Below are 72,089 nucleotides of genomic sequence, written 5' to 3'. Positions count from 1 at the left end.
TTAATGGTCTGAAAGTGCTTCCTGGATATTTAAGGATTAGCTTGAATATATTTTTATGTTATGGAGATGTAACACAAAAATCAGAGTAAGCGGTTTATGAAAAAGAGTACACTCTGATTTTTGTATTACAGCTTCATAACATAAAAATATGTTCAATTTAATCCTAAGAATTTAATTTACTACATGAAATTCTGTGAAAATTCCAATTTGTTCAGCGAATATATTTTTAAAGAAATCACTGCGCCATATTGTATCAGCCAATGAAAAACGACGTTACAAATGGTGACGTCATTTTTACGTAATGAGATGACAATCTCTCCCAGGGTTCCTTGCGCTATGCCCCATTCACCTCTGTCAACGTCTCACAAAGTACGCCAAATCGCGACGTTATGTATTGTTATGTGCATTATGACGTCACATAACACAGCGGCCGGCGTATGCAAATCGTGACAATTGGCTCACAAATACCCGTCCGCGATATAAAATCCATAACGTTTATGTAAATATTCTAACGGTCTGGTTATTTTCACGAACAATTAGAAATATTTTATAAATGAACCAAACAGAAAGAAGTTAAGAAATGCTTTAAAAATATTATCAATGGTCTGAAATACGTTTTACAAGAATCTTGAAATTCTGGTGAGACGTTGACAGAGGTGAATGTAGCAGAGCGCAATGCACCCTGGGAGAGATTGATGAGATGATAACGTTATTTTTTCAGTCAAAAGAAATGCTTGTTGCAAGGAAAATTGAATTTTATATATACAAAGTTTAATATGATTGAAGGCAAAGCCTTGGAAGAGCGCAGTTACATATGTAATCTTTTAAACTAATTAAAACAGCGTTACTCGGATTAGCATTCGTACTGTCAACTGCAGAACTGATCAAACTGATTGCCTGTATCGAAATTCTCTGGAAATAGTAGCGTCATCTTTGACGTAGACTGGATTACCTGCCTTAGTACCAATTCTCTCCGCTAGGCTGCGCTCATTAATACTAATTTTCGGAGCGAAGCCTAGCGGAGAGAAGAAAAACTACGGCAGGCAATCCAGTCTATCTTTGACGTTGTATTTAATGACGTCACTCATGGCAACAAACAGCGTTATCTCGTATGCGTTTTTGTTTCCGACGCAATTTCAATGCGAAAATAAAAAACAAAAGCAAATTAGTCATACTTTCTTTTTTTTTAATTTAAAGCAAAAGAAATGTGGCTAAAATATTTCCATACTCCAATTAAGTTTTTTTAAAAGATAGCAACTTCCGGTGACTTTGGTTTAAGGTTATTTCATCATTAGACTGGATTGCCTGCCGTATTTTTTCTACTCTCCGCTAGGCTTCGCTCCAAAAATACAACTACGCGAAATTCTTTGAAATTAGTATTAATGAGCGCAGTCTAGCGGAGAAAATTGGTACTAATGCAGGTAATCCAGTCTATTTCACCATGAAATACTACTTCCGGTTTTGGACCATTAGACCATCTTTGTCCGTATGTATGGAAAGGGAGGCAACTCTTTTTAGAGGTACCACTTATCAGTCATAGACAGAGCTCCGCTCGCGGCCCTTCGAGCTGCGCTCTTATAAAACTTGGTTTAGTACCCTTACCTCACCATGCTTTAAATTCATTATCAGCGTTATAGATACATAACCTTGCAAATAGTTGTAGATAACTTCTCATAAGGGCCGTTCAAGTAGCACTTAATTCCAGGTACCTACTTTCTAAACACAACTTTAAAGAGCTTTTTTGTTACTGAGAAGACGTCGTTTGAACGAAAAGTGTTCGTGCAGCAGACGACGACGGACAGAGCAAGATGGCTATCTGTCATCCTGAACCTCCGAGTCAGATGACCTTAGTGATAGGTATCAATGTATCATGAAAAAGAAACAAACAATGTTTCCATACAACGTCTATCAATTATTTAATCACGCATACTAAGAAATTGATAATTAATCACATGTAAGTAATCTAACAATCAAAACATTAACACTTAAAGCTATCTAATGAAGTAGAGATTCGAATGCATTATATCTTTTTTTATCTATATGCATCAAAATAAGATCCACACTCAAATCCTGAAAGGTTAGCATGTAGATTGTTCCAATATTATGAACGTAATCATTCTTTATTGAGGTCCATTAAATTGGTCAAACATCTGTATCAAAGCAATCAAGAACTCATCAGCATCCCTTAGTGTTTGAATACGAGGAATTTCGTCTCTAGCCATTCCAGTTGCAAGTTCAAGAATTTGCAGCAACTCATCTTTACAACCTCGAGACGGATATTCTGTTGTGTATTCACTTGCGATTTCGTCTATGGTCTCCAAATTACAAGGAAGTGGATGAGAGCAATCAGAAGTTTCGTAGATATCAGGTTGATGGTAAAGTACATCTGGGATTCCGTGAGGTATTCGGAGTTGTCGTTGGGCTCTGATTCGGTGAGAGTTCCAGTTCAAGACGAATATATCCAATTGTTCTTGAATGATGGGTAAATAACAAAATCGTATGCATTCAATATGCAGAGGATTTGTTGTATCCAACATGCCGCTATCTCTCATGTCTTGGAATTTATTTCTCCAAAAGTCAGTGAATGTAGTTCTTAAGGTACCCCATAAACGTTCAATTCGTTGATTACCGCTTGATCTGGCTGTAATGTAACTTCTAATGCCGTCCATTTCATCACCGTGATGCATTCGGAGACTCGTTTGCAAGTCCTTTACAAATACATTCTCGGTACCAGCATCTCCTCTTACAATGTGCGGAACCCTTCCCAGCGTGATGATGAACTTAAGATATAAGTTTGCAATTAATTTTGGATTGTTATTAGAAAATCCAGCTTTTAACCACAATATCTTTCTTGAGAATCCATCTATAGCTCCATGAATAGCAACACCAAACGGTTTAAGCTTATCATATCCATCGATGTGTACGAGGTAGTTAGGACCTTTGCTATAATATAATCTCCGTCTTAAGCAACGTCTTGATCTCAGATACACTCCTTCTACGTCCATGATGCTTAAACATGCTCTTACTGTGTTCTGAGTTACTCTTATCCCATGGACAACATTTAGTAATCTCCACATTGCTTTGTAACCTAAATTGCAAAAACCATCTCGGTGCATATCAATAATTTTCTGTATTATTATTTGTAATGGAACTTCACATGCGTGTCTCTTAATCCAAGTCTTAATTTCATTCTTTTCAGTGTTGACGTACTTATGAGAACTCCATGAACAAACAAAAGAAAACCGCATATTTCGCGTGAATTATACAAAAGTCCGAAGTAGTATCTGACTAGGTCTTCAACTTGTGCATTATCGCCTGGGTATGGAATAACAGCCTCTGACCGCATTAAACAACACAGAAATATCAGGTACTGAAAATAGAACCACATTATTTTGATATATATAAGCACCTTTATAAGCTTAGTACACATACAGCTATAAATAATGCACGATATACACAAAGAAAACCTCATTTTAAGTTATGGAGATAAGCCTCAAACTGTGTAATATGTGTGAGAATGAACAGTATCCGTCAGGGCCGAGATTTGTTCATTCTCACACATATTTCACAGTTTGAGGCTTATTTCTAACTTAAAACATAGCCATCCTTTGTGTTAATATAGAACACATATACGTTTAATTTAAACCAGAAATGCAGCCTTTTGTTTATTAACTTTCTAAAACAATGCAAACTCTAGAGCAACATACTAGTAATATATGCAGGTGCATTTTGTGCAAGTTAACAAGTTTTGTTCTCATTCAATTTTCCCCTATTTTGCTTTGAAATACAGAAAATGTGACCTTTTGTTTGTTGCTTAATGCGAATACAAGGGGATTATGACGATATTACCTTTTACTTTGTTATATGTTACTGTGTTATATTAGAGTCACATATAAGACGGTAAAAGGTAACATTTAGAACAGTTACAGGAAAATAATTTTGCATATGTAGATATTTCTTTCTTTTTTTTAACAAATCAAGAATTTATCGATCTTCAATATAAATAGACAAACAAAAACAATAAAGCTTAGTTATAGTAATTCACTCATATTGTTTTCATCAAATACATTGTATTTTCATTACGTTCATGATAATAAAATCCTTGGCAAACTATGTAAATTACTTGTATCATGCATATACTTATTTGTACTGCATTAACAGTGTTGAACCTACCTTTGATAATTCCATCTTTATTATCAGCGTCGCCAACATCCAGCTATACACTCATGCATGGACATCACCAATGATGACTGTACACGAAGGAAGTTACCAAGTGATTTCACAACAAGACAACATCATGATGTCGACTTCTTTATGTTTCAAAGACAAGTCAATTTGATCATGTCGACATGGTGTTATAACTTTTGTTATACGGGCGACTTTATTAAGTCGTCTTTATGTCTAGATCGGTACAAGTCGATTTTGCACTAAGTCGTCTGTCGACTTTCGAAACAATTATCGCGATGGTTCATCTCGACATTCTGTGTTCTTTACTGCCAAGTCGAACAAAACATATCGCCAAGTCATGATAAATGCTCGTCATGTCGTTTTATTTAAGTCAATTTAAGTAAGTTTTATCACACCAAAAGAAGGTCCAAATACGTTTCCATAGTTCTCACAACATCTATAGCCTTGACTAATGTCAAATCAGATCCTATGTATATTTCTCGCGAATTTTGGGGTTTCTGATTCCTATCACAATTCTATCTCTCACCATTTCTTCTCGCATTTCATTGGTATATTGACAGTCTTTCACTTTAATCTGTATATCTGTCATAAATTGTTCAAAGGGCTCGCCATTGCCTTTGCATTCTTGTTTGAAATTTATATCTGTTATATATGCCTCAAAGTTTGTGTAGTACGAGGTTAACTTTTTTGCATCATCATCTGATAGGTTCCACGTTGAATAGATACTTCGAGCTTTCTCTCCAACCCATATCATCAGGTAACTACATTTTCAAGTTCGCTTTTACCTTTTAGTGGACCAGTCAACATAAACTCCACGTGTTGCTTGAATGTTTTCCATTCCGTTTCCAAGTCTTCGGAATTCCAGTCCATCCTTGGGACTTCGCCAGCCAAATTAAACATAGCCATGATAAAGTCGTTTTTAAGGACAATTCTGGGCTATTTGATATGCATTTGCTGGTATATGGGCGAAGATGTTCTTGGATTCTGACACCATGTCATAACACCACACCGTATTCCTGGTACTAGTCACTTTATTATACGTCGATCATGGTCATACAAACTCTTAGCATAGTAGGACAGTATTGCTATAGTATACAAACATGTGAGTGACTTCCGTTATACTAATTGACCTACAGTATGGACAATAGCGACAATTACCGACTGGTAAAATACATACATGACACCTGTGAGGAAGGCTTAGGGTTCTGTTCCCCTAGCCGAGACATACCAGAGTCTTTAAAAATGGTAGTTACTACTCCTGCTTAGCGCTCATCATATTTGGAGTGGGACGTCATGGGTGCTTGCTCTGGTTCGGGTCGAGGGTCAGCGATAGCAGGTTGCTCCAGGTTTACTATCTTCCTCCTCCTCCATATAAGGCACATCACTACAAACACATATATTGTTTCTATTGGTCTAATTTGAATTAGTAAATCGTACGTACGAGTTAGTAATCCGTACGTACGAATTAGTAAATCGTACGTACGATTTAATTTTTTTTTATAGTGGCCCTAATACGCTTACGTAGGAAACATATATATATATATATATACAATAAAAAAATACCTTGCATTGGTTTCCATTCAGATATATGTCGACATGGTTTCATTTGGAAAAGTATCCGCAGGACAACGGAGTAGACTTATTAAGTCGCGCCAGATTTGGTAGAGCTGCAGGGTCCAGTTCAAATGACTCGATGTGACGGAAGGCGATTTCCTTCGCCATTGGCATTGTTGGGGCATGGTTTATCTCTACGGCTTTCAATGTCTCACAGTTCACTCTTCCATTCCCATTATCTTTACAACCTTTACGGAACATAGTACTGCTAACTGCAAAACTGACGAGAAACGTTAGAATAATCATTGTCACCGCCATCTTTTCCTTCAATTGTTTTTTTTAATGTGATACTTGAGTTATGCCATGGTTAAGGGGTGTAAGGTTTCATTACTTTGGTTTGGTTTGGTTTTTTTTGTTTAACGTCCTATTAACAGCTAAGGTCATTTAAGGACGGCCTCCCGTGCATGCGACATGCATGCGTGTGGTGAGTGCGTATGTGTGTTTTGGGAAGCTGCGGTATGTTCGTGTTAAGTCTCCTTGTGATAGGCCGGAACTTTTGCCGATTTATAGTGCTACCTCACTGAAGCATACTGCCGAAGACACCCAGCAGCACACCCCACCCGGTCACATTATACTGACAACGGGCGAACCAGTCGTCCCACTCCAAATATGCTGAGCGCTAAGCAGGAGTAGCAACTACCATTTTTAAAGACTCTGGTATGTCTCGGCTAGGGGACAGCACCCAAAGCCTTCCTCACAGGGGCGAACGCTCAACTAAAGGCCAAAAGTGAGGCATTGTCAAGGGAGACATTAGGAAGAAGAAAGTTGTTAGGAAAGAAGAGAAAAGATAAGATCCCAAGTTTAGTCGCCTCTTACGATCATGCAATGGGGGCAGCAGGTACAATTCTTACGCCCTACCTGCAGGGCAGGGTTTCATTACTTTTACTTTAATACACAAGTTAGAATATAATTTTTTTTTCTTCAAATATATCTTGCATACATTGTCTAGTTCGTTATATAGCATTATAATATCATTTTTGAGTTATGTTCTTTATTTCATCGTTTTTAAAATATTTTCAATGCACTACCTTCTCTACCCTCCAAGTAAAATAAGCCCCATCGCACATTCTACTTCAGCGTCTTCAAAGGATGACGCTGCATCGGTCACCGAGAGGGATGAGGTGTTACGTAACCAGACTTTGATATCATTTCTATGTCCGAAATGTGGGAAAAGGGGGTGTGGCTAAGTGAGAAAAAAAGGGCGGGGTAAGTTGAGTCACGTGGGTGTCTAACATCATTTCAAATGAAAGTTTCGCAACATGTTCCAACTAGTATCTAACTTTAAATATATATATATAGCAGAATATGGTAATTGAGTTATCTTATTAAAAAAAAACATCATGGCAAGCGTTCTACCAAGATTGAAGGAAGTCATCAGGAAAATGGACAAGGCGAGTACCAGCTTCGTGAAGTCGAATTTTATTATAGAGGAGAGAGACATAACATCCCCAGCTGCATCGAGGAGGTTATTGAATGTTATAACCCCTGTTAAAGTCGGAAGAGTCGCCACCTCCGACATGGTACTAGATTACGGATTCCAGCGTACGAAGAAATAGAGCAAGAATTCCACGGTCTACTTGAGCTAATCATGGGGATGTTTACTGCATCAGAAAACGCCGAGTAGCCATAGAGAAGGTCACCATCAAGATGGAACCCCATGAGCGATGCTGGATGTCACGAAAAAAGATTTAGACAACGGGACAGCAGAAATTATCAATAAGCACTGCATGATGAATAAGAAGATGGTATATACTGTCTTAGTTCATGAATTCAGCAATTATCTGGCTGGATTAGGGCATGGGCATAATGAACAGTTCCATCAAATCTGCATGTCCCTGACGTCTCTAGGACGGAAGCCCCTGTGTCAGCCAATTTTTTTCCTGGAAATATGAGGAAAGATTTTTTTTTCTCGAAAAATACAACGGCCCTTTTAAGGGCCAACCAAATATTTCAAAAAGCTCCAGAATCGCCTCGAAATTTACGTATTCTGATCCATATGTTTTAATAAGTAATTTTTTTTTTAGTTTCATGTTTCTAATAGGTTTGTAACTCATACTAGTATGTTGAATTAAAATTGTTATATCTATAGAGAATGATAAGAAACTTATATAGATGTATAGTTTTAAGGGTTTTTGTATCGTGAAATAGCGTGTATGCGGTTTAAAAAAATATATAATTAACGCTTATATATTTCATTTAATAACTCTTTTCCTATTTCTAGAGATTTATAAGAAACTGATATAGATGTATAATTTTAAAGTTTATTATATATATTAATATAATTAACGTTTAATAATTTCATTTAATACCTCCCGTCATACGAGTCTTTTCCCTTTATTAGACGCCTCTAATTATCATGGCGCGTAGCCATCAAATACCATGTATACGGTTTACTTTGGTTTGGTTTGGTTTATTTTGTTTACGTCCTATTGTATGTTCGTGTTAAGTCTCCTTGTGATAGGCCGGAACTTTTGCCGATTTATAGTGCTACCTCACTGGAGCATACTGCCGAAAACACCCAGCAGCACACCCTACCCGGTCACATTATACTGACAACGGGTGAACCAGTCGTCCCACTCCGTATATGCTGCGCGCTAAGCAGGAGTAGCAACTACCATTTTAAAGACTCTGGTATGTCTCGGCCAGGGGACAGAACCCAGAGCCTTCCTCACAGGGGCGAACGAAGACGTGCTCAGACATGTTGAATCATAGGCTTATCATAGCGGTACTTCTGTTTTCTTTTTTTTTAAGTACAGGTGTGACATAACTGTTAGTTAATACCGTACTCAGAGGACGTCATGGTGTCATTAGCTTACCTGTGCGGTAATTATAACAGATGCATAACACCTAATCGCCTTAACGGGACGAACGATGTTCAAGTAAGCGTTACAGGTGTGACATAACATAACATAAGAGTTATTTCTAACATAATGTTTTCGTTCTCAGACTTTTGATTGAAGGTTCACATTTGATGATGGAAATGGACATAGTGACGAGTGACAAGTGACGAGGTAGTTACATTTATAACCTTTTTTTCATGAAGCAGAATATGACTATTCATATGAACAGTGTTCATAGAAAAAGGAAATATCCGTGCTCTGTTTGCAATAAAGATTTTGCATGTAGCAATAGTCGATTACGACACGAAAGAGCATGCCACAATTCCACAATGGTGAGCATAATCCACTTTATAATAAAGTTAACAGACCAATCCAAAATAACGGTTTTGTAATCTAATCACAATCAATATAATATATATAATAGTAATTGTCAATTTTAATGCGTTACATTTTGTACCACTGATTTATTTTTTATCATTTTAGGAGTCGTCATCAAAGAAAAGACGAATCGACACGAATGGTGTAAACCGACGTCGCCGCAACACCTCACCCTTCAAGAGATCCAGAGTTGATCATTCATGGAGACCCACGCCTGCTCCACGAAAGAGCATACTCCCTTCAACGGACAAACCGATACCAGCCCATCGCCGTCCGACACCAGCCCCTCGCCTGTCCTTACAAACCGGAACGAGCAGAAATGCAAATCGGGTAACAGATGAGTATACAGAAAGTAAAAAAGGGTTCAAATGTAAGCATTGCAAGAAATCTCTCCCAAACAGGCGTCAGTTGTACTTACATAGGCAGCTGGTACATGGACAACATGGAGGATCAGCAGCGCTACAGCCAGCACCATGGGGAGAGGAGCGCCCACCTTGGTTAGATGGACACGACATTGAGCTGGAACGAGTCTATCGTGCCAATGAACGTTTCATTTTAGCCCCGACAACCCCGACAGCGTTCGCGCAACATTCAACGTTCCGTTGAACGACAATCCCGACCTATCCCAAATACTAGATGGTACGGCAGATCTATAGCAAACAGGAGCACGCTTTCCGTATCAACTTTATGTTTGGATTAGTTCTACGACACATGCAGACAACGACCTCAGGTACTTCATCCCCGACCAAAACGAAACTCTATTTCCTCAACCTATTCTCATCAACGATGGAAGCGACTGCGACGGAAAACTGCGACGGAGACTGGACGGACTTGATCTCGGAGAGCACCTCAGCCATTTCAGACCTGACAGTAAATGGAAGCTTTATTTTATTACAGATATCAAGAATATACAAGACCAATTATCTGTTAGGCTGCCCTGCAGGTAGGGCGTAAGAATTGTACCTGCTGCCCCCATTGCATGATCGTAAGAGGCGACTAAACTTGGGATATTAACTTTTCTCTTTCTGAACAACTTTCTTCTTCCTAATGTCTCCCTTGACAATGCCTCACTTTTGGCCTTTAGTTGAGCGTTCGCCGCTGTGAGGAAGGCTTTGGGTTCTGTCCCCTAGCCGAGCCATACCAGAGTCTTTAAAAATGGTAGTTGCTGCTCCTGCATACCGCTCAGCATATTGGGAGTTGGACGACTGGTTCGCCTGTTGTCAGTATAATGTGACCGGGTGGGGTGTGCTGCTGGGTTTTCGGCAGTATGCTTCAGTGAGGTAGCACTATAAATCGGCAAAGGTTGCGGCCTATCACAAGGAGACTTAACACGAACATACCGCAGCCTTCCAAAACATGCATACGCACTCACCACACGCACGGGAGACCGTCCTTAAATGATCTTAGCTGTTAATAGGACGTTAAACAAAATAAACCAAACCAAACCAATTATCTGTTAGGAGCAAGTGTTGACGAGCTCCCGGACTATGTGCATAACAACCCCAATATTTGTAGCCTGACTAAAAATTCCAACGGACGACCATACAATGACAACTCTGCGCCTTTAGATGTTTGGCGTTATTTCGAGGACAACGGACACAACTGGAACGAACGACACAGTCCCTGTATCATCAATGGACAAAATACATATCGGAGAGAGATGGGGGATATTACTGACCTGACACCAGAGTCTTACGTCATTTTTTACAGAGATGGACGACTTCGAGAAATGTTTTGAGACGAACATTAACATATACACATTGGTCAAGGACGGAACCGCGACACCAGTACGGCGAACCATGTCAAGGTATGGAAATACGATGTACGTTAATTTGTTTCGGCATCACCTGTCGTACATAAGCAACGCAAAGGCCTATGTTAAAAAAAAATACCAGTGCCGCAACTGTGAGCGATTTTTTGCTACAGCATGGCAATGTGACACGACAAGACCTGTGACAAGCAGACGTCATTTAAGTAATCTGGGGGATTCCATTCTTCACGTACAACCATTTTCGATCAGCTTGACGAATTTGGTATTGTGGTACCTCAGGAGGATCGTTTCTACCCATGGTTCGCCGTATATGACTTTGAAGCTCTACTTCCACAGAAAGAGGAAACCGACTCGGGTAAACTCCAATGGACAATGGAGCACGTACCCATTTCATTTAGTGTATGCAGCAACGTATTGGGTTTTGAGGAAGCATTATGTTTAGTCAATCCGGATACAGGGGACCTGGTATTTGACATGATCAAACGACTGGAAAAAATTCAGGAAACAGCGCAAGCCTTAGCCACCGAGAAATGGAAACATGTTTTTGAAGAAATAGATGAGCAGCTTAACCAGTGGAATGAATACGACGAACCGGCCGGCAAGATGATGTTGAACGCGTTCACCAAGTTGAAAAAGTCCATGGAGCAATACTATTGTCAACTGTGCAAGGCTTCAACTCCGCGCGCTACGACCTAAATCTCATCAAAAAACATATCGCGAAACATCTTCGAATGGACGAGAAGGAAACAGCCAGTTTCACGGTAAAAAAACAAAACAGCTACCTATGTATAAGCAATGCCCTACTAGAATTTTTGGATATTTCTCAATTTCTGTCTTCAGGTACATCCTATTCAAAATTTCTGAAAGTGTACGACGTGCACGAGACCAAGGGATTCTTTCCTTACGAGTACTTGACGACGACTGACAAACTGGACGAAACAGCCCTACCACCGCATTCGGAATTTTACAGCAAATTGAAAGGTAAAAACATCAGTGAAGATGAATATGCCTACTGCCAACGTATCTGGGAGGAGGAAAAGATGCAAACCCTGCAAGATTTATTGGTATGGTATAATAATTTAGACGTAGGTCCATTTGTGAAAGCCGTAGAAAACCTAAAACATTTTTATTTTGACAGGAAAATCGACATCTTTAAGTTGGCAATGTCAGTTCTGGGCGTGGCGAGACAAATGCTGTTTCGAGCGAGTCGTGATGCTGGTGCTAGTTTTTTGCTGTTTGGAGAGTCGGATAAAGATCTTCATAGCAACATAAAGAATAACGTGGTAGGTGGCCCCTCCATTATCTTTTACCGATACTCAGCAGCTGGGGAAACCTGGATCAGGAACAATGCCGACAAGCCATGCGGAAGGGTATTGGGGTACGATGCCAACGCTCTTTACCTGTGGGCGTTGGATCAACCTATGCCTACCAGCACATTTGTTCGTCGGAGAAGGGAGAACAATTTTCATTCCGAAGCCAGAGACAGATACATGTCAGCTTATTATTTGATGGACTGGCTGACACGGACGACTGGACGGAGAATTGACCATAAACTGAACTGTGGCCACGAAAAACGCATAGGAGCCTTCCCTGTAGATGGATACTGCACAGAGACTAACACAGTGTTCCAGGTAATTGTGTTTGTACGATCTAGTCTGATTTGTTGTTCTCTAGAGTATTGCATTTATTATGATCATTTTTTTTTAATTTAGTTTCAGGGGTGTTACCACCATGGACATGAATGTCATTTGACGAGACATGTAAAGGACCGGGAAGGACACAGAAAAATAAATTCGAAAAGACTACAAACACCACCACATTTTTGACAGAAACGGGATTCGCCGTGACGGAGATATGGGAATGTCAATACCGTAATTTAGTTAGAGACTGCGAATGCCTTAGGGAACTAATTAACGAAAGAAGACCAAAATTCTTTCGTTCCCATAAAGGTAACATTATAGTATATCCTTCAACATTTTTATATGTTATAGTTTTTTATTTCGTTAAAACCCTGTGACTGAGAGCCAGATATTGAGAGCCGTGAAAGAGAATAATCTATTCGGCATGGTGGAATGCGATATCAGAGTTCCTAACCAATGGGCTACTGGTTTTGAACGGGAACTTTCCCCAAACGAGTATTTTTTCAGAAATGGCTCAAATATTTTGCAACACGGACATTCCATTCTCTGCCATTGGCGAACATATGAAAGAACATGTACGACGGAACAAATTGTCTGACAAACCTCGGAAAATTTTAATCGGTGGAATGGCAGCACGCAAAATGTTGATTGCTACCCCACTTTTAAAATGGTATATCGATTATGGAATGTAATTCGATCATATATATCAAGTAAGTAGTAGTATACTAATTATTTGAAACTCATTATGTCAATGGCGCGCTTATATACCGTTTGCTTCGTGCCATGTATCTAAACTCTTATTAATATAGGTATATTTTTTTCATGTGGTGGAGTACACTCCAATGGCGTGCTTTAGGAAGTTTGTGACGGACGCTAGACGACGACAAACTGTCAGCGGTCATTGCCAACACCATGAAGCTGATAGGAAATTCTGCCTACGGTGGCCTCATCATGGATAAGAGCAAGCACACCAACATTAAATATGTTCGCGGGGAAACCAATGCCTGCAACGCCATCAATGACCCGCGATTTAAAGACTTACACGAACTAGGCGGAACATTTTTGAGGTAGAGAATGCCAAACGCACCATTACTTACGACCTACCTATACAGCTAGGTTACTTCATTTTATAGTACGCAAAGCCTCGCATGTTGGAGTATTATTACGACTTCATGGACGTCTTCGTTGACCGTAGCGATTTTGCGTACTGCAAAATGGATACAGACCGTGCATATATGGCCATCCATCTCTGGGAAAAGACTGGAGGACATCATTAAAGCGGACAAACGAGAACTTTATGACAACGGACTATACGGTTTTTGTCCTGTTAGGGACGTAAATGCTGACAGTCGCGTGCACTGGTTTCCACGGAAATGCTTTGATGACCACAATCTAATTAAAATGTAGGTGGTCACTCTCACTACGTTACATGAACATTTAACAACATCCCATAAGGGGTCACGTCGGGGTGACCTCCGAGATGTGTGTATTTCATTTTCAGGGCGAATTGTCAATTTGTCGGTGTCATCGAACCAAAACATTTCGTCACAGATTGCATCTGAAGCAAACCACTTCAGTACAGCAGGTATATAGCTATATGCTTTGTGGGTCGAAATGACTTGAAACAAATTAACAGATTATACAAGCTATGCACTTCAGTCATGCCAATTCGGACTTATAAAATTTACTTCCAACTAATCCTAAAGGTCACCCTGACGTGACCCCTTATGGGATTGTAACGTAGTGAGAATGACCTTCTACATTTTAATTAGATTGTGATGACCACGAAAAGCGTGACAAGAGGACACCAGGACTTTTTAAATAAGAGTACGAAGGTGACCGTATCGTTAGTTTGTCATCTAAAACGCACTGTGTGACTAAAGACGACATCAAATTTTCTGCCAAAAGAATTCAAAGAAAAAATATAGAGGATAATTCAAGTGTTTTCAGACTGTACGAGGATGTGCTGAAAACAAAAGAGACAAAATCCGCAGTGAACATTGGTTTCCGGGCACGGAACAACACTGTTTTTACCTACCAGCTGGGAAAACAGGGTTTTACGTACTTTTATTGCAAGCGAGAGTGGTCCAACGATTTTCAGAAGAAAGGATATTGGGGGCCATTTCAAAACGTTTCTTAGCAAGGGTTAAGGCACTCATTTTATTTCTGAGGGATAAACCACAACGGCGATGGCGAAATCGAAATAAACGGTACAGTTATCGCTCGTAGCAACATCATAGACAGTCTAAAGGATAGCGTGAAATCCATAAGAACATCAACGTTGTAGGGGCAGACGCATTCTATCGATTTCGCAATGAGATAGGCGCCCCCACTAAACTCGTCAGTAACCCAACGAGGCTAGTTCACACACAAATAGGACAAGGGCCGCCACCGCCACCAGGTTTGCCAGAAAGACCTAAAGGTTCTACATCGCTCTGTAACAGGAGCGTGTTGGGCCCGGTTTATGTATGTAAACAGCACCCGACTCGCCCCTGTGTACCGATGCAACCCAGGTTCGATTGGGTATGATGTACTTGTTTGTTGAGGAGAGGAAGACCAGACACTTGAATAACAATTAACAATTTATTAGGAATAACATAAATATTTACAACAATTAACACATGAACAGAGACAATAAGCCTAGGCCTAGCCAACAAACAATATACTACATTCTACAACCGACCCCCCATACCCGACGATACCTACGAAACTAAACCCATCCCGGCCCACTCCTAACGTTATATACCTAAAACCTAACCTAACTATAAATACCTGAGAAGAGAAAGTGACAGCTCGCAGGAACTCAATCCGTCAGACTGCCCAGTCTACAAGTAAAACCCTGAATTTATCACCCAATACGAAACTAAACAACCAATCACAACACAGGACTGACAGAGGTACACGGGTAAGACGGACTCTCACGAGAAAGCAAGAAACAACTACACGACAACAACATCAACACAGACAGGGCACGTGAATAGAGTACAGCAAGGGTCACAGTGACAGGCGCACACACACAATACACAACATAGAGACAAGCTTAACTAGTCAGCTTACCCTGACAAAATACATACAGGAACCTCCCCCGCTACACACCTCCCTTCTTTGAAAAAGTAAGTCCCCGTTTGAATAACATTGATTTAACTTGAAATATATATATACTAACATTTGTAAAGTATCAACAGTGAAACAAAATGAACTTTTATCAAATAGTATTTAAAGTTTAACAAGTGTATAGTAAATATCAACAAATATAATCAATAACAAAAATAAATTTTACACTGCCTGAGCAGAATTATATGATATATACAAACAGAGATCAGAGTTCATAAAATGCAATCAGAATATCTATTTGAAGTAACTGTCCATGGAAATAACTATCACCAATTATATTGCACTGCTAATCCTCCATGAGGTCAAGGTAGTCCAGGTCCCCTGTCTCGATCCTGGATTCCTCCCTGGTGGATCCAATTCCATGTGTTACCGTGGTGGCTATGGCCTTCCCCTCTTCATCCCTCCGGAATCGCACCTCCTCATCCCTGCACTGATGTACAGAGGAAGTCTCCAACGGCCCAAGCCAGCACCAGCAGCCATGTGTCTCCTCCGCTGGACACTCTCCCGATATGCTGCTACCCGCTCGGGGACTGGTCTCAGGGGAATCAGGACTCCCCCTGTCGGGATGTATTTCCGGTTTGGTCCTTCTACCCCCTATGTTGCCTTCACTGCCGCCTTGGCCTCCTCTAGAGACTTCTGGTGTCTCCGAACATAGTGCCTGACGAGTTGCGGCACACAATACTGGCTAAAGGTACACAGGTTACACTGGTACTTGACCAGTTCTGCCTGATGTTTGTCCACCCAATGGATTCTCATTCGCTTGTATGTCCTAAACACTTGGGACCCACAGGCTGGCACTGGACACTGCATGCCCCCCTCGACCCACCATATCCGGTCATTATCAAGTTCATTCTGCTCACCACATTCCACCGTTAGTTGGAGCACATCCATCACTAGTTATCTGTTAATATACAATTATGTCTTTACTCCTTATTGGTACTACGAGATCCCGTGAGATGCGTGCGCATCGTCAGCAGTCATAGCGTGCTTTGTTAGCAGATTGATCAGAGGGACCTTGTGAACTCTGATTTCATTTAATTAATTTCGGCAGTTTTTTAACATAATATTCCCTAAGAGGCTCTCTAGGGTGTTGTTAAATATTAGTATACTGCTGTGATCAGTTAATTTTGATCGAATAATTGGCCGTCTCGGCTATAAAGGACTTCAGTGTTACGAGGGGCTCCCTCGCACTGCTAGGTTTGGCGCGAACGTATGGGCGCCATTTTGAATCGACAGAAAATTGTTGGCGAGTTCGACTTTGTAGGGGAAATTCTCAATAATATGGAACCACGTCACGCTGAAAAAGGTGGCAAAAAGACTGATAAAGCATCACGCAAATCAGGAAGCCCAAACAATGGCAGCGTTAAGAACGCCTCTGCTTCTAATGTGGAGAAATCAGCCCCGACTCTAGGCGACGTCAATCGCGAGTCGTCGAAGATGCAAAAACAACCTCAGAATCGGTCAGTAGGGCCGATGGAAGTTGACCAACAAATGCCAGGTCCTTCTGGCATTCAAACTTGTCCTCCTGTTGGAAATTTCCAGGAGTCGTTGACCTCAGTTTTGGCAAATATGTAGGCGATGATGGCGAATCAAATGCAAATGTTTGAGGAAATGAGATCGTCTGATCAGAGATCAATGTTATCTGAAGGTGACAGTATTGTGTACGATAATGACTCTGTTGATGTGTGTTGGCAGATTGATGCCTTACTCGGAGATTCCGACTCGGAATGTGGGGAAAAAACGGGTAACGACGAGCCAAATGTTGGAACTAACAGTCAGGGAAAACAGGCCGATCATAGACAATGATGAACTTCCCGATTGCATGAGGGAAATCGCTCAGGATCTTTCAAATTCTGATGCGACAGGACCATATTACAAAACGAAAAGCTTACGAAGCTTCTGTGTGACATGTTGTCGAAACGTATGCCTGATGAGAAATTGAAAACAAAAATGGACGAATATCTCCGCCCATCAAATGTTGACATGTTACAGGCGCCCAGAACGAACCCAGAAATCTGGCGAAAGATCAGCCATAACACTAAGAGTAGAGATCTGAGGTTTCAGAAAGCGCAAGATAAAATGCTGAAAGGGTTAGTTCCCTTGGCCAGAACTCTCCAGAAAATAACCTCGGCTCGGAAAGAAATCATGGCCGACAATGTGAAAGTTATTCTGGATGACATCATGAAATCTACGCTTGACAGCTTCATGCTGATAAGTACAGCATCGCAAGACATCAGTCAAAGAAGGCGTGAGCTTATTAAACCTGATTTGAACAATCAGTTCTCGTCGCTTTTTTTCTACGAACAATCCGGTCACCACGCAATTGTTTGGAGACGACCTTCACAGGTCCATGAAAGAGATCAGCGAAACGAACCGCGTTGCGTCCCAGGTTTCATACGGAAACTATTATGGGAAAATGAAAGGTCAGTCCAAGTATTCCAACAGAGGGAAATATGGTGGACATCGAGGGCGTTTTCAACCCTATGAACGATCGCCACGTGGTTTCCAATACCAGGGAAAAGGACCCCAGTCTGGTGGCTATGGAAATCAACAGCATAGGCCAAAAAACTTCAAAAGGGGACAGCCACAAGACAGGATGTAGAAACACCTCTGTCCCCAGTTGATGAGGTAAGTGGCGTCAATTTTATTGAAAAATCATTGACAAAATCTCGGTTTGATGTTAAGAATAGTTAGACAGATTGGGAAAAGTTTTTGAGTACAATGCAAAATGAATTGCCAAAATGTGTTAACTCATTTCAGGCAGGTTGTATAGGTGATCATCTGTCATCTTGGAGAAAATTGACCTCAGACTTTATGTTACTAAATAATATAGAAGGTGTCAAAATTGAATTTTCTGAGACAGAAAACAGCCTTCATTGTCAGAATGACTTTGTACTACCACAGTATGCATTTAAAGAAACTGAAAAATTAATGATTCAAACCGAGATTGAGAATCTTCTCAAAAAGGGAGTTATTGAAGAAGTAGACTATGTCCAGGGGGAATGTATATCAAACATATTCATGAGACCCAAGAAGGATGGTACTTGTCGACTGATCCTCAATTTAAAAAAGTTGAATGAGTCTATAGTATATAGGCATTTCAAGATGGATACATTAAAAAATGCTCTAAATTTAATGACAAGGGATTGTTTTATGGCATCAATTGATTGGAAGGATGCCTATTACTCGGTTCCAGTTCACAAAGATTACCAGAAATATCTAAGATTCACATTTGAAAATAAGCTGTTTCAGTACACAGTTTTACCTAATGGTTTGTCGTCAGCACCAAGGGTGTTTACGAAAATTACCAAGCCATTTTTCTCAGAATTAAGAAAAATGGGGCATATGAACGTCATACATTGACGATTCATTATTATTAGGCACTTCGCTTGATGAATGTCGTCAAAATGTGAAGGAAACTATTCAACTGTCGGCCGAGGTCGGTTTTATAGTACATCCAATCAAATCAGTGCTTGAACCAACACATATCATTGAATATTTAGGGTTTATTTTGAACTCCATAGACATGACCGTTACTTTACCAACTAGAAAATCTGACAATATCCGAAATGTTTGTCAACAGTTGTTGTGTTGTAGAACACCAACTATTCAGGAAATTGCACAATGTATTGGGTTGCTTGTGTCAAGTTTTCCTGCAGTTCAGTATGGTCCATTACATTACAGACATATGGAAGAAAACAAAATCACTGCACTGAGACAGCACAAAGGCAATTACAATGCAAAACCAGAGCTTTCTTTACAGAGTAAAGAAAACTTAAAATGGTGGGTTGATAATATTATGACAGCCAAAAATGTCATATCACATGGTCCACCTACTGTCACTCTTGCCTCGGATGCTTCCAAAAAGGGATGGGGAGGAGTGTTATACTTGACTGATGCTCAGCAAAAAACTGGTGGCAATTGGTCTAAATGTGAATCAAATGATCACATAAACTTCCTTGAACTTAAAGCAGCATGGTTTGCATTATTGACATTATGTAAAGATTTCAAAAATGTTCACATACGAATGAACTTAGATAACACTACAGCCATAGCTTACATTAATCATATGGGTGGAAAACATTCACAGTGTGATTTGTTAGCCAGAGACATCTGGCATTGGTGTAGCGAGAGAGATATCCGGTTGTCAGCTGCTCATATTCCTGGCAGTACAAATATTGAGGCTGATGCAGAAAGCAGACTTGATCATGACAACACCGAGTGGAAAATAGATCCAAACATATTCAAAATGCTTTTGAATATTTGGGGAATGCCAGAATTAGATTTATTTGCTACTAGACTTAATTGTCAGGTAGAAAGGTATGTTTCATGGAAACCTGATCCATATGCAGAGGCAGTGGATGCATTTTCTATTGTATGTGATAAGTTTGTGTACATTTTCCCTCCATTTTCACTTATTGGGAAAATACTTACAAAAGTTAAGGAAGATGAGTCCGAGGTAATAATGATATTACCTTTTTGGACTACACAAACATGGTTCCCATTTTTGTTGAGATTGCTCATTGATTGTGTGTTTTTGTTACCTAGGAGGAAGAACACTCTTCTGTCTCATCCCAGCAGATCGGTGGAATCCCTACCAAAGATGCAACTCATGGCTTGTCGCCTTTCAGGAAAACAATCACAGACACTGGATTTTCAAAGAAGCTGAAGAAATATTGCTGTCGTCATGGCGACCAAACACCCAGAAACAGTATGACACTTGCTCAAGAAAGTGGTTTTGATATGCAGCTGAAAGGGAGATCAATCCAATGTCACCATCTGTAAAAAAAAAAATTGAGTTTTTAACGGAACTGTTTAACTCTGGTTTGGGTTATAGTGCCATCAACACCGCCAGATCTTCACTTTCTACATTTATTGTGATTCATGGACAGCCATGTGGAACTTTACCATTGGTGAAACGGTTCCTAAGAGGTGTCTTTAACAAGCGACCAGCTTTGCCACGCAATTCAGTAATTTGGGATCCACAAACAGTTTTGGACTACTTAAATAAAGTTGAATGTGTTTCTTTAAAAAATTTGACACTAAAAATGGTAACGTTGCTGGCATTAGTGACTGGGCAGCGTGCACAATCACTACATGTAATGAACACTAAGAACATAACATTTCAACAGAACAGTGTGAAAATCAACTTTGGAGAAGTGTTGAAACAGTCTCGTCCTAATTTCCATCAAAGTGGATTGTCATTTGAGGTTTTCACAGAAAACTCCTCTTTATGTGTTGTCACACAGCTGCAGGAATACCTGAAATGCACAGCAGAACTACGAGGTGAACATACTAAGTTGTTAATCAGTTACCAGAAGCCATATTTGCCTGTCTGCAAAAGTACCATTTCAAGGTGGATTAGGACTGTACTTGAGAAGGCTGGGATAGACATGAACATTTTTACACCCCATAGCACAAGAGCTGCATCAATGTCTGCTGCATTCCGGGCAATTGTGCCTCTTGGAACTATAATGAAAACAGCTGGATGGAGTAATACATCAACTTTTTCAAAATTCTATAAGAAGCCATTGGCAGTGATGGACTAAATCGTCGAACTGACTCACAATTCTGGCTGAAATTGATGATGGATACAGACAATCCAAGTACTTTGAAACGTGTATGCCAGGATATTGTGACTTGATAATATCGTGCATGTATATAGTATCGTGACTTTTCAAAGTGAGCATGAATATTGACAAACTAGAATTCTTACCTATGAACGTGATTATATTCTTGTACTTTTACCCGGTCTTTACGTGGACTTAAATACTGTTTTGTAATACATGTACCGGTACATGTTTTTAGTTTGAGTTAATTTGGCGAACCTTTATTGTATTTGGTTGAATACATTTCAAATTATCTGTTCAATTTGTGTTTTAGTGTTTTGTTCGTGAACACTGTCTTTGAACATCTCACGGGATCTCGTAGTACCAATAAGGAGTGAAGACAGAATTAGAAAATTAAATGAGACTTACCTGTAAGTTGAAATTTGATTGGAATTCTGTCTTCACTCCTGATGGTACGTAGAGATCACGTGCCCACCCTCATTGGGGGTTAGCTTATTATAGCATTACACTGTGGGTTTTCCCTCCCGATTGGTATTATTGATTAAATCATGCGAGTATACTTTTAGTATTCTGTTATATTAAGATTCATTGAAATCTTACTCAGGTTATGTATTATTATATATATTTTTGCAAGTGTTCACTCACTTGTTAAAGTATGACTGCTGACGATGCGCACGCATCTCACGTGATCTCTACGTACCATCAGGAGTGAAGACAGAATTCCAATCAAATTTCAACTTACAGGTAAGTCTCATTTAATTTTCTAATTAAATAGCAAGTGCATTTAAAGTGAATAATTCATATAGCAATATTTTATTTCCTGTCTATCCCGGGGTGAATATTTGCTTTGGCTTAATAATTCGCCCAGCTCTAGTCCTCACAGGAGTAGTTACCTCCCTTGGACAATCAACATTATGGTCCTTATATGACTCTGTATATCTCCCCCTATCATCTTCCCCCTTTTTCTCTAACCCTGGTTCCTCCTTGAAACAGTTCACTTTCGAATTCTCTCCCCTGATCAGAATGTATCTGTTTTGGTATCCCAAATGTACTGAAAAACTCTGTGCATAACTTGTCCGCCACTGTGACAGCGGTATGATCCCGTACTGCATAGGCTTCTGCCCACTTAGTGAAATAATCACTGACCACAATTATATACAAATTCCCATTTTCTGTGTCCTGTAACCCTCCTAGGATATCTACTGCTACTCTGTCTAAAGGTTGAGACACTTGTTCTATTGTTGAACCTAATGGGGATCGCCCTAACCCAGGACCAGGTTTGCGTTTTGCACATTGATTGCATGTCCGACACCACCTTCTGACGTCCTCTGTGAGACCTGGCCAGTGAAATCGTCTCCTAACTATTTCTGTGGTTCTATCACGCCCTAAGTGACCACCTGTTTTGGAATTATGCAAATGTAGTAAAATTTCCCTTCTAATCTTCTCTGGGGCCACTATCCTATATATCTCCTGTTGGGTTATACTGGTGTCAGTTACACATAAAACTCCTTGTATGACAAGTCTGTCCCACAGTTGACAATATACCCTGACCTCATAAGGGTAAGAACGCATGTCTCTCCTACTGGGTGGAAAAGTTAGGTGAGCCTTAAGATTCTTGACCTGTTTTATGTAACTGTCCTCATCCTGCCAAATTTGAATCTGTTCCGCACCCCAACTTTCTAACCAATTACTTTATATTCCCTGACCATTTCCTTCACCTAGGATGTTCACTTCAGCAGACGGAGCACCATCTTCATGAAGCTGATGGACCCCCATCCCCTCCTCACTTAGTGTTTTACTGTTAGAACAATCTGGACACCCATTCAGTTTACATGGCCTAGACGGTTTTCTCGACAAGCTGTCAGCGTTCTGATGTTGATTCCCTGGTCTGTGTCTAATTACACAGTCATACATGTCAACTATACTTAACCAACGAGCTAACATCCCTTCTGGTTCTTTGAATCTTTTTAGCCAAACCAATGATGCATGATCAGTCCTGATCAAAAATTTCCTACCTAGAAGAAAATGTTTGAAATGTTTAAGGAAAGTGACAGAAGACTAGAGTTCTTTATGTGTGGTACAGTAGTTTCTCTGTGCACGGTTCAATGTTTTACTGGCATAGGCTATGACCACCTCTTCACCATCATGTACCTGGGATAACACAGCCCCTAACCCTGTATTGCTGGCATCCGTATCTAAGATAAAATCACCTTGAGTGTTTGGATAGGCAAGAATAGGTGCGCTTGTCAACAATTCTTTTAGATGTGTAAAAGCCTTATCACAAGCACTATCCCACTGAAACTTCTTGGATTTACTTGTCAGAGCGGTCAAAGGGGAGACAACTGCTGAAAAATCTGGGATGAAGCGGCGGTAGTAACCAGCCAGACCGAGAAAGCTTCGTACCTCTGAAACATTTGTAGGCCGAGGCCACTCAGCTACAGCTTTAACTTTTTAGGTCATCGAAATCCAAGATGGCCGCCATCTTGAAAAACACATTTTAAACTTCTTCTCAAGTTTCACCAGTGCTATTGAGCTGAAACTTGCCTGAAATGATCCTGATATGATCCCGACCAAGTGTTGTTATTTTTTGGGTTGGTCCGAAATCCAAGATGGCCGCCATAGCCGCCATCTTGAAAAACACATTTTAAACTCATTCTCAAGTTCCACCAGTGCTGTTGGGCTGAAACTTGCCAGAAATGATCCTGAGATGATCCTGACCAAGTGGTGTTATCTTTCGGGTCGGTCCGAAATCCAAGATGGCCGCCATAGCCGCCATCTTGAAAAACACATTTTAAACTTCTCAAGTTCCACCAGTGTTATTGAGCTGAAACCTGCCTGAAATGATCCTGATATGATCTCGACCAATTGTTGTTAGCTCACCGGTTACGAGTAACCGAGAGCTAATGCTGTCACCCCGGCGTCCGCGTCGGCGTCGGCGTCGGCGTCCCACCCCAAAACTTTAAAGTTTTTGGAGTAAGTTTTTGGAAAGCTTGTAAGTCCAAAAGTGTTCACCACATGCCCTTTTAAATTGGTTTATACATTCATTAGAAGTCTAGAAGTGATGTTATGGCAAAATTATGCAGAAAAAATATGTGATTTTTTCGCATTTTACGATTTTGTGGACTTAACTTTTTGGCACCAAAACCCACTTTAAAGTTTTTGGAGTAAGTTTTTTGAAAGCTTCTAAGTCCAAAAGTATACACCTCATGCCCTTCTTATTTAGTTTATACATTCATTAGAGGTCTAGGAATGATGTTATGGCAAAATCATGCAGAAAAAAATTGTGATTTTTTCACATTTTACCATTTTGTGGACTTAACTTTTGTTGGACCAAAACTCACTTTAAAGTTTTGAAGTTTTGGGGGCAAGTCCAAAAGTATACACCTATCGCCCTTCTAATTTAATTTATACATTCATAAGAGATCCAGGAGTGATGCTGTGGCAAATCATGCAGATAAAAATTGGCATTTTGGCATTTTACTATTTAGTGGACTTACTTTTTTTGACACAAAAACTCATTTTAAAGATTTTGGGGGTTAGTTTTGAAAAGCTTGTAAGTCCACACCCTTCTTATTTGGTTTATACATCCATTAGAGGTCTAGGAGCGATATTATGTGACATACAATTTCAAAATGACATGCTTATACATACATAAAAAATGAATGTAAAGTGTGATTGCTGCCGCCGGTGAGCTTTCGCAATCATTAATTGCACTTGTTATTTTTCGGGTCGGTCCAAAATCCAAGATGGCCGCCATAGCCGCCATCTTGAAAAACACATTTTAAACTTCTCAAGTTCAACCAGTGCTATTGAGCTGAAACTTTCCTGAAATGATCCTGATATGATCCCGACCAAGTGTTGTTATTTTTTAGATTGGTCTGAAATCCAAGATGGCCGCCATATCCACCATCTTTAAAAAACACATTTTAAACTTCTCCAGTTCCATTGGTGCCATTGAGCTGGAAGTGGGTGAGGATGTCAAGGAAGGCGAGCCAACATAGTGTTGTTATTTTTTTGGCCTCGTAAAACTTTGACATGGCAGCAATATGGCGGCCATTTTGTAACATGATTGTGCAATCATGGTTTTCCTGAAAAACACCTATTTCAAACTTCTTCTCAAATTCCACCGGTGGAATTCAGCTCTAACTTACCAGAAATGATCCTGAGATGGTCCTTACCAAGTGTTGTTATTTATCAGGTCGGCCAGAAATCCAAGATGGCCGCCATGGCCGCTGGGACTTGATATTGGGCCTGTAGCATGCTGGGATGAAGGGCTACAAAGTTTGTTCAAATAAATGACCTTGGCCTTCATTCAAGGTCACATGGGTCAAATAGGCTATAATCTTCAAACGACTTCTTCTCAATAACCAAGAGGCCCAGGGACTTGATATTGGGCCTGTAGCATGCTGGGGTGAAGGGCTACAAAGTTTGTTCAAATAAATGACCTTGACCTTCATTCAAGGTCACATGGATAAAATAGGCTATAATATTCAAACGACTTTTTCTCAATAACCAAGAGGCCCAGGGACTTGATATTGGGCCTGTAGCATGCTGGGATAAAGGGCTACAAAGTTTGTTCAAATAAATGACCTTGGCTTTCATTCAAGGTCGCATGGGTCAAATAGGGTATAATCTTCAAACGACTTCTTCTCAATAACCAAGAGGCCCAGGGACTTGATATTGGGCCTGTAGCATGCTGGATTGAAGGGCTACAAAGTTTGTTCAAATAAATGACCTTTGCTTTCATTCAAGGTCGCATGGGTCAAATAGGGTATAATCTTCAAACGACTTCTCAATAACCAAGAGGCCCAGGGACTTGATATTGGGCCTGTAGCATGCTGTGGTGAAGGGCTACAAAGTTTGTTCAAATAAATGACCTTGGCCTTCATTCAAGGTCACATGGGTCAAATAGGCTATAATATTCAAACGACTTCTTCTCAATAACCAAGAGGCCCAGGGACTTGATATTGGGCCTGTAGCATGCTGGGGTGCTGGGCTACAAAGTTTGTTCAAATAAATGACCTTGACCTTCATTCAAGGTCACATGGGTCAAATAGGTTATAATATACAAACGACTTCTTCTCAATAACCAAGAGGCCCAGGGACTTGATATTGGGTCTGTAGCATGCTGGGTTGAAGGACTACAAAGTTTGTTCAAACAAATGACGTTGGCCTACATTTAAGGTCACAGGAGTGAAATCGGCTTAAATCTGTAAACAATAATTTTACGATAGCCAAGAGCCTCCGAGTCCTGATATTAGGTCAATAGAATGCTGGAATGAAGGGACTAGAACATTTATTAATATGAATAAACCTAGTTTACTATGATATTTGAATAAAGAGGTTATCAGCATAGTATCTGTAGAAATGACCTCAATCAACTTCAAAGTTGCTGTAGAGCCAGGTGAGCGATACAGGCCCATTGGGCCTCTTGTTTATCCCAACGCACAGGCCACGGAATTTTTTGATTCCTTTGACGAACCGCCTGGAGATTATCGAGACTATTTTAAGGACTACTTAGCACAGAAAAATTACATGTACGTGAAAGAACGCTTCCAAGATTACGATACAACGACGTGTGGACATTTTTGTCTGCTTTTATTGCTACTTCCTGTCACAAGGTAGAACATTACCGGATATTGTACAAATGCTAAATGATATGTGTCTAGATGAAACGGATTATTTTGTTCGCAAGTTTGTTATGAATACGTTTAACAATTTGCGACGCAATGAAACACTTGTATAGCATATATAATATTCAAAGTGTTCAGCACTTTACCATTTGTGATTCGACTGGCGACGTGTCAGCATGAAAGAAGAACAAGATATCTTCACCCGGAACCAACGTTCTCATCTGAATATCATCAAATATGTGTGCGTGTCCCTGCTTTTCTCGGCAAGCATAACTGTCATCGTCGGTGTCACCAATGACAATACCAACAATCAGTCGGTCGACACTCGGCCCGTGTTAACGGACACTATGCTGAATCAGACTAATTTCATACGTATATTTCCATTGTCTTCTGGAGCCGCTGTGACCGTCTGTCGGCATGGACGGAAAGATACGTATAGACTTGCGTCTTTTTATCGACAATAAGCCGTCCATCATTGGAATGTTTCTGAACAATCGGCAATGGACAGAATCTAAAAAGCTTGTTCCCATAATTAACCATGTCATATTACTGGCTCGTCAATATTTTTTTTTTTAATGTCCTCCATTGCTTTACGTTGTTAATTTGTTTATATATACAATAAATAACACGAAAATAATATATTTGGAGTGGAACGACTGGTTCGCCCGTTGTCGGTATAATGTGACCGGGTGGGGTGTGCTGCTGGGTGTCTTCGTCAGTATGCTTCAGTGAGGTAGCACTATAAATCGGCAAAAGTTCCGGCCTATCACAAGGAAACTTAACACGAACATACCGCAGCCTCCCAAAACACACATATACGCACTCACCACACGCATGCATGTCGCACGCACGGGAGGCCGTCCTTAAATGACCTTAGCTGTTAAAAGGACGTTAAACAAAATAAACCAAACCAAACCAAACGAAGATAATATAACTCAATTCAATCTTTTACAATAAATATCACATGAACATTCCACTACTGCTTAGCGATGTCTATATTATATATCATCACGTTCTCTTCACTGGTGTTTTTCAATGTCAGTTTGTAATCGATCATAGTCCTCGTAAAAGCCATCTGTGACTTCCTCTAGTACACTCGGTAACACATCCTCTAGTGCTGGTATGTGTTCGTTGATATCTGGAATTCCGCTTGTCAGTCTCTCCCATTCCGGAAATCGAATTACAATTCCAAACATGGTAGGGAGGTTGCATTCATAATCGTCGCCTCTCCACCTTTTTAAAGTTTTGGTTATGTATTGTCTAATGTGAACACATTTGTAGCCATCACTCACTGTTACAAATACATTATCACCTAGATGAATTTTCAGGTTTGGTTCCCTACCATTCTTTGTCCCTCTATTGCCTTATCTATATCACCAATATAGATAGACCACAAGGATGGTCCATTTTTCCATTGTCAGTTTTTGCCCTTTACGTCCATTATCTTTTTTTCTTTTTTTTTTTTTTTTTTTTTATTAGTTCCAGACAAACATATACATCGATACTCTCTTAATTATGTACATGTAATCAATTTTTATGAATACTCCTACATTTTTGGTGTATTTTAAATCTATTATAATCTACTATTACATTCTTAATTATTGGGCAGTATAGTGTATGTAGAATTGAAAACAATCAACCAATGAATATATTGCCTGGAGCTAATTGAAAAATGGGATTGGGGGATAGTTTGGATAAAAAGTAGAAGCTGATTTTGAAAAGGAAATACAAAGATAAGAGAGAAAGGAAACATAAAAGGAAGAAGAGAAGAGGGAACGAGATTTCCGACGAAAGCAAAGGCAATTTCTGAAAGGGTGACAAAAAAATAACTGACTATTGCTAATAAAAACATTTAATGGAAAAGAAACGAGTCCAACAAAAACACAAGCAAATTGAAAAAATATAAAAATTAATTACGTTGGTAAATTGAAATCTATTTCATAATGAAAGACACTACCTTAATGTAATGGTTATATTTATTTTCTAAAAGCTGAATGGTAAGCACTGAAATCCTCAATAAAAGTAGCTTCCTTGTCACATTTTTTTGCTAAGTATCTCTCGATGTTATATGAAGTTTTAAGGTTACTAATTAGAGTGGGTAAGTACAGAGCTTTACCTAAACACTTTTGACAAAAAATATAGTGCTTCATATTTAGTATTATAATATTTTCTGCTCTGTTATTTTGGTGTGGGTTTTGTGCTATTTTACCAAAAATGAAATCTTTTTTACATACATTAAATGTCTCATTACAAGTAGCTTGCAACCAAATTTGGAAAGCCATAATTAAATTTTGGACTTTATTACATTCCCAAAGTACATGCTGTATTGTTTCTTTTTCTATGAAGCAGAAATTACACAAATCAGACTGAACAAAATGAATCTTTTTCAAATAAGTGTTTGTAGCTAAGACATGATGATTAATTCTAAATTGCATCCATTGTAGTTTTGAATTTTTATTTGTGTCAAAAGGCAATCTGTATATTTTTTTCCATTCTTCAATAGGTATATTTCCAAATATGGTGTCCCACTTTGCTTGGCCTGTAGGCAATACATTATTTTTATTCAATACATTATACATATCTCTTGTACCTTTTTTACTTTTAATAACAATATCAATATACAGTGGTATCAATGGTAATGTAAGTTTTTTTTCAAAATTCCATCCTAATCGTTTGACTGCCAATATAATACCATTATAATCAAGGAAGTTAGTATTTAAATTAAAAGCTTCATTAAATTCATTCTGTTGAAGATAGTACGTCCATTATCTTGGTCGTCCCTTATGCCCACTGTAATGATTCCCTGCTTGACCAATACTCTTGCGTATCGATCATTTCCCAACTCGTAGGTATATACAATATCTTCTCTGGAGTCCACGTTAAAGTGATTGTGTGAAGAATAGTGTTTTTCTCTCGTCCTTATATCCCATATATGTTTGTTTCACTACGGTTACCTCGATAGACCATGTTTATTGTCACAACCAAAAAAAACCTACATACACAACAATGGAAAGAATTTATATAGGCTTGCCTGTTATTCGATCCAATTGATATTAACATCATGTCAATAAAATTTGTTGAAAGGAAACAACGCAAATACAGTTTAAATGAAAAACGCATGCAACTCCTACAAGAAAAACAACAAAGTGTGCTGAAGCAAAAACAGAAAGTTTTAAAGAGTAAGGAAACATTAATTAAAGACATTGACACCATAGGACCATGAGATTCAGATGAAACAATTGAACACGATTTATCCAACATAAACCGTAAGACAGAACATCACACTCAACTCAAAAAACAAATATCAATGATGAAACAGCTATTACATTTAGATTCAAAACAGAAAACAAATCACAAAATTTAGTGAAAAAGGCAAAATGTTTGATGTGAATACACTGGAATGAAATTTAAAGAAACTGATTCAAGTCCCTGAAAAATAACACAAAACAATTAGGCCTACAGGGCCTGTATTGTTCACCTGGATATTTTGGTGATGTTGGCCATTTTGTTGTTTTCCAATCATTCTGAAAATTGCCCAACTAAGGACGGAGGGGAACCTACATATGAAATTCATCCATTCAGTACTTAATAAGAAATAGAGTAAACAGGAATTGTTGACGGAAGGACCGACAGACCACAGATGAAAGGCAATTTCAGAAACAATTGTTAATGTGAACAGGAGATCCCAGAGATCTTGTCACCCATCATTAAATGATCTTTCCTGGTTCTATGTCCGACTGATTTTCTCTCATTTTTTCCTCTTCGATGCTTTTTAAGAAATAGCGATAACAAACTTCAATTCTCAAAACCCAAGATGGCTGCCTGTCAGTCAATTTGTTTTTGGGATCAAAATGATAAAAGTGATAGTGATTACAAGGATTATTTACGGATGGATGACAGACAACAAACGATGGACCATGGATACAGAGTAATTTGAGAATTGGAAATGAACTTTATAGGGAACAACCAACCAATTGAAAAAATATATTTTTGAAACAGCCCCTGTGTATAGAAAGTTGAGCCAAGGATAAAATGTCTGGCAGCCACTGATTGGCCAGTATGTTATGAAGTGATAAAATAGATATGTAGCCTGATAGTTAACTATCAATAAGAAATGTTGATATAAATTTCGTAAATCCGATTGATTTTTTTCCCAAAAGTTCACGTAATAATAATAAACAGGTAAACATTTAAGATTTTTGAGAATGTTGACTGCGAAATTCACCTATTTTCAAAATGGCTACCCTGGAGAAAATTTGAGCTGAAGGACCCAAGTTGTTTTTTTTTATTAGGTGTTATATCAGACCCTAAACTTTTGTTATAAACCATAATTGTCATATTGAATTCAAGAATTTGAATGAAATACTCCAAAACGGTAACACTAAAGTATATGGGAAAACAATTGGTTGGTTGGTCTCTAATATAGAGGATGTACTTTGATTTGTATTCCACCATATAATGTGAAAGTGCCAATATTAATATTTGTTGTTCCGATTCTCTGGAATATGGTCACACTGATATTGCTGAACTATGGTTGTGTTATGGCTCCATAAGTAAAATAATTGTTCAAGTCGTATTGCAGACTATTTATTTTGATTCATATGACTATTTTTCTTTGTCTTTGTGTCTTATACATGCAGGTAATCAATTAGGCCTTTATCTGTATGCTGTATTATAACATAGATTATTAGTCACTACACGTTTTTAATATCTAACCGTCAAAATAATAAAGCAATTAATAAGTTTTAATTCCCCCAAGGTATAACAGCCATTAGCAATTCTACAACATTTCTTTACTTTTTAAGCATTTTATATGCGGATATCTAGGCGTAAATGCCTGGATCCATTATTATTATCACCATTATTATTGTATTACAGATGTGGTAATTCTTTGACTTTAAACATATTTTATTGTAAGAACAAAGGGATTAGGCACAAGTTATTCCAACTTATGAAGCCTTCTCCAATAAACATATTATTATTTACCAACGATGACATGGGTATAATATATAGTAAAATCAACATTTATGGGAAGAAAAGAAAAAAAAACTGAATAATTTAATTTAACATGCAATGTACATAATAAAGATATACAAGTATATTATATTCAAAATCTTCTGTTGGACTTTATAAATGACTGCACATGTTCAAATGCATAACAATTTACTTCCAAAGCCAAGTGGTAATTCTTTGAAAAGGGTATAAAAAGTTATCGTATATTTGTACTTTTTACAGATACGTTACTGGTTCATTGATTCAATTGAGGACACCACCTCCACCGATAATGTCTATATTTTGACTATTCAGGAATTAAACGGTGACATAGAGGATGGGTCCTTAACTATAGATGGTAAGTGTAAGTCATACACTAATGATGAAAAAATGATTACAATATTGCAACAGGCAAGTTCTTATTAATTGCTTTCACATGATTTTGTGTGTACATTATATTTCACCTATAAATTGTTTCCTTTTTATCATTACAGAATCCTGTGCTGGTAACGATACAGATAGTAATTATATTTTATGTTGTTTCATGTAATTATGTCAATGTGACATTTGTAAAACAGATTATGATAATTATGATTTAAATGTAATGTTATGATTTATATTGGTTTAAATCTGAGTCATACATTAGTACAATTAATGATGAACAAATGAAATTATTACACACAGAATTTGTATGGGCAAATTTTTCGGCATAGCCGTTTAATTTTCTTTTGGCCCCGGATATGACGCGACAGGTGGCGTTACTGGTCAAGATGAATTATGTGATTGGTCAATGTAGCGGTAAATGCAAAATGCAGATGTGCAGTTAAAAACGAAACAAAGATAGGATTGAATGCAAGCTGAGTAAATAGATTATCTTTTTAAATGACACATTATTAAAATCATATTCCTGATTCAAATGCAGTCTTAATATCAACAAAAATGATTCAAACTGATATAATTTTGTTATTCGTTCTAAAACGCTTTAGTTCGTTAATTTATTTCACCATCAGTTTTACATTATAAGCACCAGCATTAAAACTATGCCGTTTATCTTTTTTAAAGATATTTCTTGTTACAAATTTATTCTACATGATTTTGTGTGTACATTTTTTTCACCAATTGATTCTCTCATTTTTTCATTCTGATTTCATGTGGCTCATGAAGATACAGATGATAATTATATTTTCTGTTGTTTTTCGTTTCTTTTCGATGAAATACTGCTTTTTGCGTCACATTTGTGAAACAGATTATAATATAGGAGTTACCTCCCTTCATACAAGTTACTGTTAAAATATAGTTAGTGATCATAACCTAGATAATAACAAACATATTTAAATCCCAATCACGATTAGTTCACAATCCACCGATCCTAATAGTAGTTTTATACAATATTCAGATGACCATCCCAATCATTTTGAGCAAGTTTCGTAAGTTTATATACATGTTTTTAAGTCTCTACATGTTACTTTGTTTCATTTTCAACTAATACAACTGACATTATAATACAGGTTTCATCGTTACATCAGTATCTGATGAGCTGTTCATGTTTATATGAAACCTGTATTATAATGACAGTTGTATTAATTGTAGATAAAACAATGTAACATGTACTTTGTCAATGACATCAGCTGTTGATGTTTATCAAAATGCCAATTGTATTAGTTGTAGATGAAACAAGAAGAAATTAACATGCACTATGCCAGTGACATCAGCTGACGATGTTTGTATGAAGAATGTTTTATAAAACCAGTTGAATAAGTTATAGATGAAGCAAAAACTAGGTAGCACGTACTATGTTGTACAACAGCTGTTGATGTTTAAATGGGGAAAAAGAATTATGATGCCAGTTCCATTAGTTGTAGATAAAACAAAGTAACGTGTCGTTGTCATTGACATCAGCTGTTGATGTTTATATGAAACATGTATTACATTGCCAGTTGTATTAGTTTTGGTGAAACAAAGTTACATGAATGTACTTTGTCGGTTACATTAGCTGTTAACGTAACGATGAAAGCTGTACAAAAATGCCAGTTTTATTAGTTGTGGTTGTACCAAGTATCGTGTATAACTTTAGTTACGATGATGATCGATTAATTTTGTATACACCTTAAACGTACTCTTTGTCACTACTTCTTTCGTATTCCTGTCCACCCAATTTTGGACTAAATCTATGTTCCTAACCTACTGTCATTACATACATAAAATTCTTCTTCAAACTTATGTATTCATAAAATAAAATTTGAGACATATCACAAAGCCGCGGTAAGGGCGGGGGTTATTAGTTTGGGTTCGTCCATCTTTTACACTTTCACTTCCGTGAAATAAATGTTGGACCCTTTTTTTCTGGTGATCCGATTAAATGCCATATGGGTTTCCAAATTTAATTGTCAGTTTTCTCGAAATTAACTATTCGGAGAGATGTTTATCGGTAACAAGTTGAAATGCCTTAACAGCTCGGCCATGTTAGATTTCCACTTTTGTCTGCGGTGAACGTATGGTCAATTATTGACAGAGATACAATGTACATTGTACATGTACCATCTACTTTCCTTGCAATCATTGAATCAGAATATGGAATGTTTTCTTTCAACTTAGTAGAGCTCGACCAAGTTCTTCATTCTTTCAGATTCAACTAATCTTAGAGTTGAGAGTCGTGGGAGTCTTATCACTAATACAATTTCAATACAATGACCCTGGGGTAAAACGCTTCAAAATGTTGCAGTTTTCGTCCGACATTTATTTCTTAACTTGAAACTAGCTCACAAAATCAAAAGGCTCTAAATTAGTGACATTTGCCTGGGGAGTTCCTGTAATGGAATTCAACCAAGTTTGTTGGAACAAGTTAACATCAATCATATTCAATGTTACAATTGTATAAACACATTCAAACGGCTTTCGACTAACTAAAATACATACAATGGATATGTGGGGTTTGTCAGACCCAAATATGTTATCTGTCAACAGCAATGAACCAATGGGAGAACTGAATATTCACTTGCTCAAAAACAAAGGAAATACTGCTTGTGATAAATTACAACAGAAAAAAAATACTTGTAAAACATTGTCAACTGACAAAATTACACGAGTTTTAGCGCTACAGTACTTCCAGTGCTTTGGTTTTAACGTTACAGTACAGTACTGTACATGTTACAACATTTTGTAACTTTTACATGTATATAATTAATTTCTACATAGATCTTCACTATAAGAAATATATTTGTATAATCATGTGATTTGCACATCTACCTATAAGTTGGTTATGATATTTTATGTCTCTCACAGGTGAGGATGTTCTTATTTTCCGTTGATTTTCCGGATTTTCTGAATTTTCTGATGCGGTATTTGTATTTCCAAGCGTTTCAAAGATGTCGAGTTCAAAGCGTTTCCAAGACGCCGGTATCTCGTAGGACTACTGTAGGGTCCTTCTTGAAAAATTAAATCGGACATGAACATATCAAGAAAAAAATGAAGGCTGTGGCAGGTCTAATTCACGGATTGTCTTATTGCAGATTAATGGCAACGAAGTCAGCCATGTTGAGACATTGGACCGGTTTTGGTGATGCGATCATTAGGTCCAACGCAGGCTCGTCAACTAAGTCTAAAGTTGCGAAACGACACTTCTCGGTGTTGACTTGTGGAAGGCCTACTTGTTCGTCAGAAAATGTACTGAGTGTCATGAAAAGAACTCACAATCAGTACAGAAACGATTACAGGATGACTTCTTTGTCCAGAATGTCGGTGGCCATGAGAAGATATTCGAAAAAACCTAATTTTTTGTCGATTCCTCACGTTTTAATGCCAAACTTTCCAGTGGCTGTGTTTCCAACATTTAGTCAGATTCTGAATCCATATGTCAAAGGGGCGAAAGAAAAGAAGACCCTTAATAGTGTGGATAAAGATTTCGTGTTTGAAGATTTTCTTACAAATGCTAATAAGGTATTAAAATGGTTTTTTTGGTTTTTTTTACATTAATGCTATCAAATGTTGGGTGATTCAACATTATGTTAATGTTACTACACACTCCGAAGGTTTCTGACGTTTTTCAACTTTTTAAAAATCTTATATGGGCTGATTAACATCAGAAAGCCCGATAAAACATTAATATAGACTTGGGTTGTGACGTTGTGTGTCTAAAACTTCATGTACAGATTCACATATGGTACTAGGCTACTAGCCCGAGTTTTCTCTGGCCCTATCACCATTTATGGTGACAGGGCCAGAGAAAACTCGGGCTAATATGGTACCATTCATGAATTGTTAACGTTGAAGTAAATTGGCTCAATTAAGGTTTTGGATACAATTGACATATATTTTCTAGGTTAGATTGGGAAAACTTAATTAGGGGAGTTACCCAATGTTGTCAGTAAAATTGGTTAAAAACTCGTCAACACCTCGCATAGAACGAATATTCATACCCTGCCTACACTGCTACAATGACCATCTGTCAGAAATTGTCCGTCCGTTGTCCAGAGCCACGTTATCACAGCTACTCACAGTACAGTACTGTACTATACTGGACAAGTTAGAATTTTCCTTTTGTCGAGTCACTTTTATATGCACGTTATGCAGAATTGTAATTTCCATCCCTAGACTTTTTTTATGACTTTGTAATTTTCTTGAAGTAATAACATTTTCATATTTCTTTTTTATTTTGATTAACTGGTACTTTTGAAAAAAATGTTGGTATTCTGATATACTCATGAATACAGTTTACATATACATATATTAAACTTTAATATCAGGAAAGTGTTCAATATCTTTAGTGGTTTGGATGTCAATTACGAGGACTGTAGGCCATTGTTTTTTTTTTTCTTAAAATATCAAAGTCACTTCGAAAATAAGCTGTGATAATTAAATGTAACAGGACACATGATAAATTAAATTTAAATCACTGCCTCCGCTAGGGATCGAACCCGGGACCTCTGGCTTACTAGTCTTACGCTCAACCGATCGAGCTAAAGAGAAGATCTCTCTAGCCGAGCGGATTATTGCGGCTAGTATTTACCAGGGTTACATACTCCCCCTCCAGGAAAGAACTCGTCCTCGAGTTTCCAGGGGTAACAGCGATGCTTGTGGAGCAAGGCTGAGTATTTTTCCCGGGTCCCTACATGGGCGCCAATGTAACAGGACACATGATAAATTAAATTTAAATCACTGCCTCCGCTAGGGATCGAACCCGGGACCTCTGGCTTACTAGTCTTACGCTCAACCGATCGAGCTAAAGAGAAGATCTCTCTAGCCGAGCGGATTATTGCGGCTAGTATTTACCAGGGTTACATAAATTACCCATAAAATTTGCCCTTCTCACTATTCAGTCCTTGGTATATGATTAACAAAACAGCATCTTTCCTAGCCAATGGCTCATAATTCTGTATTCACCCTGGCCGCTGTGGCCGTGTGATTAAGGTGTCCCGACACTTTATAACTAGCCCTCCACCTCTGGGTTGCAAGTTCGAAACCTATGTGGGGCAGTTGCCAGGTATACTGACTGTAGGCTGGTGGTTTTTCTCCGGGTACTGACTGTAGGCTGGTGGTTTTTCTCCGGGTACTCCGGCTTTCCTCCACCTCCAAAACCTGGCACGTCCGTAAATGACCCTTGCTGTTAATAGGACGTTAAACAAAAACAAACCAAAACAAACCAAGTATTCACCCTGGCAGATTTAGTCTTGTTCCTAAGCTTCCAAATTATGGTGCCCTGGCTTTTAGGGTATCTAATTATAATGCAATTATATCTTACATTCGGTTAGAATGGCAGAATAAACAGACTAAGCACAGGGAGTTGGTACAGATTTTCAACTCCCTATACATATATACATTCTGATATACTTGACTATATTGATCATGGCCATTAGTGGGAAATTTATGCTAACTGAAGTCCATGTGAGTGTAAATAGTAATGACGAGGCCCAGTACAGAGTTGAATTGTCAACTACATGTATATGTCCATGTTTTTAAAAACAAAATAGGACAATATTAGGGGAACATTTTCTGTATTTGATAATTATAAGTTGGTAGAGATAACCTATAATATTCTAAATTTAAATGACGACCAAGGATAATTAGCCATGGCAGCTAGATAGTGCTGGAACAATCTCAGAAGATCAAAGTATACATGGTACACCTAAAAAGCAACAATGATGTCGCCGTCGGGTAGCAGTAGAGACGAGGGTGAATTTGAAATTTTTGTAGAAATAAAGTAACATATTTTCTTAATTTCAGGGAATATTTACAGTAGCAAAGTTACTGACTTTAGGAAAAGTATCAGATTTAGAGGAACTCCTCACTCCAAAAGTAAGTATAAAATTAATATACATTGTAAATAATCTTCTGTAACTCTAAAATTAATTATATGGAGACAAATTCAGACAATCTGTTGGTATTTCTGTCATTTGATGATCATAAATAATTGAAAATTGTTGAAAAAGGAAATGAAACCAGTTAAAAAGTTTATAGTTATGACACATTAAATAGGAACTGATCAGAATAAGTATAATTCACATAAATCTGGTTTAATACTTAAAGAAAATTATCAACTTGCATACAAGAAAAACATTTATTATTGTTTACTAAGCACTTTTCATTAATATACAATACAAATACTTAGTACACATTTTAAAAGCAGTTCACAAATAATTATCCATGGTTTTTGAGCCTTTAGGAATTATATATAACCAACCAACTCCTTTCTCAACTCCCCGGGGAACAGTTGGAGCTGCCATTTCGGCACTTATATCTTACAAATGACATTTCTTACACTGCCCTATACAACATTCTCATTTAGAGCTGAGTCGACTGGAACACAATGGAGTAGTAAAGAAATTAAAGTACATGTATCTTGTTTAAAGATACAATACAGCTCCCATGCTTGGACTAGCGACCCTTCTGTAACATAGCCCTGCATTCTACCACCACTAGGCCACTGTGCCCAATAAATTAAGTACATGTGTTGCATACACATGTATGTCCCAGAGAACATTTGCTAAATAACATTTAACTCTTTACCACCTAATGACTACATATGACGCCCCTGCTATTTCCCCAAAAGCTATACTTGGTGAAGCCCTAGAATGATTAATAGCTAACTGAAAAATTTAAATTAATTAATGATTTAAAACACTGAGAAGAAAAGAATTTATTGTTGAAGATATGATTGCCCATACACCAAATTAATCATGAGAGTCTCCAGAATTGAATTACAGTTTGCAAATCCAAAAATAAAGTTTCACTTCAACTCATATTTACAGGTAAGTCAGCGAGCTCTACAAAAAGCTGGCAAATTTGAAATGTCGTCATATGTTGTCATTAGGGATACAGGTAGGGGCGTCAGATGTCGTCATTAGGTGGTAAAGTATAGAGAGTGCTAAGTGGTAAAGAGTTAAGCAATGTTGTGTTTCAGGCCTTCAGAATGATAGTTATGAACTATGACAAGTTGACAACGGAGCATCACAGGCTTTTAGACTCCATGAATCAAACAAGTCCTGCAGCTGTCTACCAGTATCACCATGTCCAGGCTGTGATTGATCGTAAGTCAGAAGATATATAATCTCTGCTGTGCTTTACCTGTCACCTGGTAATACTTCAATTGTAATAAAACACAGGCTAATAATATCAAGCTTGCTGGATTTTGTAGCATCTCGTGAAAAATAACGGTCATTTGACGATTTTAGGGATGATAATGGGGGAACTAATTCATATTCTCAAGATGTATTAGGAATGGCGTCCTGTATCTTAAGCAAATTCATACTGACAGGAAAAGTACTGACATATCTTTCTAATAAGACAGTACGTGGCGTGTAAATGATAGCTGCACCATATTTCTTCTGCAATAAGCAGGGGGTGTCGACACATGTACATTTGACTGAAAGTAGGGATGGGCTTACAGCGGAAAGTTATGGTAAATTTGCTGTAAATTTTAAGTATGTATAGGCCTGCTTATTACAAGGCATTGTCAGATTTATACATTATATAGAAATTCTACTCATTTTCAAGGACTTTTCTTTGATTGTTATCCCCTGTTCACTAATTATTTGAGCTAGCTATATGACTTCACATACATACCAGGTATGTAGTTGGCTATGTCATGTGGAATTGACTTAATAAACTTACTAATTTAATATTCCAAGAACATATGACAAAGTCATGAGTGCTTTACAGCTGTAAATTTCCTTATAGTTAAAACTTAATAACATTGGATTTTTTTTTTTTAATTTAACAAAAACAAATACAGGTTAATCATTGAAAACATTTCTAAATCCTGCAGGTAGAAGCTATAGTGTAAAACTAGTGTATTCTTATTGATGGATCATGCTACAATCCCCTGTGATGTTCATCAATCATTTGTGGTAAAAATACTATGTTAAGTGTTACAATCCCCTGTGTTCAAGATACCAGTATATACGTAGGGAGTTCAGTTTATTAACACATACTGCAGTTTGTGTTGTTATGTGCCGACGGAAACCAGATTTGGAGCATCGTCAGAGAGCCACGGTTGATTACACTGAGCTCAATACTACATAGTTTAGTGCAGTCAACCGTGGATCTCTGATGACGGATCCAGAGTATCTCAGTAGAAATTTGATAATTTGGGAGTTTAATAGAAAATACATCTATGTCAAGTTAAATGTGATGTTTTATACTGTAAACCATGCAATGTGCATTAATACTCTTATCCTGATATTTTCTAGGAACTGCCCTGATACTTTTTCGTCCAATATATGTTTTTCCTGAACAGCCTGATAATTTTTTGTGTTTCAAACTCTTGAAGTAATTTCAAAATACAAACTTTTGTGAGTACTTCATATATATACCTTATAATAAAACTCACTTATAAAGTTTTTGGGTTAGTTAATTTTTAAAAACTTTATAAGTCCATAGTATACACGCCATACCCTTCCATTTTGGTATATACATTTATTGGGGGTCTAGGAGTGATATTACTTAAAAACGTAATGTTTTTGACTTAACAAAGTTCCTTTTAACGGGCTGTTAGTCCATAAGTATATAAATTATACTTTATTCATATAATCATTGAAGGACTAGATATTATAAATTGAAAGTTGAGTGGTAAATGTTTGAAATTTTTTTTCAATATTTTTGTATTAAATTGTTGACCTGGTCATTGAATCTAAATTTTGTCTGTATCAATATCTAATGTTTGACACAAAATACGTTAATTTTGTCTGTATCAGTATCTAATGTTTGACACAAAATACGTTAATTTTGTCTGTATCAGTATCTAATATTTGAGTACAAAATACTGTTAATTTTGTCTGTATCAATATCTAATGTTTGACATAAAATACGTTAATTTTGTCTGTATCAGTATCTAATGTTTGACATAAAATACGTTAATTTTGTCTGTATCAGTATCTAATATTTGACATAAAATACGTTAATTTTGTCTGTATCAATATCTAATGTTTGACATAAAATACGTTAATTTTGTCTGTATCAGTATCTAATGTTTGACATAAAATACGTTAATTTTGTCTGTATCAATATCTAATGTTTGACTGTAAAAGGCGTTAATTTATGGCATTGAAATATTTTATATCCCACTACTGGTACGTTTGCAAAATTTTAGTATATGAAGCGTTTTGCCTGCTGCCTGTGAGCTCCACAATCAATGATTGTGCCTGTTCTGGTTCCATACCTTACAGTAAAGATATGATCATTTTACCTTATGTTATAAAGTATTTGTAATACTCTGTGTGTTTTTTACTACAGTGGCTGAGAATGAACCAGTTGTGACAGTGAAGCTGCAGTTCATGGTTTCATTTTTCAACATTTTTGTAGAAGAGAAAAAAATCATGGAAGTCGCCTTAAATACTGCAGGGTAAGAAATACAATCAGACTCTGGACTGTTTATAATGATTCAACTGGAACAGAGGAAATATCCAAAATTCATTATAAATTTGATCAGTAGTGTTCATCTAGAGAAAATTCTACTGTAGATGGAGTAAATAATACATGGTGTTTTAGTATTGCAGATAATTTCACATCTATATATCAATAAGGGGTGGAATATCATACTTCTTGTATTGATTTTCTTCTCAACCATAAGGTATTGATATATTCTGGAAATGATTTCAAGAATTTTTTCCCCAATAACATTATTTAGGGTATATATTATGCCCCTTTTAGTCAGGCGCGTAGCTGGGGAGGTTTGAAATTTTAATTTTATATGTAATATTTCAGCATCTTCACGGATGTTATGCAGACCTTGAATTTCTTTGTCATAGCTCGTCAACAAAATATCACAAGTTCCATCCTTCTTTCAAAAAATAGTTGTTGAAATTGATTATTGATGCATTTCAGAAAGTTTTCTTTGATATTTCCAGACTTCATATGTAGGTTCCCTATGTTATCAAATGATTAGGACGGAGAAAAGAAGGGAAAAGCAGAGAAAAGATTGGTCTTTCATCAGACCAATATATACTATTAAATGGTGGATGAAAAGGTTCCTCTGGGATCTCTTGTATGGGAGTTGCATCCATTTTTAGGTCACCTGAGACAAAGTCTCAAGTGACCTATTCTAATCCCCTTTTGTCCGTCGTCGTCCGTCGTGCGTCCGTAAACAATTTACATTTTCGACTTCTTCTCCAAAACCCCTAAACCAAATTCAATGAAATTTAGCAGGAAGCTTCTATGGCTAAAAGTCAACCAAAATTGTGAATTATATGGTCCCCACCCCCAAGGGGCCTGAGGGGCGGGCTAAAAAGGGTCAAATTGATTAAAACTTCAAAAATCTTCTTCTCTACTCTCAGATATAGTGGAATCAAACACTCTTCATGGATGGAAAGGTCTTAAGGTGCTTTACCAAAATTGTGAATTTCTTGACCCAGGGGTCTCTGGTTTGCCCCTGGGGAGGGGGTAAACTTTACTATAGTTTATATAGGGAAATCATATTTTTGACTATAATTTGTTGGAGTTCTATTGGAATTCATTCTAACTTGGTTGACATTATCAGTATGGGATAACAGATTGATGGTATGCACATTTTGGCCTTGACTGACCCCCAGGGGCTAATGGGCGGGGCTAAAAAGGGTCAAATTAACAAAAACTTCAAAAATCTTCTTCTCTACTCTCAGATATGATGGAATGAAACACTCTTCATAGATGGAAGGGTCTTAAGGTGCTTTTCAAAAATTGTGAATTTCCTGACCCTGGGGTCTCAGGTTTGCCCCTGGGGAGGTGGTAAACTTTACTATAGTTTATATAGGGAAATCACATTTTTTACTATTATTTGTTGGATTTCTATTTGAATTCATTCTATTTTGGTTAACATTATCAGCTTGTGATGGCAGTTTGATGGTATACACATGTTGGCGCTGACTGACCCCAGGTGTTGATGGGCGGGGCTAAAAAGGGTCAAATTGACAAAAACTTCAAAAATCTACTTCTCTACTCTCAGACATAGTGGAATCAAACACTCTTCATGGATAGAAGGGTCTTAAAGTGCTTTACAAAAATTGTGAATTTCCTAACCTTGGGGTCTTGGGTTTGCCCCTGGGGAGGGGGTAAACTTTACTATAGTTTATATAGGGAAATCACATTTTTGACTATAATTTGTTGGATTTCTATTGGAATTCATTCTAACTTGGTTGACAGTGTCAGTATGGGATAACAGATTGATGGTATGCACATGTTGGCACTGACTGACCCCAAGGGGCTGATGGGCGGGGCTAAAAAGGGTCAAATTGACTGATTTCAAAGATCTTCTCTAATCTCAGATATGATGGAATCAAATACTCTTCATAGATGGAAGGATCTTAAGGTGCTTTACCAAATTTGTGAATTTCATGACCCTGGTGTCTCACATTTGCCCCTGGGAAGGGGGTAAACTAAACTATAGTTTATATAGGGAAATCATATTTTTGACTATTATTTGTTTGATTTGTATTGGAATTCATTCTAATTTGGTTAACATTATCAGCTTTGGATGGCAGTTTGATGGTATGCACATGTTGGCCCTGACTGACCCCCAGGGGCTGATGGGCGGGGCAAAAAAAGGTCAAATAGACTGAAATTTCAAAGATCTTCTTCTCAAGACCCAATTAAGACAGAATCAAATACTCTTCATACATGTAGGTGGAAGGGTCTTATATTGATTTACTAGTGTAATAAACTTCATGACCCAAGAGTCACAAGTTTGCCCCTGGGGAGGGTGTAGATTTTACTATAGTTTATATAGGGAAATCACATTTTTGACTATTATTTGTTTGGTTTCTATCAGAATTCATTCTAACATTGTTAACATTATCAGCATTGGATGACAGCTTAATAGTATACATCTGTTGGCCCTGACTGACCCCTAGGGGCTGATGGGTGGGTTCAAAAAGGTTCAATTAAATTATTAATTGTTCAAATCTCAGGTGACCGTTAAGGCCCATGGGCCTCTTGTTCCTATTATGTGTGTAGATAAAAATTTCTTGACGACTCTTCCTAGTTTTCATCAAACTTCTCAAAGCTAACATACTTAACACTGAAACTGTGACACTTTGCTTTCTGTTTTGATCTATTTTCCATCTTGATATCAGTCTGTATTTATTTTAAATTGTTTGTAGTATAGTGGGAATAAGGGTGGATTGAGGAGCAGAGGGTATTCAGTCATTCTGGGGACAAATCTAGTTCAGGTTTGAGTCTGATCGAGAAAACAATATGGCTGACAGGCAGTCATGTTGAATTCTGACTGTTCAAGTTTATTATTGCTATTTGTTGAAAAGTGCTGGAGGAGTATTCCTCAAACTTCACATGTAGGTTAAATTTCCCCTAGGACCCATCAGTACCCATTCAATTTTTAATTTGATTATGATGGTTGGAGTTCTTGTATTCCTAATTGCTATGCATTTTTAATTTTGTAACTACATCAAAACTTTCAGTGCCAACCCCAGAGTATCAATTCTAGTATACATGTACTTTTAAGCCCTTGGTTGTATAGTTTTGCATGTTGAATGTTGGAAATGATCAGTAGAATGAAAGTCATATTTTTTTCGTATGTCAGTAGAAGTTACTTAGAAGTACTTAGTTAAAGGGGCATTCCTTCATTTGAATAATGTTTAGGTCATCAAAATTTAACTTACTGGAAAATATATTTTCCAGGCTGTTAAAGTTATAAACTTTAATATTTATTTAATACAGTAGTTTTACTCTCAAGATAAACCAAAGTTCTTCGAGTTTAAAGTCCTGAAAATTCTTAATTTTATCTGAAGTATCACTAATAACTCCAAAGACAAACAGTATTTGTATACGATATGTCTTTTTCCTGTACATTTTGGCGTTAATTTCATAACTTTAAGACACAAACACTCAAAGTTTAGATATAGATTTCATCAATAGATATTGTGAATGTTTCTGATGTGTGAAAACGATTATTAGAGAAGAGAACTATCTTGGTTATATTTCCAGACAGGTGTTAATGATTTTATACTCCTAAACATGGTAAGCTTGTTTTAAATATAATTATTGATTTTATTGTAGGTTTGAGAGACTGTACACCTCCAATGTGGATTTCTTAGAATTATCAGCGAGGTCCAAGGGTGAAGATGTCAAAAAAAGAATTATGTCGGATCTGGCTTCTTTAAACTGTAAATCTGACAACTATTGGAAAATTTTCGGCATCACATTTGGCAATATTCACAGGAAAGACTTCAAACTGATGTTAGTTTGATGTTGATGTTTTTTTATGGATGAATATAATATGGTAAATAAGAAATTAAAGAAATTATTGAAGCAATAATGGTTACAGGAGGTTTAACCTTGATTTCTCGTTTCATATTGAATACTGTTGAGCAAACTCTCTCAATGATTTAAATTTATCACTATCATATCTATTTTAGTGTAGCAGGCCCGGTTTTAATTGTAAATACTGTACATAGTTGTATGGTCGCCTTCTAGCTTCCGGCTAGGGGGAATTTCCCTTTAGCTCAGTTGGTAGAGCGGCAGATCAGTAAGCCAAGGGTCGCGGGTTCAATCCTGAGGCTGGCTGCACACTACTTCTCCTTGAACTTTTACATTAGAAACAAGAACCCGGTATTCCACCTGGATATTATGAAATTGAATATAATTTTCTCTCATTAAAAAAAGTGTAAACATGGAAAATACACTTAACAGTGTAGCATCTGATCTGAGGTCATACCAGATATGTCAGCGCATGACCTTGTGGATCCGGCTTCATCAATGTTCTTTAAAAATGTTCCAAACATTGATCAGAATACATCATGCATTCGTCATACTCATTAGGTTTTGCTGCAATAAGTTCAGAAATTTCCATTACTTCAATGCCAAAGAACTGGAGCCAGATAAAAATGTAAAGGGACTAGATACAGTATATTTGTCAATCAGCTGACGGTGCTCATACACAGTTGGCAAAGTATTGGAATATCATCCCGGAGAACCTGGTTTGATTCGATTTCGTGTTGGGATCCTTCCTGAAAGACAATATACAATTATAGTCTTCAGGTGAGGTCGATACCTGGATTTATCGACCCAAGAAAAGATAATATTGACCTTGGACTCCGTCCTCTGTCTCTTCAATAAAAAGACTCCAGACAGAAGATATGGAAGAAAATCCTGAATTCCTCAGGGATCCCACTACGATTATGATCAACATACAATGAGATACAGTAGGCCTTATTCCTTGGCTCTCCAATGTCCCCTGGTAAGACAGATGACATTTGTGAAACCACTCACTCCCGACCATGCAAGTGGGGGGGGGGGGGGGCACAATACACATTGCTTATGGTAACCCTATACACGTAAGTAACTACTATAACTAATATCATTGTTAGTGTAAATAAAACTAAATCAGACCAGTGATTCTTGAAGGGTATACGTATCATTTGTACATATAACGTTTCATGGCTGAAAATGTGAGTAAATCCCATGTGATGTCAGCAACTGATAATTGAATCGTGGTCAAATCTGGAGTCCAGCATGGAACATACCATCATAGTCAACAGTTAAAACTATTTCCCCGTAAAGTTGGAAACAACCTGATAGACATTAAGTATTACCTGGAGACGTATAATAGATTTCTCTTATACATGTCTCTACATAGAATTTTAGTTATTGGATGCCAACAGCGAACTGTATGTACTGCCTCTTACACATGAATATGTATTCCTTGCATGGTTAACACAGAATCACACTTTTTACACAAATGTTGGAACTCCTGTATGTATCCTGTTTGGGATCAATTATCCTCGAAAAAGTGTACTTTTTACTGAATGAAGTTCCCTTCAAGGTTTTTTTTCAACATTTAAAACTCAAAATATTTGTTTATAGAATATTTTAGTCAAACCTCATTATCAAGAACTCAAAGAATCTGCTTGATTCAATTTAAATTTTAAAAATTTGGTGTCGGACCGAACGACACTGATGTTCAGAGACTGGAGCCGAAATTAAGGCCAGACCTACACAATACAGTCTGACAGATAAGACTAAACCGATTCTAATTAGACTTTCAATGTAAACTATGTGACTGAAACAAGATATTCTTATACATCACAGACAAAAACTACATGTCAAACCTGTTATGAAGGATCTCTGTATAAAGGACACTTGTCTATAAAGGATAGACTTAACAGATACACTCCTTCCAATTTACTATAAAATTAACCTCTGTATAAAGGACACCTGTCGATAAAGGACAGACTTAGCAGAATTAACCTCTGTATAAACGACACTTGTCTATAATGGCCAGACTCGGCAGATACACTTCCTAATTTACTGTATAATTAACCTCTGTATAAAGGACACTTGTCTATAAAGGACAGACTTAGCAGATACACTCCTTCTAATTTACTGTATAATTTACCTCTGTATAAAGGACACCTGTCTATAATGGACAGACTCAGCAGATTCACTCCTCCCAATTTATTGTATAATTAACCTCTGTATAAAGGACACTTGTCTATAATGGACAGACTCAGCAGATTCACTCCTTCCAATTTACTGTATAATTAACCTCTGTATAAAGGACACTTGTCTATAAAGGACAGACTCATCAGACCCACTCCTTCCAATTTACTTTATAATTAACCTCTGTATAAAGGACACTTGTCTATAAAGGACAGACTTAGCAGATTCACTCCTTCCAATTTACTGTATAATTAACCTCAGTATAAAGGACACTTGTCTATAAAGGACAGACTCAGCAGATTCACTCCTTCCAATTTACTGTATAATTAACCTCTGTATAAAGGACACCTGTCTATAAAGGACAGACTCAGCAGATTCACTCCTTCCAATTTACTGTATAATTAACCTCTGTATAAAGGACACCTGTCTATAAAGGAGACTCAGCAGATTCACTCCTTCCAATTTACTGTATAATTAACCTCTGTATAAAGGACACCTGTCTATAATGGACAGACTCAGCAGATTCACTCCTCCCAATTTATTGTATAATTAACCTCTGTATAAAGGACACTTGTCTATAAAGGACAGACTTAGCAGATCCACTCCTTCCAATTTACTGAATAATTAACCTCTGCCTCTGTATAAAGGACACCTGTCTATAAAGGACACTTTTTATCTGTCCCCTGTGTGTCCTTTATAGACCGGTTGGACCATACATTTAGCTACACTTTATCTATTTAACATGTGTTTTTGAGATTTCCAGCCTTAATTATATGTACTAGACTGTTATCATCCAAAACTATCGGAGACCAATATACATGTAAGCGTTCATGCCCTTGGGGGTGAGACGGTTAGGAAATCTCGACCCGAGGGGAGATTCTTAATTTATCAAACTTGTGACTGGTAGCTATTATCATGAGGGTTGAGATCCCCCTATCTCACTGCGATGGGGATTAATTTGTCTCTGATCCTGTTTACCCTCTTATGTATCGAATGTTGACGTTACATCAACGCGAGGAAATGCTGACATGACGTAATTGAATTGTTGACATGACGTCGGTGCATCGTCATGTGACAGACATAATAGTATTGTTGTCGTGACGACATACAATTGTTGAGAATGTGCAAAGAGCACGGTAAAATTGTAGATATCTGTCAAGGGTAAGAGAAAATAAAATTTCCATTAATTAAATTTCACTCCTTTGAACTGTATACAAGAGAACTTGTAGATTACAACCTTTATTATTAAGGACCCTGGATCCTTTGTGGCACCGTTTTACTATTTACTCATTTTTTTTTTTTATATAAATGAAGATTATTATCTGATGTCCAAAAAAATCTTGGTTTCCTAATATAGATGGTTACACCAAGGATTGTATTTTTCATTTTGAATTCTTGATATTGAAAAATTGTTTCTTTATAGCAAAAATCTCCTAAGGATATTTTTGATATATCGGTAAAAATAATAAATAAATAGTAAAACAATGACTATTTCTCATGTCAAGAAATTATTTTCGATATCAGAAAAAAATCTTATATTAAAATGAAGAGGAGCTTGATATATGTTATCGAAAAATGGCAAATACGGTATTACCTATTTTTGTTATCAGAAAATAACTTTTTGATATTTACAAATGGAATTTTGATATAAAAAAAAATATTTTTTTTGATATCAAAAAGTCATAAGCATTCTAGGATAAATTTGAATGCATTAGCCTTCATAAGTTCATAGGCATTTATACCATATACATGTACACGTATTTACGGACGTGCAACAAGGAAAAGGGTATGTTCTTAAAATTGAATGTCAGTGGACTAGAGTATATTATTAGCAGCTTGAGACCAATTAAAAAAAATAATATGAGGTTTAAAAAACTGTCTCTGGTGAGCGTCGAATAAAAACTGTCTCTGGTGAGCGTCGAATAAAAAACTGTCTCTGGTGAGCGTCGAATAAAAAACTGTCTCTGGTGGGCGTCGAACCCCTTGCTTCTGAAAATGAAAGTGAAAGTAAAAAAAGAAGCGCCTGAAAGATTAAGATTTGAAAACAAATATGTCTGCATCCCTAGGCCTGTTTAGGGAAGGCTAGTATGGCTTTCGAGAAGAGCTATAATAAGCTGGAAGTGGCAGTATTCAATGTTGAATCACCGTTTATTACTTGTTACAAGGAACGTTGTCTGTCACTGTCAGAGACATTTGTCCACAATGGCTACCACTAAAGTGCGGACAGTGTTGGTAGATCTTAGTGGCACTCTCCATGTCGACAGCGACGAAATCCCAGGTTCGATAGCCGCTATCAGCAGGTATGTAAATGTTCTTATAGGTTTGAATTATCAACATAACATAAACACATCCATCCACGATACATACATTTATCCTGCAACTGCCACCGCATTGTCGGAATACACCCACCGTATATATTTTTGCTGTATACGGCAGTGACGGAAAACAGCTGTATTTTGGAATCATAGCACGTGCGTCAGTTCAACCGACCTACTTCAAAGTGAAACTACGTTTAAAAGGCGAACATATTTCTGTCATTTTTGACACCGTTTCACTTCAAAATGATTATTTTTATGTCTGTTGCAGGATAAATAGAATACATGGTCAGTGTCTTAAAATATAAGCTGTATTTTTGGCTCGGAAGACCACAGTGGCGAGCCTTGACCATGTATTCTCTATGTATCTATATTATTTGTTTTTGATTATAAATTTTATTAAGGTGCTTCAGTACAAACATACAATTTAGATGAAACTGTTTATAATCAATGATGAACCCTACTCCAACAATTTTTGAGGTTTTACACAGCGAGATATTTTTGACAGGCGCCGTGTAACAGTCGGCAAAATCATATCCGATAGAAAAAGAGCCGACCATGCAGCGGCCTCTTATATTATAGGAGTACATTTGTATTTATATATATATATTAATGAACCCCTCCACAAATGATGTGGTTATAATTAAGGGATACAGTGTATTTACAGAAACATTGAAAATCAGAAACAATAAAAGATTATTTCAATAAGATAAAATGAACTAGTTTATAATTGGTATATAATTAGCAAAACAGTTACATTTTGAATATTATATTATAATTCAACACAATGACACTGAATGCAGTTTCTGAAACAGACGTGTACAACAATCAAATAGATAAATTACTTTTTTCCGGTTTCATCAATATCCATTCACTTTCCTGTCAAGAAAGCATTATCAGATTTTAATAAAAAAAAATATTACTGAAGGAAAAAACCTATATACATGTATCCGGGTTGGTCTCTGGTTATATGGAAATTTCTTAAATTCAGGAACATTGATGAAACTGTTTCAAACTTCTGGTAGGATCAACCTTACATTTTTCTAGGGAGAAGGATGAATATATAATTAATGCCCCCTAAAAACTGCGTACATTACTGGTAAATATATGTCTATATAAAATATTATATGATAATATCATTTATGTATGATCAGTCTTATTGAAAATACAAGATAGGTTATAGAACCCATTATTGCTTTTCAACCCTGTCTTCACGTGAAATTATTTCTCTGAAAATGGTTTTACTGAGTATGCTCATTTTGTTTTTGTAAAACTGAATTTGAATTTAAAAAAAAAATAAAAAAATAAAATGTCTGTAACATGTATTTTGAAGTTAGATCCCACTCCCAAATCAATATAAGCAAGAAACAATTTAATAAATTCTGTGTCATATGATTGCAGAGTTTATGAATAAAGTGGGTAAAATTTTCCTAAATAATGTGATACTTTATGATAATTCCACCTCCATGATATTCTTAGCAAATATGGGTCAATATAGAAATCTTACCAAAGCATAAACCTGTCATATATCTGTGCTCAAAATCTTAAATGGGCATTCCTTCATTTGAATAAAGTTTGGCCATCAAAATTAAACTTACTGGAAAATATGTATTTTTTTTAAGTAGTAAAAACTATAATCTTTACATTAATACAGCAGTTTTACTCTCAAGGTAAACCAAAGTTCTTCGAATATTAAGTCCTGAAAATACTTAATTCGACCCAAAGTATCACTAATTATCGTAAAGACATAAGTATTTGTCTACAATACCCTTTTTTTCCTGTACATTTCGGTGTAATTTCATAACTTACAGACACAAACACTCATATAATCATCGTTTGGACATAAATTTCATCAATAGAAATTGTGCATGTTTCTGATGTCCGAATGAAGGAATCCCCCTTTAAATCTCCCCCACAAGATGTTTTTTTCCGAAACACAAGTAAAATATGCCAAACTTTTGGTTTTCAGATTATCCCAGTCCGGGATCAACATAAAATTTGTCACCAACACCACCAAGGAGTCCAAACAGTGTCTGCTGGACAGATTGACAAGTATCGGCTTCCAAGTCCAGCCTTCGCAGATATATACCTCCCTGACAGCTGCCCGTCATCTCATAGAAAGGATGGGAGTCCGTCCCTTTCTGATGTTGGACCAGCGAGCGTTGGAGGACTTTGCAGGTAAATGAATTCAGATGGATGATATATCAGCATGATGATTTAGGAATTATAAATTGATGGGTATTGTCATACAGTAGCATGCCAGATTAATTATATACCGAAAACATCTGTTTATTAGAAATGGTCTGAATTTCCTGAATTCTCGTTGGTTTAAGAATTTCCGGAATTCTCATTGGTTAAAACATATAGTTACACTGAGGTAAAAATTGTGATGCTTTTAACCCTATGTTTCTAATTCTAGAAGCAGAAAGTCAATATTATGCATTTTTCTCTCATATCTCGCCATGTTGGATAGAGTTTGCCCATGTAAGATAGCTATGTAAGATAAATCTATCTTACATAGCATTTCACGCGCGCGGATTAATCTGCGTTCAAGGGGGACAACTCTCACAACGTCGTCTGCTTGTGTTCACATCCGACAGTCCTTTTCGTCGGTGTCGGTTTTGAAACGTTGGACTTAACTATAAAAATACATACATTCTTAGATAAATATATATCATATCAGCAGTAAAGTAATAGGGCTACACGGTTAAACGATTAGACATTTCATCTGAGCGAACATATAACTCTGTTACTGTAACAAACAGTTAGACTACGCCTACAGGCCTGTTGTAACAGTTACAGTACAATACAGACTTGCCTACCCGACAGATTTCATTTGTCATTAAAAACATGTAAACACACACAATCACCTGGCAATGAAAGGAAGTAAAATAAAAGCCATACATAAAAAAATATAAAAAAGAAAATGTCAAACGTCACAACCTATGAAATGGTTCCGTTTGCGACAGCAGGGGGCCCTGGAATTTGTTTACTCTACTGTACTGTACTGTCAGTAACCTGTGTATTTGGAAGTTGGGAATTGGCTCTTAAATGAACGAACATTCGGTAAAAATGACACCCCTCAATGTTCATATCAAAATATTTATTTTAATTGTAACTCAGAGTCTATATTTGTGTAGAGTAACCATGAAAACTAACTGCCATCCTAGCCTTTCAATATGATCATCGTTAGCCTATCGACTGACCTATCTTCGTCATTCCATCAAGACAACCGGTTAAACACATATAATCCTATGTCACAGAAAAGATCGAATACTCGTATAGAGTCACTGTTCGCTGGTTCACACACGAAGTTGCCAAAATCACAGTGAATTTAAAATTACCAGCCACGAAACATCGCCGCGTCATGGCGATCGAGATCGACATCACTCTCAATATCCTTGAACTATGAATGGAATTCCAATGACAGTCGTGACGTCATGCAGTGACGTAGTATTTTATAAAAAAAAATTTGACTTGACATTTAAAAGTACAGTGTGTTCTGTGAAATGATTAAATATGTCGAGGTGCAAATCAAATTATATGTGAAGTTGGAAAACTCATTTTAGCGTTGGCTTTCAGTATTGTTGATAGAACTTCTTTTTCTCGGATGTTGACAATTTGATCACGGCCACGTAAAAGTTGGTCAAGTTACGGTAATTTTTATCGGCGAATAGTTCATTCGTTCATCACTTAACCACAAAATGAATGAAATTTGTGTTCAAACATAGTTTCCAAAATAGGGTATGATCTTTCAGAATATCACAAGTATATTTAGTAAAAACGTCAAATAAAGAAATTAAAAAATTGAAGAAAATGGATGGCTGAGGGACACTTTCGCCAGAAATTCGGTAATGATATGAGAGAAAAAGACTCTTTCATTATGTGTGTATGTAGGATAGGGATATTCCACCCTCGGGATCACAAAATGTGGTAAAACCCTCGACAAGCCTCGGGTTTCACCACATTTTGTGACCCCTCGGGTGGAATATCCCTATCCTACATATACACATATGAAAGAGTCTTATAATGATGTCAGTTTCATTGTGATATCACTATGCCCGATTTCAATTTCCTGTTATCAACTTAGGTAAATATGTGTAGCGGGACTGGACTGGATCGATCATCGGTGACCAGGTAGCTCAAATGGTAGAGCATCCGGCTAGTGTTCGGAGGTCCCAGGGTTTCGAACCCCGGTCTGGCCGCTACATTTTCTCCTCTCCTGTTACATATGTATACCAAACTGGTGGAATCTAAAATGTTGACCTCAGGCTTCACCTCAGTGAATATTTGATTCTACCAGGTCAGTATGATACCCTATTGACCCAAGTCCAAAGGTTCATAATTGATAAATAATGTACATTAACTAACTATATAACATATCAGGATATTATGTCTATATATCTATATGTTAACAAATATAGTGGTATATGTTTTTATGGCACACAACAAACGTAGAAACGATTTGCACAGATTTCCAGTTAGTAACTTAATCACTGATTCACAGTCTGCATCAATCCATCTAATGCTATGTTTTCTATCACTGAATATGCAAAAAAAAAAAAAATGTAGTCAGTGTAAAAAATTCACCTTGATGTCCATATCACAGGGGTTTGACATTATGTTGCTATGACCCTGAATCTCTGGATCTGAACCCTAGATGATCATTCGTCTGCTCAGTTTTCCACTTTTCTCAGCCATGCTTCAATGTTTGTTGATGAAAATTGGTATGCAACTTAAGTATGGGAAGCTACAGATCAAAATTGAGTTTCAGGGTTTTTTGGTCAAGGTCAAGGTCACTGTAGTTTTAGGGGGGGGGGGGGGGGGGTGGTAGGGGACATGAATTGCTTGTTTTCAATATTAAGTGATCTAAAGGTCAGATCCAGTCGTTAATTTTTCATCCTTGGTCATAGGAACATATCAAGCCCCTGAGGTTCATATATGTACAATGTTATTTTGTACCAAGCCCCTGTGGGTATTAGATGATGATGGTTACAGGGTAGCAATGCGATATCTTGGAAGCTATGCATGTCAAAATAGTTAAAATTGGATATAACAATTCCAGTGACATTTAGAGTGAACAGTCAGTTAAATAATTTCCAGAAATAATTAATAATGATGTAATTTTGCATCTATTTTTTTGTAACTTGTTGCTTATACAATTATCTTTCCAAACTTGAATAAAAAAGATCATTGGCCAATTAAGCTTGAAGTAAGTTTTTCCCCCTTTTTTTTAGTGAGGGAAGGAAGCTTAAGGTAGCACACCACAGTAAGACAGCCTGGCCATGGGCAATTTTTTTGTTAAGCAAATAACTCCTGTATTATGATATGTATAAAAAATGAAAAAATAAATGTACACTGTAATTGGTATATCCAGTATGAAGTAGTACATACAGGCTTCACATTTATTAAAACAAAAATCAATAAATTGGTTCCGGATTTTAAATATCCGGATTTTCCGAACGTGTGTTTACACAGGAAATTTAGTTTCGCCTACAGCGCAAAATGGAAGCCCACAGAAAAGGTAAGATAGCGGAAAAACTTAATTTACAACATATGTCCAAACAAGATTAATTCTGTCTTTGGGATAGAGATATCTAATTTTAAATAGGTTTCAGAAAAAAAATTGTGTAGAGAATTGTGCCATTTTGGGTCAAATATCATAATATTTTGCAATTTTTGAGAATTTTTTAAGCTGTTACCATGGTATTCACAGCTCTAAAAATCACAGAAAATATCAGTTTACTTATCCTTCAGAGCTCTATTAAAATTGCAAATGTTGTACAGATTTCAAATATATATACTTTATTAGAGGTTATATGTAAGGTTAACTGGCAATGTTTACATATCTAAAGCATGTGCCATATTTTTCAGAATTTGGCATTTTTACTGTACACTGCTACCTAAGTGTTCATGCAAGGAATTTATTTACCAATATCAAATTATCTCCCCTTAGTTTTTGTTTGCTAAATGTGTCGCGCGTGAAATGTGTTTTCCGGTCAAAAATGTCGCTCACGCACTTTCTCCCCCACGAGAATTTAAAAAAGTTGGCAAGTATGCAGGGGTATAGTTCCCTGTCATCTTACTCCAGGGTTTTCAACTGTTTCCCAGACCTTAATTGTCATCTTACTCCAGTGTTTTATTCCCACAACAGATCTAGACACGACTAATCCCAATGCTGTAGTTATAGGACTGGCCCCTGATGACTTCAACTACCAGACTATGAACAAGGCATTCAGGTACATGTGTATGGTTAGATAAGATATTATTGTTGATACTTTTCATGAAACATGTTGTGTCTGTGGGTATAAGTGGCCGAGTGGTTAAGGTGTCCCAACACTTTATCACAAGCCCTCCACCTCTGGGTTGCGAGTTAAAAACCTACGTGGGGCAGTTGTCAGGTACTGATTGTAGGCCGGTTGTTTTTCTCAGGGTACTCCGGCTTTCCTCCACCTCCAAAACCTGGCACGTCCTTAAATGACCCTGTCTGTTACATAACTCCTGACAACTTTGTTATACAGTCTACCAAACACTTTGAACTTTGGGCAATTAATAGTCCTGGAGTGCGGTTTGCAACATGTAAACAAAATCTTAATTCAAACTCAAAATCAATAAACAAATTGCTCCTCAGACTTATCCACTGGTGACCAGTGCTACTGTTTAAAGTTGTCTTCGAGTTTTTGGTTTAACATACCGTCTGGTTTAATTTTAGACTGATACTTGATGGTGCTGCCCTAGTGGCCATCCACAAGGCTAGATATTACAAACGCACGGATGGCCTCGCTTTGGGTCCAGGTACGTATAATGGCAGATCAAATGTATCAGTAGATCAGAATAATCCCCTGAGTGAGAGAAATATAAGTCCCCTCTGGCTGAAACCGTTGGGACTATAGGTTTCATCCCCGTCTGTCTGTTCGTGCTGGTCTGTCTGTCCGTCCGTCCAGTCAGTTCTCCGCATTTTTCACAGTCATGTTTCAAGGTATGAGGTTTGATTGATATGTTGTGAGCCTCATATTGAAGGATGTACTTGAGGATGTTATTTTTAAGTCTTACTATTATCTGACTATATAGGGCCGTGTACCCAAGGACTGGTCTCAGTTGGTTAGTTTATATCGACGAGGTAGCACTCTAAAGTAAACATAACAAGAGGCTTTTGCAAAATGGACAAAATCAGTTAGTGTTAGGGTGAAAGAGTCTGTCATTGCCATGGCTGCCAATCAATATTGTGGCTTTAAATTGATTGAGCATCCACCTCATTCACCTGATCTCGCTCCATCAGACTTTCATGTATTTCCAAAACTGAAAACAGCTATTTCAGACACCCTAACCCTAACCCTAACATGCAGTGGATGACTCTCTGAACAGCCAAAAAAAGGTGTTCTATAAAAGTGTTCTGTATAAAAGTGGCATTGAGACCCTTAAACACAGCTAGCAAAAGGGAATAGATACTGAAGGGGATTATGTCGAAATATAATACAATCTGTCCGGCGAAACTCAAATCCTTCAATATGAGGCTCACAACATATCAATCAGCCCTCGTATGTTTGTAAAAGTTGGTATGTATCCTAAGTATGATTAGCTACAGATCAAGTGCAGGTTTCAGGGATTTGGGTCACGGCCAAGGTCATTGTTACTATTTTTAGCGGGGGCCACATGTATTGATTTATTGTTTTGTTCATTAAATAAAGTGCGAAAATAAATACCAAGGGAATATTTATACCCTCAATTATGAATATTTGATATATATTCACAAAGTCATGTAGAATTGTTCGCCTGTTTACTGCAGAATGTGTAGGAGGCGGTGTTGTGCAAAAGTTAATACCTGTAAACTAAAGCTTCATTTATAGTTCCCTGTGGGACAACCGTGAAATACTGTGTGTATTAGCTCTAAAATTTTATAAGCTATACATTTACTAAGAGTTGTTTGAAATCTCAATACTAAACAAGCCATGACATGTAGACTGTTATAGATCCCCATACATTTACTTTTTTGTGATTTTTAAAATGACCATCTATGGGTCTTAGTATCTTGATCATGAAGAGGTTTGAATCCCCTTCCTTTAACTAAGATTCCAGGATAATACACAAATTAATATTTTGTTCTCATAGGAATTTAATAATATAGTACTAATTATATAAAACATCACCATAGATGCTTCTAGTAGGACTCTACAGCAATACTAGGGACAGAAAGTGTGGGAATCAAGACGGATGTCAAGTACAATCAAAATGGGATGAAAATATGAAAATTTTATTTGGGAAGTCATTATCCCCAAAGATAAATCAATTTCACAATCTTGTGATAGTGGATAGTTTTCAAACAAATTAGAGAGTATGTAACTTCTGTTGATTAGTAAAGATAATTAGGAATTCATTGCTTTCGATTGTTTTACATGTATATGCTTTGCTGTTTCTCCAGGTCCATTTGTAACTGCACTTGAGCATGCTACTGACACCAAGGCTGAAGTGGTTGGTAAACCCGAGAAGTCGTTTTTTCTGTCGGCCATTGAGGAGTTCAACTGTCAGCCAGAAGAATGTGTCATGATAGGGGATGTAAGTAGGGATACTGTATTTCAAACCCAATTACTGGTGAAGGGAAAGCTTTTGAAGTATTAAGCTTGGCTGAATTTGAGAGATTGTACATCCTTGTGACATCAATGAATACTAAAACAATTGCTCTTGTATTTCAACCCTTGTGACATAAGTGACTAGTTGCTATGGTATTGTACCCATAGTTACATACATGACTAGTTGCTATGGTATTGTACACCTAGTGATATAAATGATTAGTTGCTATGGTAATGGTCCCCACCAGACATAAATGACAAGTTGCTATGGTAATTGATATAAATGACAAGTTGCTATGGTAATTGACATAAATGACAAGTTGCTATGGTAATTGACATAAATAACTAGTTGCCATGGTATTGTATCACTAGTGACATAAATAACTAGTTACTATTTTTTATTTTTTATTTTTTTTACATTTTACTTCAGAGTACATTAATTGTAGACTTTTGGAGGAGATTTCACTGTTACGGTCATCTGTTTAGGGGACCTTGACAAACCAAACAATCGCCTGCCTATATGTATCAATATGTTCCACTCTCAAATTCTTTGTCCTTATTTTTCTTCCAAAATTGAACTTTGAAATTCCCCATTGTGATGATTGTTTTAATATGGAAAGTAACAGGGAATGTTATGCAAACTGGATAAGAAAAAAGCGTAATGATAATGGGTTCATTTCTGTAAAACTAGCATTCACACTGCACTAAAATATTGGTTTGCTATCACTGGCTTGTACTTTTAGAATGAGGAAATACGTTTAAAATTGTCCTAATCTGGCATTTTGGGTTTTTTCCAGGAAATCATTGCCAAAGATAAATTAAATTAAGTTTATATTAATGTAACCCTGGTAAATACTAACTGCAATATATTGTTCAGCAACGGCTGAAAAGAAAAATCTCATTACAAAAGAACGGAGGCATTCCTTAAGTTTGGAATAATGAATGTATATATCACAGCTTATTGTTTATTGCACACAGCGTTCAGTCATAGAACATAGTTCTGTACATGTCACGTTAGCATCTGCCTTCAGCCCTTCGGATTGCCTCGAAAATTTGACATCGTCCATTGTCCACACTGTTGAAATTACGTAAACATTTCCGGCAATTCGTATCCTGCAGACATATGTTTGCAAGGATCCAATGTTACCCAGGAAATAACTGTTTATATTTCTTCTTTGACTCACATCTTATTGTCATATACTTCAAGTAGAAACCCTGCAAATTTGATTTGTGTTGGTGTGTCTTCCTGCAAAGTCGATCCTTCGTCCCCTTAATATCACTTTTCTTTAAGAAATATGATAGACATGAACAGAAAAAACGCATTAACAGTAGAATTTCCCCAGAATATTCATCATTTTACAGAACTTTATAAAGATGTGACTCAATACAATGCAAGTAAGGTTCAACTCATCAGAGTATACTTGTGAAGTGTCGGGTATGGGAGGGTATGTACTATATATAAATACATGTACAGTATATAAAAGTTTTGGGTATGTGTACCTTTAACCGCAATTGTTTGACATTGGTTGAAGGTTTTGTAATACAACTTTTGATAACGATATCCTGACTAGTTTTTGCAAGAGATGATCCCCCTACCACAGCAGATACACTTACATTGTATGTTGTTGTGTACAATGATATTTCTAAAAATAACTACATCACTCCAGGGCATGAAAAGACCAATAAGAGTCTTGTTAATATTACCATATATGGCAGTGACTTGTTAATATTATTATATATGGCAGTGACTCTTGTTAATATTATATATATGGCAGTGACTGTTGTTGGTATTATTATATATGGCAGTGACTCTTGTTGGTATTATTATATATGGCAGTGACTCTTGTTAATATTATATATGGCAGTGACTCTTGTTGGTATTATTATATATGACAGTGACTCTTGTTAATATTATATATGGCAGTGACTCTTTTTGGTATTATTATATATGACAGTGACTCTTGTTAATATTATATATGGCAGTGACTCTTGTTGGTATTATTATATATGACAGTGACTCTTGTTAATATTATATATGGCAGTGACTCTTGTTGGTATTATTATATATGAGAGTGACTCTTGTTAATATTATATATGGCAGTGACTCTTGTTGGTATTATTATATATGACAGTGACTCTTGTTAATATTATATATGGCAGTGACTCTTGTTGGTATTATTATATATGAGAGTGACTCTTGTTAATATTATATATGGCAGTGACTCTTGTTTATATTATATTTAACAGTGACTCTTGTTTATATTATATATAACAGTGACTCTTGTTAATATTATATATGGCAGTGACTCTTGTTGGTATTATTATATATGAGAGTGACTCTTGTTTTTAGATATTTATTTTTATGGCAGTGACTTGTTAATAGTATCTTATGGATAGGGACTCTTGTTGATATTATATATGGCAGTGATCTGTTGATATTATATGGCGTGTTTTAATTTCAGACTCTTGTGATATATTATATATGGCAGTGACTCTTGTTGATATTATATTTTGGCAGTGACTCTTGTTGGATATTATATATGGCAGTGACTCGTTGTTTATTATAATGGCAGTACTTGTTAATATTATAAGGCAGGACTCTTGTTGAATTAGTATATATGGCAGGGACTCTGGTTGGTATTATAGATATGGAGAGTGACTCTTGTTAATATATTATAGATGGCAGTGACTCTTGTTTATATATTAGTTCTTGTTAATATTATTATATATGGCAGTGACTCTTGTTAATATTATTATATATGGCAGTGACTCTTGTTAATATTATTATATATGGCAGTGACTCTAGTTGGTATTATTATATATGGCAGTGACTCTTGTTAATATTATCATATATGGCAGTGACTCTTGTTAATATTATCATATATGGCAGTGACTCTTGTTAATATTATATATGGCAGTGACCTGTTAATATTATTATATATGACAGTGACTCTTGTTAATATTATATATGGCAGTGACTCTTGTTAATATTATATATGGCAGTGACTCTTGTTAATATTATATATGGCAGTGACTCTTGTTAATATTACCATACATGGCAGTGACTTGTTAATGTTATATATGGCTGTGACTCTTGTTAATATTATATATGACAGTGACTCTTGTTAATATTATATATATATGGCAGTGACTCTTGTAAATATTATTATATATGGCTGTGACTCTTGTTAATATTACCATATATGGCAGTGACTCTTTTTGGTATTATTATATTTAACAGTGACTCTTGTTAATATTATATATGGCAGTGACTCTTGTTAATATTATATATGGCTGTGACTCTTGTTGATATTAATATGGCAGTGGACTCTGTTAATATATATATGGCTGTGACTCTGGTTAATATTATATATGGCTGTGGGACTCTTGTTAATATTATATATGGCAGTGACTCTTGTTAATATTATATATGGCAGTGACTCTTGTTATTATTATATATGGCAGTGACTCTTGTTAATATTATATATGGCAGTGACTCTTGTTAATATTATATATGGCAGTGACTCTTGTTAATATTACCATACATGGCAGTGACTTGTTAATGTTATATATGGCTGTGACTCTTGTTAATATTATATATGACAGTGACTCTTGTAAATATTATTATATATGGCTGTGACTCTTGTTAATATTACCATATATGGCAGTGACTCTTTTTGGTATTATTATATTTAACAGTGACTCTTGTTAATATTATATATGGCAGTGACTCTTGTTAATATTATATATGGCTGTGACTCTTGTTGATATTATATATGGCTGTGACTCTTGTTAATATTATATATGGCAGTGACTCTTGTTAATATTATATATGGCAGTGACTCTTGTTAATATTATATATGGCTGTGACTCTTGTTAATATTATATATGGCAGTGACTCTTGTTAATATTATATATGGCAGTGACTCTTGTTAATATTATATATGGCTGTGACTCTTGTTAATATTATATATGGCTGTGACTCTTGTTAATATTATTATATATGGCTGTGACTCTTGTTGGTATTATTATATATGGCAGTGACTCTTGTTAATATTATATATGGCAGTGACTCTTGTTAATATTATATATGGCAGTGACTCTTGTTAATATTATATATGACAGTGACTCTTGTTAATATTACATATGACAGTGACTCTTGTTAATATTATTATATATGGCTGTGACTCTTGTTGGTATTATTATATATGGCAGTGACTCTTGTTAATATTATATATGGCTGTGACTCTTGTTAATATTATTATATATGGCTGTGACTCTTGTTAATATTACCATATATGGCAGTGACTCTTTTTGGTATTATTATATTTAACAGTGACTCTTGTTAATATTATATATGGCAGTGACTCTTGTTAATATTATTATATATGGCTGTGACTCTTGTTAATATTACCATATATGGCAGTGACTCTTTTTGGTATTATTATATTTAACAGTGACTCTTGTTAATATTATATATGGCAGTGACTCTTGTTGATATTATATATGGCAGTGACTCTTGTTGGTATTATTATATATGGCAGTTACTCTTGTTGGTATTATTAGCCCACCATCATCAGATGGTGGGCTATTCAAATCGCCCTGCGTCCGTGGTCCGTGGTCCGTCCGTCTGTCCGTCCGTCCGTCCCTCCGTCCCTCCGTCCCTCCGTCCCTCCGTCCGTCCGTAAACAATTCTTGTTATCGCTATTTCTCCGAAAGTACTGAAGGGATCTTTCTCAAACTTCATATGTAGGTTCCCCTTGGTGCCTAGTTATGCATATTGCATTTTGAGACCAATCAGAAAACAACATGGCCGACAGGCAGCCATCTTGGATTTTGACAATTGAAGTTTGTTATCGCTAATTCTCAGAAAGCACTGAAGGGATCTTTCTCAAATTTCATATATAGGTTCCTCTTGGTGCCTAGTTATGCATATTGCATTTTGAGACCAATCGGAAAACAACATGGCCGACAGGCAGCCATCTTGGATTTTGACAATTGAAGTTTGTTATCGCTAATTCTCAGAAAGCACTGAAGGGATCTTCCTCAAATTTCAAATATAGGTACCCCTTGGTGCCTAGTTATGCATATTGTGTTTTGAGACCAATCAGAAAACAACATGGTCGACAGGCAGCCATCTTGGATTTTGACAATTGAAGTTTGTTATCGCTATTTCTCAGAAAATACTGAAGGGATCTTTCTCAAATTTAATATGTAGGTTCCCCTTGATGCTTAGTTATGCATATTGCATTTTGAGACTAATCGGAAAAACAACTTGGCCGACAGGCAGCCATCTTGGATTTTGACATTTGAAGTTTGTTATCGCTATTTCGTAGAAAGTACTGAAGGGATTTTTCTAAAATTTCATATGTAGGTTTCCCTTGATGCTTAATTATGCATATTGCATTTTGAGACTAATCGGAAAACAACATGGCCGACAGGAAGCCATCTTGGATTTTGACAATTGGAAGTTTGTTATCGCTTTTTCTAAGAAAATAATAAAGGGATCTTCCTCAAATTTCATATGTAGGTTCCCCTTGGTGCCTAGTTATGCATATTGTATTTTGAGACTAATCAGAAAACAACATGGCCGACAGGCAGCCATCTTGGATTTCGAAAATTGAAACTTGTTGTCGCTATTTCTAAGAAACTGATGAAGAGATATTCCTGAAATTTCATATGTAGGTTCCCCTCGGTGTCTAGTTATGCATATTGCATTTTGAGACCAATCAGAAAACAACATGGCCGACAGGTAGCCATCTTGGATTTTGACAATTGAAGTTTGTTATCGCTATTTCTAAGATAGTATTGAAGGAATCTTCCTGAAATTTCATATGTAGGTTCCCCTTGGTGCCTAGTTATGCATATTGTATTTTGAGACTAATCGGAAAACAACATGGCTGACAGGCAGCCATCTTGGATTTCGAAAATTGAAACTTGTTATCGCTATTTGTAAGAAACTGATGAAGGGATCTTCCTGAAATTTCATATGTAGGTTCCCCTCGATGTCTAGTTATGCATATTGCATTTTGAGACCAATCGGAAAACAACATGGCCAACAGGCAGCCATCTTGGATTTTGACAATTGAAGTTTGTTATCGCTATTTCTCAGAAAGTACTGAAGGAATCTTTCTCAAATTCCATGTATAGGTTCCCCTTGGTGCCTAAATCTTAAATTTTATATATAGGTTGCCCTTGTTTGAAAAGTACTAGAGACTTCTTCTGAATTTACACAGATTAGTAAGACTTAGAAGAAGAGAAAAGTAGGGAAAAGATCAATCTGACATGGAACCTATGAAGAACATTCAATGGTGGGCGCCAAGATCCCTCTGGGATCTCTTGTGACAATTGAAGTTTGTTATCGCTATTTCTGAGAAAGTACTGAAGGGATCTTTCTCAAATTTCATATGTAGGTTCCCCTTGGTGCCTAGTTATGCATATTGTGTTTTGAGACCAATCGGAAAACAACATGGCCGACAGGCAGCCATCTTGGATTTTGACAATTGAAGTTTGTTATCACTATTTCTGAGAAAGTACTGAAGGGATCTTTCTGCAATTTCATATATAGGTTCCCCTTGGTGCCTAGTTATGCATATTTCATTTTGAGACCGATCGGAAAACAACATGGCCGACAGGCAGCCATCTTGGATTTTGACATTTGAAGTTTGTTATCGCTATTTCTGAGAAAGTACTGAAGGGATCTTTCTGAAATTTCATATATAGGTTCCCCTTGGTGCCTTGTTATGCATATTGCTTTTTGAGACCTATCTGAAAACAACATGGCCGACAGGCAGCCATCTTGGATTTTGACAATTGAAGTTTGTTATCGCTATTTCTGAGAAAGTACTGAAGGGATCTTTCTTAAATTTCATATGTAGGTTCCCCTTGGTGCCTAGTTATGCATATTGCTTTTTGAGACTAATCGGAAAACAACATGGCCGACAGGCAGCCATCTTGGATTTTGACAATTGAAGTTTGTTATCGCTATTTCTGAGCAAGTACTGAAGGGATCTTTCTCAAATTTCATATGTAGGTTCCCCTTGGTGCCTTGTTATGCATATTGCATTTTGAGATCAATCGGAAAACAACATGGCCGACAGGCAGCCATCTTGGATTTTGACAATTGAAGTTTGTTATAGCTATTTCTTAGAAAGTACTGTAGGGATCTTTCTCAAATTTCATATGTAGGTTCCCCTAGGAGCCTAGTTATGCATATTGTGTTTTGAGACCAATCAGAAAACAACATGGCCGACAGGCAGCCATGTTGGATTTTGACAATTGAAGTTTGTTATCGCTATTTCTGAGAAAGTACTGAAGGGATCTTTCTGAAATTTTATATGTAGGTTCCCCTTGGTGCCTAGTTATGCATATTGCATTTTGAGACCAATCGGAAAACAACATGGCCGACAGGCAGCCATCTTGGATTTTGACAATTGAAGTTTGTTATCGCTATTTCTGAGAAAGTACTGAAGGGATCTTTCTCAAATTTCATATGTAGGTTCCCCTTGGTGCCTAGTTATGCATATTGTGTTTTGAGACCAATCGGAAAACAACATGGCCGACAGGCAGCCATCTTGGATTTTGACAATTGAAGTTTGTTATCACTATTTCTGAGAAAGTACTGAAGGGATCTTTCTGCAATTTCATATATAGGTTCCCCTTGGTGCCTAGTTATGCATATTTCATTTTGAGACCGATCGGAAAACAACATGGCCGACAGGCAGCCATCTTGGATTTTGACATTTGAAGTTTGTTATCGCTATTTCTGAGAAAGTACTGAAGGGATCTTTCTGAAATTTCATATATAGGTTCCCCTTGGTGCCTTGTTATGCATATTGCTTTTTGAGACCTATCTGAAAACAACATGGCCAACAGGCAGCCATCTTGGATTTTGACAATTGAAGTTTGTTATCGCTATTTCTGAGAAAGTACTGAAGGGATCTTTCTTAAATTTCATATGTAGGTTCCCCTTGGTGCCTAGTTATGCATATTGCTTTTTGAGACTAATCGGAAAACAACATGGCCGACAGGCAGCCATCTTGGATTTTGACAATTGAAGTTTGTTATCACTATTTCTGAGAAAGTACTGAAGGGATCTTTCTCAAATTTCATATGTAGGTTCCCCTTGGTGCCTTGTTATGCATATTGCATTTTGAGATCAATCGGAAAACAACATGGCCGACAGGCAGCCATCTTGGATTTTGACAATTGAAGTTTGTTATAGCTATTTCTGAGAAAGTACTGTAGGGATCTTTCTCAAATTTCATATGTAGGTTCCCCTAGGAGCCTAGTTATGCATATTGTGTTTTGAGACCAATCAGAAAACAACATGGCCGACAGGCAGCCATGTTGGATTTTGACAATTGAAGTTTGTTATCGCTATTTCTGAGAAAGTACTGAAGGGATCTTTCTGAAATTTCATATGTAGGTTCCCCTTGGTGCCTAGTTATGCATATTGTTTTTTGAGACCAATCGGAAAACAACATGGCCGAAAGGCAGCCATCTTGGATTTTGACAATTGAAGTTTGTTATCGCTATTTCTGAGAAAGTACTGAAGGGATCTTTCTGAAATTTCATATGTAGGTTCCCCTTGGTGCCTTGTTATGCATATTGCTTTTTGAGACCTATCTGAAAACAACATGGCCGACAGGCAGCCATCTTGGATTTTGACAATTGAAGTTTGTTATCGCTATTTCGGAGAAAGTACTGAAGGGATCTTTCTTAAATTTCATATGTAGGTTCCCCTTGGTGCCTAGTTATGCATATTGCTTTTTGAGACTAATCGGAAAACAACATGGCCGACAGGCAGCCATCTTGGATTTTGACAATTGAAGTTTGTTATCGCTATTTCTGAGAAAGTACTGAAGGGATCTTTCTCAAATTTCATATGTAGGTTCCCCTTGGTGCCTTGTTATGCATATTGCATTTTGAGATCAATCGGAAAACAACATGGCCGACAGGCAGCCATCTTGGATTTTGACAATTGAAGTTTGTTATAGCTATTTCTGAGAAAGTACTGTAGGGATCTTTCTCAAATTTCAAATGTAGGTTCCCCTAGGAGCCTAGTTATGCATATTGTGTTTTGAGACCAATCAGAAAACAACATGGCCGACAGGCAGCCATGTTGGATTTTGACAATTGAAGTTTGTTATCGCTATTTCTGAGAAAGTACTGAAGGGATCTTTCTGAAATTTCATATGTAGGTTCCCCTTGGTGCCTAGTTATGCATATTGTTTTTTGAGACCAATCGGAAAACAACATGGCCGACAGGCAGCCATCTTGGATTTTGACAATTGAAGTTTGTTATCGCTATTTCTGAGAAAGTACTGAAGGGATCTTTCTCAAATTTAATATGTAGGTTCCCCTTGGTGCCTTGTTATGCATATTACTTTTTGAGACCTATCTGAAAACAATATGGCCAACAGGCAGCCATCTTGGATTTTGACAATTGAAGTTTGTTATTGCTATTTCTCAGAAAGTACTGAAGGGATCTTTCTTAAATTTCATATGTAGGTTCCCCTTGGTCCTTCGTATTGCATTTTGGGACCAGTCTGTCCTGAAAACAACCTAACAAACAAACAGCCATTATCACTAAATCTCAAATTTCTTATATAGCTAGGATTCCCTTGTTTGAAAAGTACTGGAGGGATGTCTCAATTTGCACAGATTAGTAAAATGAAGGAAAAAGTAGAGAAAAGATCAATCTGACATGGAACCTATAAAGATCATGCAATGGTGGGCGCCAAGATCCCTCTGGGATCTCTTGTTATATATGGCAGTTACTCTTGTTAATATTATATATGGCAGTGACTCTTGTTGGTATTATTATATATGGCAGTGACTCTTATTAATATTATATATGGCTGTGACTCTTATTAATATTATATATGGCAGTGACTCGTGTTAATATTATATATGGCAGTGACTCTTGTTAATATTATATATGGCAGTGACTCTTGTTAATATTATTATATATTCCACTTCATGTTATATATTCTGTTTGACCTGCCTTTCTATTCTCTTAAAAAAGGATGTTCGAGACGACATCGGAGGTGCCATTGCGACAGGCATGCTCGGAATCTTAGTGAAAACAGGTAACTTTAATGGTATATTTGTATCAAATCTAAGGGGAGGAAGAATTGGCGCTGCCACGATACTTAGTTGATCACTTTTTACCGGAATGCTTTCATCCCAAAAACCGCTAAAACACTGTTGCCGCCTACAAATATATCGTTACCACTAAAATATGTACGCTTACAATTACTGTTAGATCTAGTACTTATGTTACTATATAGATGTAATATATATCAAATGCTACATATATATGTTACAAAGTGAACTGTTTTGAATAGCATTAGGATATTTTTCATTTAAAAAAAACTTATATTTATTTATTACGTAAATTTTAATCTCTAAATGATTTTGACACAAATTACTCATTTTTTGTTTGATTTATGTTATTTTATGAGATAAATTGCAAAACACAGGTTTCCTTTATATGCTGCATACTTTTGTAATATATATCTTTGTTAGAACGGGTTACTCTTTAATCTTTTGTGGCAAGAAATTGTGTTATATTGGTATGTCATGATGAGTATTTTACGTTGTTGACAGGAAAGTACAGAGACGGAGATGAAAACAATATTGACCCAAAGCCTACATATACAGCTACCAATTTCTCAGGAGCGGTGGACTATGTTCTACAAAACAGATGAATATCGCATTATAGCATCTCTTGTGATTTATTATCGTCTCAGATATGTTGGAAATATCTCACAAACTTTAAATGACACGGGTCACTGTAGAATAAGGAACAGAAGGCGAACTTTACATTGTTTTTATGGTGGATTTATATATGCATGATACATAACGAATTTATGTATGTAAGATTCATACACATACATGTATATTTCACCTGGATGCTGGTATTACCAAAACCACATGGAACACATATTGTTTATCAAAAATTAACAGACGGAATGATGTCTTCATAGTGAAATTGGTACGTTGCCAAGAGAGAAATAATGACCTGAAAGTCAAGTTGTTATTAAATTGCTGTTTCAGCTATCTTTCAATTATAGACTACCTTGTTATCCAGTGCAGGGAGATATAAATTTTATAGTTGTCAGGGTACCTGGCTTGGTGGCCGTTTGTATATGTCAGTTGATGTAAATTGATGACCTCACCAGATTAAGGGAGTCACGACATGATTACATGTATATTTGTATCTGATAATTGTTAGTACATTAGTTGTCATGCAGATGTGTATTGAGAGTACCTTGCATGTAAACTAATCAGTTCCATTGCATACCTCTTGAACTAGGCACATGTCTACGCTTACCTTCAAGTCTAATGCAAAATAGTACCAGAATAATTATTTATTTGAATTTATTATTTTTGTGATGTATCCGGGACTGTGAGGGTGACATACATTATAAGTGATGTATCCGGGACTGTGAGGGTGACGTACATTATAAGTGATGTATCCGGGACTGTGAGGGTAATGTACATTATAAGTGATGTATCCGGGACTGTGAGGGTGACATACATTATAAGTGATGTATCCGGGACTGTGAGGGTGACATACATTATAAGTGATGTATCCGGGACTGTGAAAGTAACATACATTATAAGTGATGTATCCAGGACTGTGAAAGTAACATACATTATAAGTGATGTATCCGGGACTGTGAGGGTAACATACATTATAAGTGATGTATCCGGGACTGTGAGGGTAACATACATTATAAGTGATGTATCCGGGACTGTGAGGGTGACATACATTATAAGTGATGTATCCGGGACTGTGAGGGTAACATACATTATAAGTGATGTATCCGGGACTGTGAGGGTGACATACATTATAAGTGATGTATCCGGGACTGTGAGGGTAACGTACATTATAAGTGATGTATCCGGGACTGTGAGGGTAACATACATTATAAGTGATGTATCCGGGACTGTGAGGGTGACATACATTATAAGTGATGTATCCGCGACTGTGAGGGTGACATACATTATAAGTGATGTATCCGGGACTGTGAGGGTAACATACATTATAAGTGATGTATCATGGACTGTGAGGGTGACATACATTATAAGTGATGTATCCGGGACTGTGAGGGTAACATACATAATAAGTGATGTATCCGGGACTGTGAAAGTAACATACATTATAAGTGATGTATCCGGGACTGAGGGTAACATACATTATAAGTGATGTATCCGGGACTGTGAGGGTAACATACATTATAAGTGATGTATCCGGGAGTGTGAGGGTGACATACATTATAAGGGATGTATCCGGGACTGTGAGGGTGACATACATTATAAGTGATGTATCCGGGACTGTGAGGGTAACATACATTATAAGTGATGTATCATGGACTGTGAGGGTGACATACATTATAAGTGATGTATCCGGGACTGTGAGGGTAACATACATAATAAGTGATGTATCCGGGACTGTGAAAGTAACATACATTATAAGTGATGTATCCGGGACTGAGGGTAACATACATTATAAGTGATGTATCCGGGACTGTGAGGGTAACATACATTATAAGTGATGTATCCGGGACTGTGAGGGTAACATACATTATAAGTGATGTATCCGGGACTGTGAGGGTGACATACATTATAAGTGATGTATCCGGGACTGTGAGGGTGACATACATTATAAGTGATGTATCCGGGACTGTGAGGGTGACATACATTATAAGTGATGTATCCGGGACTGTGAGGGTGACATACATTATAAGTGATGTATCCGGGACTGTGAGGGTAACATACATTATAAGTGATGTATCCGGGACTGTGAGGGTAACATACATTATAAATGATGTATCCGGGACTGTGAGGGTGACATACATTATAAGTGATGTATCATGGACTGTGAGGGTGACGTACATTATAAGTGATGTATCCGGGACTGTGAGGGTGACGTACATTATAAGTGATGTATCCGGGACTGTGAGGGTGACATACATTATAAGTGATGTATCCGGGACTGTGAGGGTGACATACATTATAAGTGATGTATCCGGGACTGTGAGGGTGACATACATTATAAGTGATGTATCATGGACTGTGAGGGTGACGTACATTATAAGTGATGTATCCGGGACTGTGAGGGTGACGTACATTATAAGTGATGTATCCGGGACTGTGAGGGTGACATACATTATAAGTGATGTATCCGGGACTGTGAGGGTGACATACATTATAAGTGATGTATCCGGGACTGAGGGTAACATACATTATAAGTGATGTATCCGGGACTGTGAAAGTAACATACATTATAAGTGATGTATCCGGGACTGAGGGTAACATACATTATAAGTGATGTATCCGGGACTGTGAGGGTAACATACATTATAAGTGATGTATCCGGGACTGTGAGGGTAACATACATTATAAGTGATGTATCCGGGACTGTGAGGGTAACATACATTATAAGTGATGTATCCGGGACTGTGAGGGTAACATACATTATAAGTGATGTATCCGGGACTGTGAAAGTAACATACATTATAAGTGATGTATCCGGGACTGTGAAAGTAACATACATTATAAGTGATGTATCCGGGACTGTGAAAGTAACATA

At 37.0% G+C, this 72,089-nt stretch overlaps 2 protein-coding genes across 2 annotated transcripts; both read left to right on the top strand.

The window, feature by feature from the left end:
- Positions 1 to 35,111: 35,111 nt before the first annotated feature.
- LOC117315420 lies at positions 35,112 to 45,478 on the top strand. The gene is made up of 5 exons (XM_033869604.1): positions 35,112 to 35,676; positions 37,960 to 38,031; positions 39,137 to 39,263; positions 41,467 to 41,575; positions 45,220 to 45,478. Exons 1-5 carry the CDS (start codon positions 35,206 to 35,208, stop codon positions 45,407 to 45,409), a joined length of 969 nt encoding a protein of 322 aa, XP_033725495.1. The 5' UTR covers positions 35,112 to 35,205; the 3' UTR covers positions 45,410 to 45,478.
- A 4,137-nt stretch (positions 45,479 to 49,615) lies between these two features.
- LOC117315421 (haloacid dehalogenase-like hydrolase domain-containing protein 2) lies at positions 49,616 to 71,423 on the top strand. Its single transcript, XM_033869605.1, has 7 exons — positions 49,616 to 49,901; positions 51,886 to 52,094; positions 56,071 to 56,155; positions 56,629 to 56,711; positions 58,336 to 58,469; positions 68,514 to 68,577; positions 69,098 to 71,423. The coding sequence occupies exons 1-7, from the start codon at positions 49,735 to 49,737 to the stop codon at positions 69,196 to 69,198; spliced, it is 843 nt and encodes a 280-aa protein (XP_033725496.1). The 5' UTR covers positions 49,616 to 49,734; the 3' UTR covers positions 69,199 to 71,423.
- Positions 71,424 to 72,089: the final 666 nt, after the last annotated feature.

The sequence above is a fragment of the Pecten maximus genome, chromosome 17 (assembly GCF_902652985.1).
Source record: "Pecten maximus chromosome 17, xPecMax1.1, whole genome shotgun sequence".
In the NCBI taxonomy this organism is placed as follows: domain Eukaryota; kingdom Metazoa; phylum Mollusca; class Bivalvia; order Pectinida; family Pectinidae; genus Pecten; species Pecten maximus.
The sequence above is the reverse complement of the archived record's forward strand: the minus strand, read 5'-3'. Positions and strand labels throughout refer to the sequence as shown.

Coding starts and splice junctions, on each gene's coding strand:
- LOC117315420 (XM_033869604.1), top strand. CDS start 35,206: ATGAAGGCTGTGGCAGGTCTAATTCACGGATTGTCTTATTGCAGATTA. Junction 35,677..37,959: donor TTCTTACAAATGCTAATAAG/GTATTAAAATGG, acceptor TCTTAATTTCAG/GGAATATTTACAGTAGCAAA. Junction 41,576..45,219: donor GTCGCCTTAAATACTGCAGG/GTAAGAAATACA, acceptor ATTTTATTGTAG/GTTTGAGAGACTGTACACCT.
- LOC117315421 (XM_033869605.1), top strand. CDS start 49,735: ATGTTGAATCACCGTTTATTACTTGTTACAAGGAACGTTGTCTGTCAC. Junction 58,470..68,513: donor AATGTGTCATGATAGGGGAT/GTAAGTAGGGAT, acceptor CTCTTAAAAAAG/GATGTTCGAGACGACATCGG. Junction 68,578..69,097: donor CGGAATCTTAGTGAAAACAG/GTAACTTTAATG, acceptor CGTTGTTGACAG/GAAAGTACAGAGACGGAGAT.